This window comes from Grus americana, chromosome 27 (assembly GCF_028858705.1).
Source record: "Grus americana isolate bGruAme1 chromosome 27, bGruAme1.mat, whole genome shotgun sequence".
Lineage (NCBI taxonomy): Eukaryota > Metazoa > Chordata > Aves > Gruiformes > Gruidae > Grus > Grus americana.
The window spans coordinates 3501685-3571053 of NC_072878.1; the positions used below are offsets into that span (position 1 = coordinate 3501685).

The following is a 69369-nucleotide window of genomic DNA, read 5'->3' on the forward strand; positions in this document are numbered from 1 at the left end:
ACACCCCACTGCCCCAGGAAGAGCCCTGAGCAATGTGTGAGGGACAGGATCTCCCTTTGCCAGGGGCTGGGGGTCAGGGCTTGTCCGTTTGGCTGGATGCAAAGATTCCAGATAGCCTCAGCATCAGAGCCACCTTTACATTGTCTTGGCCTTCCTGCCATTATTGCTTCCAGTTCTCTGCTCTAACGAGCCCCTGGGGAGGCTCTGTTGGTAATGGTTCTCAGGGGCACCCATTAACACTCTGAGAAACTTTGGAGATGGTGTCTGAGTTTGACTTCTTGAGAGGTCTCTTCAGGTGCTGCTCCATGCCTGAGGTTCATGGACTCATCCCCAAATCCACCAGAGGGGTCATTAACATGCCACCTTGGGCTGGTCCTCTGCTGCTGAGCTGGTCCAGGCTCCCGGGACAGAGGGAGCTCATGGCAAGTGGGCAGCACTGCAGAGGGACATCTCTGCCCAGGAGCAGCTCCTCTGCCAAGTGCAGCAGATGTGACACATTGAGGGTTACTCAGCCTCAGAGCCACCTTAACATTGCCTTTGCCTACCTGTCATCATTGCCTCTAGTCTTCTGCTCTAACCAGTCCCCAGGGTGGCTTTGTCAGCGATGGATCCTAGTGGGACCCGTTAACACTCCCTGAAACTGCAGGGTTGCTTCCGACTTTCAATTCTTCAGTGGTTTCCTCAGGCTTCTCTCAGTGTCTTAGTTCATGGTCTCAGCATCAAATACACCAGGGAGCTCATTAAAATGCACCAAGCCATGTCTCTTCTCGTTATTTTCTGCAAGTCTTCAAGACTTACACAACTAATTGGAGAGGTCTCCAGGGTGTATGTGAAGTCAAAGATTTCAAAGAATTCAGTGAGCCCTACAAAAAGGAGTATTTTTGATTTTTAAGAGCTTGGATTTGGGATTTTTTTGTTTGTTTGTTTGTTTGTTTTTAATTTACAGAAAAATTTATAGTAGTATTCTCCATTCCATATTGGTGCAGGAAGTCAGGGTGGGTAGGAAGAGCTCCTCATTGAGGACAGGCACTGCATGGACAACCTTCCTCATCACCTCCCCAGCCCTGCCATCTCTCTCATGGGCCACCTGGGACTTGCATCACTTCTCCTCACATCACACTTCTCACCCAAGTCTGCAGCTGGAGGTTACAGCTCCTTTGCACCAACTCCCACCTGCTTTCCTTAGGGACCTGGCTGCACACAGGCACAGCTGCGTTGCTCTGCATGGCAAACACACAGAAGGAAAGCAGGGTGAAGTTTCATAAACAATAACCCATGCTCCTCAACTTCATGCCAAGCCCAAGCTGCCTCCAATGAGGTTCACCATCCACAGGGAACAGCCTCACCAGAAATGTTTGAGAGAGAGAGAGATCGGACAGGATAGCTATAACCCCAGTGAAGGAGTTGGCTGAAGAGATAATTAGACTGCTGAAAGACAGGACAGGCTTCTAACTCCCTGAAGCTCAAAGCAACACCTGGGTGGTGGGGAGGGATCTGGCTGAGCAAGGAGTAAGGAGAGGGGAAAAGTGGAGAGCAATGGGAAGGGCACAGAGCCAGATAGTCTGCGGAAAATATGCCTTTAGAGCTGGACATTTTATCAGGACAGCTGGAAAGTTTGGGGAGATGAAACACGCGGGATAATCTTCATGGTGCTGGCAATGCAAGTACAGGGGAAGAGCAATATTTCTTCTCCTGCAATTGATACACCGCCTGGAAATTCCCATTTTTGCATGGGGGGAAAACATCACCATTTGATTAAAAGTATTCAATCCGTTAATGCAAAGGCACTCAGGTGTTTTTTAACAGTTCCAAGCAGTTCCTTCCCTTTCCAGGCAGAGCTCGGTCGTCTGACCGTGGACATCGAGTGCCCCTGGCAGAGGCCCCGGTGTCTCTGAAGTGTTTGCCTGGGACTGGCCGCTGTCACACAGGAGCTGCAGGAGACCAGAGCCCCTCAGGAGCTGCCAACAGAGCCTGGGCAGAGGGTCCCTGTAACTGAAGACAGCTGTGTCCCTGTAGCTGCACCCCAGATCAGCTTTGGAAATGGCTTTTCCTTCTAAAAAATGAAAAGGTCATGAAATCTCCCCCAAAGACTGGAATATTTAATCAAAAGGAACCAAAACCAGGAGGACAAGAACACAAAGAATTTCAGAAGCTGAAAAGTGTATTAACATATTTCTTTACTTTAGATCTTTTTCTTTACTTCTTCAGTGCGTCATATTTTTTTGTCAAAATCTTCTGAAATTTCCTTCATCATAAGGCCTGCAGCATTAAAAATAAGAATTCATAAAGACATCAATGAGTGTTGCCCCAGGGGTTGGTCACTGATGGAGGCCCCTAGTAACTGGCTGCTCAGTGGCTGCATGGTCCAATCAAGGTTCCACCTGCCTGGGATCCATTTACCCACTCCAGATCTCAGTGGTCTGGCCATCTGGAGACATGGGGGACTGTGTTAAAGGCCTTGCTAGAGTGAGGGCCCACAAATTCCCCTGGGGCACAAGGCTGTTCTTCTTAGTGGAGAACACAACCAGGCTGATCAAGTGGGATTTCATTTGCCCTTGGTGGCTCTTCCAACCTTGTCCATCACAGGCTTGGACCTGGCTTCCAGGAGGATTTACTCCATCACCTTCCCAGGGAATGAAGTGAGGCTGACTGAGCTGTAGTTCTCCAAATCCTCCTTCTGGCCCTACTGGAGGATGGGTGCAATGTCTGCCTCTCTGCAGTCATCAGCCACCTTCCCGGATGGCCCTGAAATGTCGAGGACAGACAAGCAATATCTTGCAAGGACCCTGTCCATGTTCCCCAGCACCCGTGGGTGTATCCCATCTTTTTCCATGGACTTGTGTGTGTCGGAACTGGCCCAAGGGATCCATTTGGGGACGAGGGAGACCTGGGATGAGATTTCACTAGAAAAAGGCACGGTGAAGGAAGCAATGAACTCCACAGCCTCTCCCATGTCGTTGTCACTACATGTGCTGCTCCACTGAGCCCTGAGACCACATTTTCCTCAGCTGACTCCTTGTGCTGCCAGTGAACGTACAACAGCCCTTGTCGTTGCCCTCCTTACCCCGCACTCGTTCCAGCCCCGCTGAGGTTGGCTTTTCTGGCTCCATCTTGGCACACACAGGTCATGTCTCCATCTGCCTCATGGCCAGCCTGTTTCCCCTGCCACCCTCTCTGCACTGCCTCCTTGCTCTTGGAACTCGTCAGCCAGACACTTCCTCTTCATCCTCATGGAGGGCTGCATGGATCTTGGCTCTCCAGGGTCCTGCCAAGCAGGTCTTGAACAAGCCGAGACCTGCTCTCCTTCCCTCCAAGGCTGTCACTGCGCTGTGTGTCTTTCTGCTCTTGCTTGATCGTGGCAGCAATGCCTGCCCTCAGCCTTGACATCCTCATCCCATTCTGCCTTGTCTGTGAGGACCAGAGTGCAGCCCTGGTCAGCCATCAGCTGTTGGTGTCCAAAGAAAGAGAGGGGTGAGGCCGGTGAACGGGACACGTCTGGGTGCTGACTGTGAAAGCACCTCTGTTACAGCCACTTGACTGGCTGCAGCAGGCCGGAGCGCAGGCAGGGCTCAGGGACACCCTGCTCAGCACCAGCCCCTCCGGAGCAGACCTGACACCAAGCAGCATGTGGCTCCTTGCCTTGGCCTCCCGTGAGTCCCACGTGCTGCCCTTGTGGCCTGGACACCATGGGGATCATCTGCAGGCTTGCTTGGGCAGCTCAACCTTCCCAGAAGTGGCGTGTGATACATTATCACCAGCCAGAAGGTTTCTCATAGCATGCTGCAAAAAGGTTGGCAGTGTGTGCACTGAGGTACAGTCTGAAGATGGGTGGGCTGGTGGGTGTGTGTGTAGAACTGTGCAGAGCCTTCTGGGACAGCACTGGAGTGCTGCAGAGGGAGTTGAACCTTGCTGGGTTTTACCCAGACTTTCAGGAGGTTGCCTTGGGCCAAAGCAGGCTCAGAACCAGACCTGGCAATTCAATGTGGATGGGGTTCACCTGGAAAGAAGATGCCAGGAGTGAGCTGATGCCCAGGCTGTGTGGGGGCTGGTCGGGTTCCTGGAGGCCAAGACAATGAAGGAGCCAAGTGATTGACAAGTGCTGCGAGGATAAAGGAGACTGCAGGAGGGTCAAGACCCCCCGTCAGCTGTAAGAGGAACCTGCACGAGCAAGGGTGGAAAGACACCCAGACAGTGGTTGTCTAAAAGAAGGGGAGACAAATCCCAGGTGGAGTCCATGTCACCTGGGAATGCACCAGAAAGAGAAACTCCTTGCTGTTCACAAACACCAGGAATGCATCTAATAGTCATGGGTGGTATTCAGCTTCCCTGATTCACAAAACCTCCACATAGGACCTTCAGGGTCCAGACCATGGCCATTGAGGTGGTTAAAGGAGGATGCAATTAACGTTAGGTGGAATGCAGAGCTATCCCAGGCAGTGCCTCCCAGCCTACCCTTGCAGTTACCAGGCTGGAGGAGATGTTCATTGTACTCGTCTTTGCTGGTCACAAAAAACACCATAAGCATCTGTTCTCTCATCTGCTGATAAGATATTGGACAAGAGATTTAAGGATGATAAGATCACTGAGTTTCAGAGCAGATGTTGAGAGGTGTATAGAAAAACTGTCTATATCAAAGAAAGGTCAGGTAAATGGTCAGACCTGGTTCCACAGGTCTTGGTCCAACTAGGTCTTGAAAACCTGCAAGGACAAAGGAGTTAACAACCTCTAAGGGTGACCAATGCTTGTCCCAACGCTTGGCTAGCCTCATGGTAGAAAAGGCCCCCCCTTGCTGTGAGATGTCCCTGAGCCATCCCTTCTCCAAGGTGAAGGAGCAGCCTTTCCTCACAGAGACAGTGATCCAGCCCCCTGACCATCTCAAGGCCCTTCACTAAACCCACTCCAGATGGTCAACACCTTTCCATTCTTGGGGTTCCCAAAAGTGGACACAGTGTTCTGGATGTGGGCTAGAAACTTTCCACATAGAGAGGGGAAGTCCCTACCCTCCATCTCCTGGCCATGCTGCTGGTCACACAGCCCAGGGCACTGCTGTCCTCCCTTGCTGCCAGGGCACATGGCTGCCTCCTGTCCAGCTCCCTGCCCACCAAGACCTTTCCCACAGAGCTGCTCCCCAGCCAGGCAGCCCCCAGCCTGTGCCATTGCCAGCGTGAGTCCCCTGCAGGGGCAGAACCTGGCACTTGTCCTTGGGGGGTTTCATGAGGTTCCTCTCAATACCTGCTCTCCTCCTCCTTCAGCCCTTTCACTGAGCAGAGGCCTGGCAGAACTTTTGAGCAGAGTCTAAGGCAAGGAAGGCGTTGAGTCACTCAGCCCCGCCTGTGTCTGCTGTTACGACCCCCCTCACCATTCAGCAGCACTTTCCTTGTTCAGCCTTTTACTGCAAACACAGTGGCTGAAGCTCTTCATTTTGCTCTTGATGGTGCCTGCAGCCCCCATCAGCTCCAGCCGAGCTCTGGCTTTCCTAAACACATGCCCACACACTCAGGTCATCTTTCTAAATTCCTCCTTCATAGCCTGTCCTGGCTTCCACCTCCTCATCGTTGTGTTGTGGCTCCCATCCGTGACCCATCCCTGCCCCTGTGCAGCCCCACTGCCCCACACATGCCCCCAGGGCCCCCATCATCAGACACTGCACAGGACAGGGTGTGTTTGGGGCGGGGACATGTCCTCCACCACAAGTGCCCATGCCAGACCTCAGTGTCCATCCTCAGCAGCCCTCCTTCTTCTGCAGCCAAGCAGTGCCCAGCCCCAGCCAAGCCCCAGCTATGTCCCATGCACGGGTTCCCAGGCAGCCCTGCTCGGGGCTCTGCCAAGGTCTGGGCAAGGCAGGAGGCTGGGGCAGGGCTGGCTGTTTCCCCAACACAGGCACCAAGACCAACAGCAGGAAGGAGATGGCCACAGAGCCCAACCACCAAGAACTGGGGGAGTGACCAGGGCTGGAAATGGCTGATGGGAGAGGCTGGGGGGTGATGAATGCCCTGGGGCACCTTCTCGCTCTCTCCATGCCACCAAGAGTCCCAGCCAGGGGACAGAGCAGCCTGCTGCCAATGGGTGCCTGCAGAAAGAGGTTTCTCTTTCTCATTGATTCCTCCCTTCAGGCACAGAAATGCTCCTTTGATCTCCAGAGTCATCCCTGCTCTCCAGAGAGCCTTTCCCCAGGTGAGTGTGTCCGTGCTGGCCTGGCCGGCCGTTCCTGGTTCCCTCCCCATGCTCCCTGCAGGGCCCCAAGCTGGTGGGGCTGCTCTGCAGAGCGAGGGGGCTGTGGTGCCCCGGGGCCATGGGGTGACCCTGCACTGGCCATGCTGGTCAGGGTGGGAAGCAGAGCCAGCCAGAGGGGATCACAGCTGCTGAGCCCCTTTCCATCTTCCCTGATGCCTCAGAAGACAAGGACAGTGCTTGGTAGGACCATGGTGTGTCTCCAGTGGCACCAAGGGCAGGGGAGGGCTGCACTAGGTCCAGCCCACAGGGTTTCCATGATGGTGTGATGAGCCACTGTCTAGACTTATGTCCCTTTGCCTTCTGGCTCCTCACAGCCTCTCCTGGCATTGCAGAGCCCTCGTTAGCCCATGGTCTCCTCAGGTTTGCCTTCTCCTCTGGGACACTCCTCCTTGGATTGTCACTCATTTTATGAGGTGCCACTCTCTGCCACCTCCGACTTACACACTATTCCTGGAGATCCCCTCACTTCTCCTGGCAGATCTCCATTCTTCTCCAGACTGATATCTGCCATCAGCCCCACTGCAGGTGGGACAGCACCAGGCAGATAAGCTGATAAGGTACACGAGACCTTGGGGATAACAGCAATGCCAGGACACAGCAGGACAGTGTGGAAGGGAGGAGAGAGCAGCCCTGTCCAGGCCATGTCCTGCTGCTGGCCTTGGCCATGGCTCCAGGGCAGCAGCAGCCCCGACGTGAAAGCAGCAGAGAGGGAGTGCCCGCTGAGGCAGCGAGGGGCAGCCCCAAGGGCAACCCACGCTGCTACTCCATGGGGCAGCTGGGCATTTGGCTCCTGAACCCCCCTGCATGCTGGGGCTGCTCCCCCAGCTCCAGAGGAGATGTGCACAGATGGGAGCTGAGAGAATTAACTTCCCACTGCTTTCTCCATGGAGTTTATCTAAACAGGCAGCCTGGATCCATATGTACATGAGGTGTTTGGGCCAAGTAAAAAGAGGTAACAGGCTAAGAATACTAATATCACAGGTATAAAATAAACAAAAAACCTAAGAAGAAAAGAAGCACACAAAAAAAATACAGACCCATATGAAGAAAAGCTACTCCTGGCACTTCCTGTAATACAGAGAGAGCCCTGGTGGGATAATGGGGGTCTTCTTGATCTGAAGTAGATTGTATTCAAATAGTTTCCACAGGGCATCTATGATTTCCTGGTTCCTCATGCTGTAGATGAGGGGGTTCACTGCTGGAGGCACCACCGAGTACAGAACTGCCACCACCAGGTCCAGGGATCGAGAAGAGATGGAGGGGGGCTTCAGGTGAGCAAATATGGCAGTACTGACAAGGAGGGAGACCACGGCCAGGTGAGGGAGGCACGTGGAAAAGGCTTTGTGCCGTCCCTGCTCAGAGGGGATCCTCAGCACGGCCCTGAAGATCTGCACATAGGACAGCACAATGAAAACAAAACAGCCAAAACCTAAAAAACAGCTTAATATAAGAAGCCCAGCTTCCCTGAGGTAGGTGTCTGAGCAGGAGAGCTTGAGGATCTGGGGAACTTCACAGAAGAACTGCTCTAGAGTATTACCATGGCAGAGAGGTATAGAAAATGTATTGGCCGTGTGCAGCACAGCATGGAGAAACCCACTGCCCCAGGCAGCTGCTGCCATGTGGACACAAGCTCTGCTGCCCAGGAGGGTCCCGTAGTGCAGGGGCTGGCAGATGGCAATGTAGCGGTCATAGGAAATGACAGTGAGAAGTGCGTACTCACCTCCAAGCAAGAAGAAAAATAGAAATACTTGAGCAGCACATCCTGCATAGGAGATGGACCTGTTGTCTGAGAGTGAGTTGGCCATCATTTTAGGGACCGTGATAGAGATGGTACCAAGGTCGAGGATGGAGAGGTTGAGGAGGAAGAAGTACATGGGGGTGTGGAGGTGGTGGTCGCAGGCTATGGCAGTGATGATGAGGCCATTGGCCAGGAGAGCAGCCAGGTAGATGCCCAGGAAGAGCCAGAAGTGCAAGAGCTGCAGCTCCCGTGTGTCTGCGAATGCCAGGAGGAGGAACTCAGTGATGGAGCTGCCGTTGGACATCTGCTGTTTCTTGGCATGGGGGCCAGTTCTAATAACGAAAGGACAGGGAAAAGTTAGGACAGAATCCACTGAGCAAAACCACTCTCTCTTTCATAGAAACACCCCCCAATTGAAATGCATTTTCTTTCTCTGGTTTGTGCTGGCTGAGTATGTTGTGAGGAGCTGAGGAGTCAGCTGTGCTCAGCTGCAGTGGGTACATGGAGCTGGTTTGTGACAGCTCCAATGTTTAAAACCCATGTCAGATGCAATCCACATTTAATGGAAAAATTCAATCTCTGATCTCACAACTCAGAAGAGTGCGGGCTGCAGAAGAGAGGCTTAGCATGCTAATATAAGTGTTTTCTCTGTTTTCATTTCCACAATCACATCTGGGGAGTATTCTTCTGAGGGTTAGAAATGCTCATTTCATAATGGAAAAAGGGAAGAGTCTTGAGACAGGACAGGCAAAAGGGCTCAGCTCTTTGCAGCTTAGTGCAGAGTCCGGTGAGCTGCAGTGTCCATTAGACTGCTATGCACCTGACCTGCACTTTTACTTGTGATGCCTTGAAGATGATGCCAAACAGAAATTACCTTTAAATAATCCCCCAAAAAAGACACTAACGAGAGCAGGGGAGTCATGATTCAAAGGGCAGATCTGCAAACTGTTCTCTTTCCCAGCTCAGAGGTGGAGTTGTGATGGAGAAAGAAGCAAAGGCCTCTGAGAGGAGAGAACTGACCTCCAAGGGAAACCTCAGCACTCCCCGGGATCCTACAGCACAGCCGTGCTCTTCTGGGGCAGCTCCCAAGCCCAGCAGCACAGGCAAAGCAGACAGTCCGATGTCCTGAAGATGGGATGTCCTAAAGGCAGAGTCAGCTCATTGCTCAGCAGACAACGCCCAGCAGACATCTAGAGTGAGGGACCACAAGAGAGCAGCCTGAAGGCAGCCTAGCCCAGGGCTTGGCTGCAGTTTCCTCCCACTCCCTGCCCATGTCTCTGCTGCCTGGAGCTGTCCCTGCCAGGAGCTGGTGCTCTGCCCACACCTCTCCTCCCTGTCCCTGCTCACAGAGCCCATCCCACCCTCTGTGTGCTCAGCTCTGCCCTGCAGACACCTCCTGGCACCAGGGCACTGCCCAGGGGCACCTCTGTGTTGGCAGGTCTTAAGGAGAAGAGCAGATCAACCCTGAAGAGACCACAAAGGTGATGTGAATGCTTTGGGTAGGCAGAGGAAAGGGTGAAGTGACTTTATCAGGTGCCTTGAGAAACCACATTCATCACTCACTGTAATTCTAGAGGTGTTTCATTCTTGTGCAATCCTGACAGCTTCATTACCATTTTCACCTACCATCACAGCAAGAAATAGAAAGCACCAACCCTGGGACGCACCTTTACTTCCAGGTAGCCCCTGCCCTGATGTGCTTCCAGAAAAGTGCCCTGGGAAATGTCCCAGGGGTGATCTGGAGCTGTGAGCAGCCTGGAAACATGCAGCACTCTCTCAACAGCAGAACCACACTGTCCTGCCCTACCAGACATTCGTCCTTCTACCCACAGCTTCTGCCTGCAGTGCCATGGGGAGATCCCCAGGCAGGCTGAGCGTCGATCCTGGAACGCAGAAAAGTCCCTGTCCCAGCACACAAAACCCTGCGTTGAAGGGACTCTGATCTGAAATACAGCCCTGTGCATCTCCAGATGCAGACTATGTCTTCACAAGTTATTTAAAATTGTCTAAAAAAAGCCCCTCTTACAGATCCCATCAGCTGTGGGCTCTGCCAGCTTGAGGAGATGCCCCCAGAAACTACAGCTGCATTGCCCTGCACCCAGAGACTTACCGTGTCAAGGGCTCTCAAGATTTCTCTTCTTTTCAGCTCTTGGTCAGCCTCCCAGTCCTGACCACCTTTAAGCTCTTCATCTGCCTTGCTCATCTCCCTGAGATACCCTGGCAGTGCCCTTCGCCCTGCTGCGCTTGGCAGAGGAGCTGCTCCTGGCCAGAGATGTCTCTCTGCAGCACAGCCCACTTGCCATGAGCTCCCTCCATCCCAGGAGCCTGGAGCAGCTCAGCAGCAGAGGCCCAGCCCAAGGCGGCATGTTAATGACCCCTCTGGTGGGTTTGGGGATGAGTCCATGAAGCTCAGGCCCTGAGAGGAAGCTGATGAAACCTCTCCAGAAGTCACAGTCCGATGCAAACTCCACAGTTTCTTGGAGCATTAATGGGTCCCCCTGAGGGCCATCCCTGACAAAGCAACTCTGGGGCTGGTTAGAGCAGGCAAGTGGAGGCAGTGATGACAGGTAGGCAAAGGCAATGGCAAGGTGGCTCTGATGCTGAGTAAACCTGGATGTGTTTCATCAAAGGGCCAAGCCCAAGGGCCCCCATCCCCTTGGAAGGGAGGTCCTGTCCCACACACAGGGCTCTGGGCTCTTCCTGGGGCAGGGTGTTGTGGGGACGTGCAATGCCAAGTACAGGAGGATGGTACGCCACCTCCCAGGCTCTTGGGTGGAGTCAAAGAGGCCATGAGGCCCTCGTGCTGTAAGGATTAGGTGTCTCCTGGTAGGCCTTGGTGAGACAGCCAACAGCCACAGCCAATGGGAGCAAGACCTCAGCTCTGTTGGGGGCTTTCAACTTTGTCATCTCCCTTGACCATCTCCACCATAGGTTGTCCTATGGTGTCCTATGCCTGCACCTGTTTCCTGGAAGGCTGTGGACATCCACTGTGCTTGCCAACTGGGTTGGTTTTGCGTGGCAAGGTTTTGGTAGCAGGGGGGCTACAGGGGTGGGTTCTGTGAGAAGCTGCTAGAAGCTTCCCCTGTGTCTGATAGAGCCAATGCCAGCTGGCTCCAAGACAGACCCGCCGCTGGCCAAGGCCAAGCCAATCAGCGCCTCTGGGATAACGTATTTAAGAAGAAAAAAAAACAAGTTAGAGAGAGCTTTTGCAGCCGGAGAGAGGAGTGAGAAGATGTAAGAAACTCTGCAGACACCAAGGTCAGTGAAGAAGGAGGGGCAGGAGGTGTTCCAGGCGCTGGAGCAGAGATCCCCCTGCAGCCCGTGGTGAAGACCATGGTGAAGCAGGCTGTCCCCCTGCAGCCCATGGAGGAAGGATGAGGGGGTGTAGAGATTCCACCTGCAGCCCGTGGAGGACCCCACGCTGGAGTAGGTGGAGGCACCTGAAGGAGGCTGCGGCCCGTGGGAAGCCCATGCTCGAGCAAGCTCCTGGCAGGACCTGTGGACCCGTGGAGAGAGGAGCCCACACCAGGGCAGGTTTGCTGGCAGGACTTGTGACCCCGTGGGGGACCCCACGCTGGAGCAGTTTGCTCCTGAAGGTCTGCACCCCGTGGGAGAGACCCACACTGGAGCAGTTTGTAAAGGTCTGCACCCCGTGCGAGGGATTCCATGTTGGAGCAGGGGAACGATGAGAGGAGTCCTCCCCCTGAGGAGGAAGAAGTGGCAGAAACACCATGAGATGAATTGACCGTAACCCCCATTCCCTGTCCCCCTGTGTCGCTGTGCAGGGGCAGAGATTGAAGCCAGGAGTGAAGTTGAGCCCGGGAAGATGGGAGGGGTGGGGGGAGGTGTTTTAAGATTTGATTTTATTTCTCATTCCTCTACTCTGTTTTGCCTAGTAATAAATCAGATGAATTCCCTCTCTAAGTTTGGTCTGTTTTGCTCGTGACGGTAATTAGTGAGTGATCTCTCCCTGTCCTTATCTCGACCCACAAGCCCTTTGTTACACCTTTTCTTCCCTGTCTAGTGAATGAGGGGAGTGATAGAGCAGCTCTGGTGGGCACCTGGCCTCCAGCCAGGGTCAACCCACCACACCAACCTTGCTCTCACTTGAGCATCTTCCTACCCTTACTGATATCTCTCCATCCTCATGGGCTGTTTGTTAAAATACAAATCTTTGGCTAATCCAGACTCTTGCTGGGTGGCCTCTTGTACCACAGCACTGCACTTGGAGTGATGTTTCGTATAACTCAAATTGACATGACATCCTCATGCCCAGTCTCAACTTCCAAAGCTTCCCTTTGTGCCATTATTTCTTTCTTGTGCTGCTTTCCAATGTTGAGAAAAACTCCGCCATCTGTGAAAGCACACTTCAACCAGTCTCAAGATGGTCTGGGTGACCATGATCATCCCAATGCAGACCTGTATGCAGGTGGCCTTGTTCATAGTGAACATGCACCAATGGCTTGTATGGTGTCCCGCGTAGCCCCCAGACCCTTCTCCTCAGGGTCACTGCTCAGCCGGTCAGGTGCAAGCCTGCCCTGATGACCGAGGTTACTCTTCCTTCTAATGCAGGACTGGCCACTTCTCCTTGTAACCCTCAAGAGGTTTGTGTTGACTAGCATCTCAAAGTATCTCAGGGTTCTCTGGACTGCAGCCCCATTTGGTCAGTGGTTAATGTTTGTGTGTGGGTGGCTCACCCTGATGGTGGTGGAGTCTCACAAGAGAACAGCATGAGGAGTTGCAGGGCTCTACAGACCCGGGTAGGAATTGCCATGAACACCACCTCCAAAACACCAAATGAGATTACAAAACCAGCAAAACGAGGGCCAGCAGATGTGTTTGGTTTGTGTGGCAAGGTTTTGGTAGCAGGAGGAGGGGAGGCTACAGGGGTGTCTTCTGTGAGAAGATGCCCGTGACAGTAATTAGTGAATGATCTCGCCTCGCCCTTATCTCGACCCCTGAGCCTTTTGTTATGTTTTCTCTCCCCTGTCCAGCTGAAGAGGGCAGTGATAGAGCAGCTTTGGTGGGCACCTGACGTCCAGCCAGGGTCAACCCACCACAACTGGGAGCACTGGTGTGGCACTGGGAGCACTGGAGGGAGCCTGTGAGCAGCTCTAGTAGAAATGGAGCAGAAATGGAGACTAGAAATGGAGTAGAAATGGAGACCAAAAGCACTGCGGGGAGCCTGGGAGCGGCTCTGGGGGCACTAGGGGGAACCAGGGAGCCATAGTGGGAGAACTGGGGTGGCACTGGGACGAGTGGGGGAGACAGGGAGCCACCCTGGGTGCACTGAGGTGGCAGTGGCAGAACTGGGAGGGGAGCCAAGGACCCCCACTGGGAGAACTGAAGAAGCACTGGGAGAACCAAGGAGTGGCACTGGCTGCACTGCAGTGGCACTGGGAGCACTGGGCTGAGCCAGGGAACTGAACTGGGAGCACTAGGGCAGAACTGGGAGGACTAGAGGGACCGAGGGAATTGCTCTGGAAGTACTGGGGCGGTACTGGGAGCACTGGGGGAAGGCAGTGAATGGCACGGGGAGACCTGGAGCACAACTCGGAGCACTGCAGGGAGCCTGGGAGCTGGACTGGGAGCACTGGGGTGGCTCTGGGAGAACTGGAGGGAGGGGGGGAGGGGAGGGAGGGGGGCAAAGAGCCCCACCAGGTTCACTGTGAGGAGCCAGGAATCCACACTGGGAGCACTGGAGTGGCAGTGGGTGTAAAAAATATAGAAGCTTAACTATAAGAAAACTTATGTTAACTAGAAAGCTGCTTAAGACCTAGAACTGTTTTAAAGCCTATAATCGTGGCAAAAAGGGGTTTCTAGTCAAGGTAACAGGCAATGAAGACCATGGCCATGTACAATGCTGCTACGTTCCTTGTACAGTCCCTGCCCAACCAGACAACAGGCCCAGGAATATTAATCTTATGAAGTGAGTTGTTATGGACAAGTGTATCCACAGCGAGGATACGGCGCATGCCTGCAAGAAGAGGGTCATCCAGCAAACACGGGTGCGAGGCCACTGACGACCACCAGAGACCCTTGAGGACCACTGATTCAAATCACTGAGCATGCATGATGGGGAGGAGAATATGGAAATGGATTCCAAGAAATGATTATCATAGGACTGCCTTTTCATGGAAAAATAATGAATATGTATATTTTGATTCTATATAACCTATATGTCTGTGATCACCTGGCATGCACGATTGGTGGAGCTGTTTCCCCCGTGCATCCAGCACTGCAATAAAGCAAACCTAGGGCAACTCACGTCTGGTAGATTTTTCTTTAAAAGTGGGAGCCCTGGGGTGAGCTAAGGAGCAGCACTGACAGCACTGGGGTGGCACTGGGAGCACTGGAACGGCACTGTGATCCGCACTGGCAGCACTGGGGCAGAACTGGGAGCACTGGAATGAGCCAGGAAACCACACTGGGAGCACTGGGGCAGATCTAGGAGAACTGGTAGGACCAGGGAGCCACACTGGGAGCACTGGGGAAACACTGGGAGCATTATGGCTGTACCGGGAGCTCTGGGGTGGCACTGGGAGCTGTACTGAGAGTACTGGGGAGATACTGGGAGAACTTGGGGGAGCCACTAATCGGCACTGGGAGCACTGGTGTGGAACCGGGAGCACTGCAGGGAGCCAGGGAGCTGCTCTGGGAGTACTGGGGCAGCACTGGGAGAACAGGGGCAGCACTCTGATCCTCACTGGCAGCACTGGAGTGTCACTGGGAGGACTTCTCACCTCTGTGCCTGGAAAGATCATGGAGCGGATCCTCCTGGGAACTGTGCTCAGGCACATGGAAAACCAGGAGGTGATTGGTGACAGCCACCATGGCTTCACTAAGGGCAAATCCTGCCTGACAAAGTTGGTGGCCTTCTACCATGGGGTTACAGCGTTGGTGGATAAGGGACGAGTGACTGACGTCACCTACCTGGACTTGTGCAAGGCATTTGACACTGTCCCGCATGACATCCTTGTCTCTAAATTGGAGAGACATGGATTCAATGGAGGGACCACTCAGTGGATAAGGAATTGGCTGGATGGTCACACTCAGAGACTTGTGGTCAACGGCTCAATGTCCAAGTGCAGACCAGTGATGAGTGGTGTTCCTCAGGGGTTGGTATTTGGACTGGAACTGTTTAACATCTTTGTTGGCAACATGGACAGCTGGATCGAGTGCACCCTCAGCAAGTTTGCCGTTAACACCAAGCTGTGTGGTGTGGTTGATGCAGTGGAGGGAAGGGATGTCATCCAGAGGGACCTTGACAGGCTGGAGAGGTGGGCCCATGCGAACCTCATGAAGCTCAACAAGGCCAAGTGCAAGGTCCTGCACATGGGTCGGGGCAATCCCAAGCACAGCTACAGGCTGGGTGCAGAATGGATTGAGAGCAGCCCTGAGGAGAAGGACTTGGGGGTATTGATCGATGAAAAGCTGAACATGAGCCGGCAGTGTGTGCTTGCAGCCCAGAAAGCCAACCGTGTCCTGGGCTGCATCAAAAGCAGTGTGACCAGCAGGTTGAGGGAGGGGACTCTGCCACTCTGCTCTGCTCTCATGAGACCCCACCTGCAGTACTGCGTCCAGCTCTGGGGTCCCCAGTACAAGAAAGACATGGAGCTGTTGGTGTGAGTCCAGAGGAGGCCACAAAGATGATCAGAGGGCTGGAGCACCTCTCCTGTGAAGACATAGTGAGACAGTTGGGGTTGTTTAGCATGGAGAAGAGAAGGTTCTGGGGAGATCTAATTCTTTCTAGGTCTTCCAGTACCTGAATGGGGCCTACAGGAAAGCTGGAGAGGGACTGGTTATCCGGGAGTGTCGTGATAGGACAAAGGGGAATTGGGTTTAAACTAAAAGAGGGTAAATTCACACTAGATGTTTGGAAGAAATTCTTCATTGTGAGGGTGGTGAGGCACTGGAACAGGTTGCCCAGAGAAGCTGTGGATGCGCCATCCCTGGATGATTTGAAGGCCAGATTGGATGGAGCTTTGGGCAGCCTGGTCTACTGCCTATGGCAGAGGGGCTGGAACTAGATGACCTTTGAGGTCCCTTCCAACCCCAAGCCATTCTATGATGATTCTATGATGATTCTAACAGAAGGAGACATTCAGAAAGCTGGTCAAAATCTCCTTTTATGAAGGAAAAAGAAACAAATAAACAAACAACCCCCCCCCCAACACCAGTTTAGACTTAAACAACAGATGAGCAGAGCTTTAAGTGATGTGGAGGGAAGTGATGCCATCTGTCCCAGGTAAGTTTTGGTACTCCAGTGATAGAATAGAGTGGGGTAAATTCAGTGTTATAATCACAGTCAGTTCCTTGGCAGGTAGAACTGGTGGAGAATTTTTATTGTCATTCCTGTTCTGTCTAGTGAGAGGGTGCATACAGAGTGCGTATAACAGAAAGAATCTCAGAAGATCATGAAAAAGTGAAAGATTTGAAACAGGGAGGAAACATCCGAATAGAATAGAATAGAATAGAATAGAATAGAATAGAATAGAATAGAATAGAATAGAATAGAATAGTTCAAGCTGGAAGGGACCATCTACTCCAACTGCAGAACAGGGCTGATATCACTCAAGCCATTAAAGATCAAAGGGGGTTTGGATTATTGGGTGTGCGGTCACTGGTGTGTACATGTTCTGGCAGGGGCTTTTCCAAAGGCAACCATCACCTCAGCTGATGTACCTCCACTGTGAACTTATCCACAGGTCACTGTCCATTTGACTCCTGTTCATACTGAAGTTTTAGCAAGTTCCCTTGCTGCCCCCAAAGCTACTCACTGGTGGGAGCAGAGTGGAGAAAAGAAGAGATGAGATGTCCTGAAGGACTTCATGCTTACAAAGAAGGAAGAGCTGGTCAGAGATGTAACATTCAGAGGTGGGAAAGTAGAGTGTAGGATCCTGAGAGAAGGAAGAAGGCCAAGAGCAGGACTTCAGGAGAGCAGAAGCTGACCTCCTGGCCGCCATGCTTGGAAGAATCCCATGGGATATGGCCCAGCAGAGAAGAGGGGTGCAAAGAGCTATTTGATGGCTAAGGATCTCCTCTTCAAATTCCAGAACGGTGCAACCCAAATGCAGAAAGACAAAAAAAAAAATGGCTGGAGGAAGGCATGGATGAGAAAGGAGCTCCTGACGAAAAACCAAGCATGAAGAGGAAGCACAGAGAAGATGGAAGGTGGATGCCTTCCAGCCTCAATGGTGCTGTGCTGCTGGGCTGGAGAGAGACATTTGAATGTGAGTGTCTGTCTGTGCGTGGGGGAACTGGGGAGCTGAGGTGATCCTGGGGCAGCGCCTGGATAGATGGAAGGTCTAAGACCATCTCCTGGAGGGATCCATGTTGTCTGTGTGTCTACACAGCTATACATTTTCCACTAATATCACCATGCGTCAAACAGCCCCACCCTCATTTCTCCTTTCTCCGCTGACCCTGGTTTGGCTTGCTTTGTACCCTCCTTTGGTGTTTTGCAGACTCTCTTCATGGCAATTCCTACCTGGGTCTGTAGAGATCTGCAACTCCTCATGCTGTTCCTTTGTGAGACTCCACCACCATCAGGGTGAGCCACCCGCACACAAACAGTAACCGCTGACCAAATGGAGCTTCAGTCCAGAGGGACCTGGAGAACCTCGGGGATTTGGCCAAAAGAAACCTCGTGACGTTGACAAGGAGAATTGGCCAGTCTGGCCTCAGGGAGAAGAACCAACGTGTACATCAGGGCCAGCTGGGACCTGCTGTGCTGAGGAGGGACTCTGAGGAGGAGAAGGGCCTGGCAACTGCGAGGGACACCATCCGAGCCAGGGGTTTCTGCTCACTGTGAAGAAGGCCACTTGCATAAGGGGCTGCGTTAGGATGAGCATGGTCACCCAGAGCAGGGCAGTTCTTCTGGCCCTTGACACCGCACTGGTAGGGACCCCCACACATGGCTTTGTCCCAGTTCTCGGCTCCCTCTTTTGCTGGAGCTGGGAGGAGCTGGAGAGTGGCCAGAGGAGATGTGGCCAGGTGGAGTTTGGGGCCTTAAGCAGATGGGCTGTGTGGAGGGGCTGAGAGACCTGGGCTTCTTTGGCCCCTTTGCCCAGTGGTGGGGAGGCTCAGGGCAGTCTAGGAGTAGCCTGAGACTACTTGAAAGGTGGTTTCAGAGATGGTGGAGCTTTTCTGAAAACTGGGAAACATCATGATGAGAAAGACAAGATGCCACCAAGTGCATGTTGGGAGGTTGAGATGGGACACGAGGAGAAAGAAATGTCCCTGCAAGTGCAGTTCTGTGGTACAAGAGGCCACCCAGCAAGAGTCTGGATCAGCCAGAGCTTTGCCTATCAATGAAGAGTCCGTGAGGATGGAGAGATATCAGTAAGGGTAGGAAGACGCTCAGGTGAGACCCAAGCTGGTAAGCAGGCTGGGTGTCAAGAGCCTGCAGGGAAAGAGGTGCAGGTGTGGGACACCGTAGGACATCCTGTGGTGGAGACATCTGGGGGCAGTGGCAAGGCTGAAAGCCCCCAAGACAGCCAAGGTCTTGGTCTGCTGGGCTGTGGCTGTTCTCTCTGCAGGGGATGCCTGTGAGGAGACATCTTCTCATTAGAGCACCAGGACTTCATCGTCCCCTTGTCACAACCTGTGAGCCTGAGAAAGAGTGTGTGGTAGTCCTGCTCTAGGCATTGCACATCCCCACATCTCACTGGCCCAGGAAGAGCCCTGAGACACGTGTGTGGGACAGGGTCTCCCCTCCCAGGGGCTGGGGGTCACAGCCTGGCCCTTCGACTTTATATAACAGACCCAAGTTTACTCAACATCATCTTTTCCTTTCCTTTGCCTACCTGTCATCACTGCCTCCACTTGCCTGCTCTAACCAGCCCCAGAGTTGCTTTGTCAGGGATGGCCCTCAGGGGGACCCATTAATGCTCCAAGAAACTGTGGAGTTTGCATCTGACTGTGACTTCTGGAGAGGTTTCATCAGCTTCCTCTCAGGGTCTGAGCTTCATGGACTCATCCCCAAACCCACCAGAGGGGTCATTAACATGCCGCCTTGGGCTGGTCCTCTGCTGCTGAGCTGCTCCAGGCTCCTGGGACAAAGGGAGCTCATGGCAAGTGGGCTGTGCTGCAGAGAGACATCTCTGCCCAGGAGCAGCTCCTCTGCAGAGCACAGCAGGGCTGAGGGCTCTGCCTGCAGGCACCGAGGGGAGAACAGCGAGGCAGAGAGAGCTTCAAGGCAGTTGGAAATGGGAGGCTTGCTGAGAGCTCAGGGAAGGAGAAATCTTCAGAGCCCTTGACACGGTAAGTCTCTGGGTGCAGGGCAATGCCGATGCGGTTCCTGGAGGCATCTCCTCAAGCTGGCAGAGCCCACAGCTGCTGGGATGTGCCAGGTGGACTCCCTGTGCAGAGGCAAGTTTGAGTGGCTGGGAATGCAGGTGTGCAGGCAGGGGTGCCCAGTTGTGTCCTTCAGAGCAGGGTCCCTGCAGCCCAGGGGCTGTGTGCCGGGGCAGGGACTCTGCTGCCTGCCAGGGTCAGCACTCAGCCTGCCCAGGGAGGTGCCCAGGGCACTGCAGGGAGAAGCTATGGGTGGAAGGAGCGACCCCCTGGAAGGGCAGGGCAGGGTCCTTCTGATGTCAAGAGGGTGCTGTGTGGGTCAGGGCTGTTCACAGCTCCAGATCACCCCTGGGACATTTGCCATGGCACTTCTCAAGGAGCACTGGGATCCCCTTGGGCAGTGCCCTGCTGCCAGGAGGGGTCTGCAGGGCAGAGCTGAGCACACAGAGGGTGGGATGGGCTCTGTGAGCAGGGACAGGGAGGAGAGGTGTGGGCAGAGCACCAGCTCCTGGCAGGGACAGCTCCAGGCAGCAGAGACATGGGCAGGGAGTGGGAGGAAACTGCAGCCAAGCCCTGGGCTAGGCTGCCTTCAGGCTGCTCTCTTGTGGTCCCTCACTCTAGATGTCTGCTGGGCGTTGTCTGCTGAGCAATGAGCTGACTCTGCCTTTAGGACATCCCATCTTCAGGACATCGGACTGTCTGCTTTGCCTGTGCTGCTGGGCTTGGGAGCTGCCCCAGAAGAGCACGGCTGTGCTGTAGGATCCCGGGGAGTGCTGAGGTTTCCCTTGGAGGTCAGTTCTCTCCTCTCAGAGGCCTTTGCTTCTCTCTGAGAGGGGCTGTGTCCTTCTTAATCACAACTCCCCCTCTGAGCTGGGAAAGTGAACAGTTTGCAGATCTGCCCTTTGAAACAGGACTCCTCTGCTCTCCTTAGAGTCTTGTTTTGGGCTATTTTTTAGAGAGTAATTCATGTTTGTCGACAACGTCAAGGCAACAGAATCAATTTCATTAGCAGTCTAATGGACACTGCAGCTCTCCTGACTCTGCACTAAGCTACAAAGACCTGACCCCTTTTGCCTGAACTGTCTCAAGACTCTTCCCATTTTCCATGATAAAATGTGTATTTCTAACCCTCAGAGGAAAAATCCCCTGATGTGATGGTCAAAAATAAAAACCACAGATAACATTCCTATAAGGACATGCTAAGAATCTCTTGTGTATCCCGCACTTTTCCAAATCATGAGTGCAGAGATTTAATTTTTCCATTGAAGGTGGATTACAGCTGACATCGCTTGTCTTCATTGGAGGTGTCACAAACCAGTTCCATGTACCCACTGCAGCTGAGCACAGCTGACTCCTCAGCTCCTGACAACACACTCAGCCAGCACAAACCAGAGAAAGGAAAGGCATTTCAATTGGGGGGTGTTTCTATGAAAAAGAGAGTGTTTTTTCTCAGTGGATTCTGTCCTAACTTTTCGCTGTCCTTTCGTTATTAGAACTGGCCCCCATGCCAAGAAACAGCAGATGTCCAACGGCAGCTCCATCACTGAGTTCCTCCTCCTGGCATTCGCAGACACACAGGAGCTGCAGCTCTTGCACTTCTGGCTCTTCCTGGGCATCTACCTGGCTGCTCTCCTGGGCAATGGCCTCATCATCACTGCCATAGCATACGACCACCACCTCCACACCCCCATGTACTTCTTCCTCCTCAACCTCTCCCTCCTCGACCTGGGCTCCATCTCCACCACAGTGCCCAAAGCCATGGCCAACTTGCTGTGGGACACCAGGACCATCTCCTATGGGGGATGTGCTGTATAGGTCTTTTTCTTTTACTTTCTGATGTCAGCAGAATATTTCCTTCTCACTGTCATGGCTTACGATCACTACATTGACATCTGCCAACCCCTGCACTACGGGACCCTCCTGGGCAGCAGAGCTTGTGTCCACATGGCAGCAGCTGCCTGGGGCAGTGGGTTTCTCAATGCTGTGCTGCACACGGCCAATACATTTTCTATACCTCTCTGCCATGGCAATGCCCTGGACCAATTCTTCTGTGAACTCCCCCAGATCCTCAAGCTCTCCTGCTCGGGCTCCTACCTCAGGGAAGTTGGGCTTCTTATATTAAGCTGTTTTTTAGTTTTTGGCTGTTTTGTTTTCATTGTGCTGTCCTATGTGCAGATCTTCAGGGCTGTGTTGAGGATCCCCTCTGAGCAGGGACGGCACAAAGCCTTTTCCACGTGCCTCCCTCACCTGGCCGTCGTCTCCCTGTTTATCAGCACTGCCACATTTGCTCACCTGAAGCCCCCCTCCATCTCCTCCCTATCCCTGGACCTGGTGGTGGCAGTTCTGTACTCGGTGGTGCCTCCAGCAGTGAACCCCCTCATCTACAGCATGAGGAACCAGGAGCTCAAGGGTGCCTTGAGGAAACTAATCCAATGGACCTTGCACCACCAACTGTAATTTGTCTCCCCTTCTCTGCAAAGCGCCAAGAGTATATTTTAGGCCAGTACTCTGGGTTTTTATTTCTCTGATAATCATAGTTAGAGGTAATTGCTTGGGTTCATAGCACTTCCCTTGAGGCTCTGTCCTGTTGTGTCTGATCCTTTACGAATGTCCTGGTTCTGGCAAGGGTAGAGTTAATTTCACAAGGAGCCAGGACAGGTGACCCAAGCTGGCCGGGGGCTATTCCATACCATGTGACATCATGCTCACCATAAAAGGGGGGCTAGTCGGGCAGTGGGGGGGCGGCGCGGTTTTCGGCGCGGTTCTGGAATGGGCTGAGCTTCTAGTGGGTCGGTGGTTGGATCGGTAAATTGTCCTCTGTTATCACCCATTGCGATCAGTGCTGTTGTTGATTGTTTCCCTCTCCCTTGCTGTTCCAGTAAACTGCCCTTATCCCAATCCTCGAGGCTTTGCCATTGTTTTTCTGTTCTCCTCCACATCCTGCCGGGGGAGGGGTGAGCGAGCAGTGTGTGGTGCTTAGCTGCCAGCTGGGCCTAAACCACGTCATCAGGAGAAACTTGTCATCTGTTTGATGGAGCAGCTGGGAAGTATGAACCTCACTACGGGATGGACAACAGGGTAGTAAGAACTGCAGGATTTTATGGGCAGGAGCACTGAAGGGCAGAGCACAAGTACTGAGCGCTGAGCAGAGCTCAGTACCACTGGTCTCTAAGGACGGCCTCCTGCAACAGCCCATAAGGATATTCAGTTGACTCTCTCAAAGGAGCTCAATGGCACCAAGATGAGATGTTACTACTGAAGTTAAAGAAGAAACAAAGACAGTGCAGGGCTGCTGCAGAACTTAGCAAGAGCAGGTGTAAATAGGTCTGAGATGCTCTATGTTGCCTTTGGCTCAGTCTTCATCAGCAAGGTCTCCCAGGCCCTTGTGCCTTGAGGCGGAACCCATGGAGAACAACCATCAGTGGGTGGGGATGAAATCTAGGGTCACTTGATCAAACTCAACCCTTGCCAGTCCATGAGATGGGAGGGACTTCACCCAAGGATGCTGAGAGAGCAGGCCAAAGTCATGGGGACACTGCTCTATGTCATATTGGACAGGTGATCAGTTTAGCAGAAGCCATTCAGCTGGTACACACCAGAGGATCTGCTAACCTTCCTGGTCCTGCCCAAACAAAGCCTGTGCATACTGTGGGAGGAGTTAAGGTCCCCATAGTGCACACAGGGAGCTGGCTGGGGAAGGCAGTGTGGGCTGCTCCTCCCCTGGGAACAAGCAAGCCCATCTGTGAGATTGTCTTGGCTCAAGGACCTGGCTGTACTCGGCGGGTAATGTGGAAGGATGGGAGATCTGGTGTGTACCTCAAGGAGATCTAACCTTGGGGGAAAATACTCCATGATGTGAGTTGCATGTGCCAGGAAGCAAGGCAGCAGGAACCACTTGAACTAACAGCAGGCAAGCCTCACGAGGAATGGGGCGAGTACTTCACCTGTCCTGAGTGATCGCCTTGGCAGATGGGACCCAAGTCATTGACACGTGTGGGGGTGGAGGGAGTGGGCCTGGAATGAGTGAACAATATCAGCGTATGTCAAGGAACAGGGGGTAGTGGTTAATGAGGATATGTAAACCTGACTGTTGGAAGTAAAGATGGTTTAAGTACGTAGTACAAGTTGCAAGTGTTGGTAAGAGGGGATTGTGGGAACGAGAAAGAGAGAGAATGGAAAGACTCGAGTAGGGTGTAGAAATGCAACAACACAGGAATTGGGCGATTGTGTACATCCTGAATGTGTACACTCAGGTGTATCAGTCAATGTGGGACCTGAGCATGACGGAAATGCTGTGGAATAAGGGTGCGGATTGTACTGGGACTAGGTGGGATGGGGTTAATTTCCCTCATAGCAGCTCATATGGTGCTTTGCATTGGTGGCCCAAACAGTGGTGATAACACACCCATATTTTAGCTATTGCTGAGCAGTGCGTGCACAGTGTCAAGGCCTTCTCTGTTTCTCTTCCCCTCCAATGAGTAGTTTGGAGTTCTTGACAGTGGAAGAGCAGGGCCAAGCATTTTGCTCTGTATGGGTTTCAACATCCACTTTTTTTAGTAGTGGAGGGGCGACAGGAGCCCCTGTCAGAAGAGACAGTGGGTTGCCCCATGCCCTACACAGCCAAGTCCAGCCAGCACTGCAATAGCGCTACTGCTGGCACAAGCTGAGCTCATCAGCAAAGCTGGTGATGCCTCTGTGAAAGCATATTTCAGAAAGGGCACAAATGCCAGAGTGAGACAGAAGTAAGGTAGGAAAAAAAAACAGTGAGGAAAAAATCCTGCGGACAGCAAGGTCAGTGAAGAAGGAGAGGGAGGAGGTGCTGCAGACACCAGAGCAGAGATTCCCTTGCAAATCATGGAGAAGACCATGGTGAGGCAGGCTGACCCCCGCCAGCCCATGGAGGTTAATGTTGGAGCAGACAGTCACCTGCAGCCCTTGGAGGACCCCATTCCAGAGCAGGTGGTTGCCCCCAAAGGAGGCTGTGACCCTGTGGGAAGCCCATGCTGGAGCAGGCTCCTCAAGGACTTCTGACCCCATGGGGGACCCACCTTCCACTAGACCAGGTCGCTCAAAGCCCCATCCAGCCTGGCACTGAACACTTCCGCGGATGGGGCATCCACAACTTCTCTGGGCAGCCTGTGCCCGTGTCTCACCACCCTCACCAGTTAAAATTTCATCCTTAAGTTCAATGTAAACCTACCATCTTCCAGTTTAAAAGCCTCTTGTCCTATCACTACAAGTCCTGGTAAAAAGTTTCCCTCTTCCCGTAAGCCTGCCCTATACACTGTATGCCTGCAATAAGGTCTCCTGTCGCAAATCCTGATCCAGAGTCCTCCCGACTACACCAATTTGTCACAGATGGGCGATTTAGACCAATTAAAGAACCACTGCCAGAAGTATCAGCAAAAGCGGTTTTACTGCACCTTAACAAAGTTGCATGGCAAGGATCACTATATTCCTTGCTGCACAGAGGATGTAACAATGATTCACAGCTACCAAAACAGAATCAAAGTCACCAATACAAAATCTTAGTGCACTCTTACACAAGGTTAAGCACGATATCAGTCACTTAGCAAAGATCTGCAGTGGCTAAGAGGTCTCTCAGCCTCAAGGAGTAACCTTGAGAGGTGTCCCAGCTCAAGGAGAGATCACCGCTGGGCAGCCAGCTGCTTAGCAGGGAGAGCTCAAAGAAGATACCCTTAGGCTGCCACATTTATGGAATAGAGTGGTTGGCTCACAGGCAAATTCCATGTGATGGGAAAGGTATGCATGAGACTCCTTGTACCCACAACTTTCTTTGTTCCCTGACAAATGAGTCTTGGAGGAACCACCTGTTACTCATGTCTTAATCACGTGATGGGTGTTCCAGTTTCCAAGCCCATATACATCAATGCTCACCATGTCCCTCTGCTCCTGTTTTCAGAGAACAGACTGGAAGTAGAGAAGTTGCTGGCCAGGTTACACCTGGGCCTTTACCTCCTTTGGACCCTGAACCAAACTACTGCTGGTTTGGTCAGGGAGCCGAGTGGATCCGTCACAGGGACTCAGCTTCCTCCCATACCTGCCACAAACCCACAGGCAGTGGGAGTCCTCTTGCCTCAGTTCACGAGTGCGCACACAATACAGTCCTCCAAAGAGTGGAAGAAACCACATGTGCCTCCTGTCTTCGAGAAGGGCAAGAAGAAGGACCCAGGGAACTACCGGCCAGTCAGCCTCACCTCTCTCCCTGGGAAGGAGATAGAGCAGCTAATCCTGGAAACATTCTTCCAGGCACACTGTACTGATTTGGGCTGGGATGGAGTTAATTTTCTTCACGGCAGCCCCCGTGGTGCTGTGTTTGGGATTTGTCACCAAAACAGAGTTGCCAACACACCGATGGTGTAGCTATTGCTGAACCATGTTTGCACAGCATCAAGGCCTTCTCTGTTCTCTCTCTTCCTCCCCAGCGAGTAAATTGTATTTGTGAATGAGGGAAGAGGAAGGGGATGTCATTCAGCAAGACAAAGATTTACACTGTGTATTGGCGGTGGTGTCCAGGCTTTGGCAGCAGGGGGGATGCGGGGGTGTCCTCTGTGAGAAGACACCAGGGGCTGCCTCCCCATGCCAGACAGAGCTGGTTCCAGCAGGCTCCAAGCAGACCACCACTGCACAAAAACGAGCCCATCAGCGAAGCTGGTAGGACCTTTACAAAAGCATATTTAAGAAAGGACACAACTGCCAGAATGGGAGAGGAGTAAGGGAGACAAAATGTGAGAAACAGCCCTGCAAGCACGGAGGTTGGTGAAGAGGGAGGGGGAAGAGGTGCTACAGGCACAAGAGCAGATAGTCTCCTGCAGCCCATGAAGAATATCAGAGTACAGCAGGTATTTCCCTGCGGCCCATGGAGAAGACCATGGTGGGGAAAGTAAGCCCTGCAGTCCGTTGAGGACCGAACACTGAAGATGTTGGACAATTCCTGAAAGAATGCTGGATGGAGGACAGCCCATGTTGGAGCGGGTTTGTCTTGAAGGACTGTAGCCCATAGGAGGGACCCCATGGGAAAAGTCTTAGAGGGAAGGAGCAGCAGAGAGGAACTGTTATGGACTCACCACAACCCCCATTCCCCATCCCCCTGCGCTGCTCAGCGGGGAGGAGATAGAGGAGTTGGGAATGAAGGAGTGAGTGAAGTGGAGCCAGGGACAAAAGGGTTGGGAGGAGGCCTTCCCTGGGGAAGGAGGTAAGGTCTTCCACCAGCCCCACGCTTCTTCCACCCTCAGTCTTTGCAGTTGCACATGCCTGGTCTGCCCATTTACCTTCAGATTTTTGCAGACCTGTCTGCCTTCCTCCAGCCTGCCCCAGCCCTGCTTGCTCCTTCACCTCTTGCCAGAGCACTGTCCCACCTCTGTAGCTGCAGCCCTGCAGCTCAGAAGGAGCCTTCCTCCAGCACCACGAGTCCCCAGCCTCCCCCTGGGCAGGACTCTCCATTCAGTGCTCCTCTGGGGTGGTCTCCAGCTCTCCCTCCTTCCCTGCTCCACAAGGATCGAGGTCTCTCCACTGCACCATCTCTGCAAAGACCCTGTCTCTCTCCTCTTTCTCATTCTCCATGGTGCACAGACTGCTCCTCTCCTCACACCCCCCTTCACCTGGTTCTCAGTTCCCAGACCAGAGGCCACTGTCCCCCCCCACTCCCAGGCAGAGGCACTCCCTGGAGCTGAGGCCCGAATGGCAGCACCCTTCCTCTGGAGGTCTGTCGCAGCGAGACCTCTGATGTGCCCAGGACAGCTGACCAAGCCGTGCTGAGGATCACCCACTGCAGTGCATGGGCGTCGTGTGTAGTCACACGCTGTCCTGAGCAGAGTTTCTTGCCCCCCTTGACCTGCCTGCTGCAATGACTGATGAAACACCTCTGTGCTGCTCTCTGGGCATCAGCCCCAGGGCGATGGAAGCCTGCCCTTCACCCCACCTCCAGGGATGCTGCCAGGGAGGGGGGTGCAGAGGGAGGCCCGCTACCTGGATGAGGGGGTGAGAGGTTTCTGTCCCCATGGCCCCCCACCGCACACCCTGGGGTGCCATCAGAGCCTGGGGACACCTCACCCCAGGGAGGGTGTTTCCCTCACCCTGTTGCTCTGCTCCTCCTGTGGAGCTGGGGACAGGTGGGAGACAGACGGTTGTTGCCCTAGGTGGCAGAGGAGGCTCGGGGGTTTACTCCTCTCCATCAAGCCCAGAGTGGGTCAGAGCGTGGGAGCAGCGCCTGCAGCAAGAGCCTCCTTCTGCCCCATTGCCCTGCTGAGACGTGGAAGGGGCAACGCTCTGCAGTGCACCCCTGTGCCAGGATCAGGCCCCCGTGGAGAGGCTGTCCTGACTTCCCCCATCTCAGGAGGCTTCAAATGCTGTTTTCTGCAGAGGGTCCCTGGGCACCCAGGGGACAACAGGGCTGTGCTTGTCATAGACATGTCACGGCAGCAGAGTGTCTGTCCTGCTGGCAGGCGTGAAGGGGATGTAGCTCAGCGGCAGAGCGCCCGCTTCGCATGTGGGAGGTCCTGGGTTCGATCCCCGGCATCTCCAAGGGTGCTTTTTCCCCCAGTGCCCAGCCTCAGGCGGGTACAGGCTGGAGCTGGAGCACTGGTCCTCTCCAGGCACTGTGGGCCTGCCCTGCCCACCCAGGGCCCCTCTGTGGGGTGAGGAGGGCTGTGTGCGCTGCCTCTGCTGAGCCACCTCCCAGAGGTGCTGGACCTGAGCTCAGGTGCAGATCCCATCCCAGCTGGGAAACACCCCCCTGTGCCAGCAGCTAGGGGTGTCTGAGCTGGACCAGCCTGGACAGGCCTGTGGGACTCCCAGCTGGTGGAATGGCATTTCTTACCCTGTCCCTGTCTCCAGGTCTTTCTCCCTCTGCCATCACCACTGCCTTGAGCAGAGGAACCCAGAGGTGCTGAGGTCAGGCACAGCCCTGCAGAGGTGGGACTGCTGGGGCTGGTACCCACCTCTTGTTCCTGGGGGTTTGGTGTCTCCGTCCAGCCCATGCTTGTGGGATCAGGGAGACACAGGGCTGTCCAAAGCCATGCACAGGCAGCAAGGGCCAGGAGATGGTGCCTCAGCTGTTTCCCCACCAAAACCATCTGCAACCCAAAGTGGGACATGAGACATGGCCTTTCACTGCAGGGTGCTCAGTGCCCCCCAGCAACGGTGGGCCCAAATTCAGAGAAATAAGGTATAAAAGTGAAGTACAGAAGAAGGGCGGTGGGGTAGGGATATCTTCTGAACACAGGATGTTTGGTGCCAGTCTGGACACTGAGCTGCGGACTCAAGCCGCCCCAGGTGGGGACCAGGGAGAAGAGCCCAGTGTCTGCCCCATGCCACCTCCCTGCCAGCTCTGCCCTCCCCCAGGGGTAATATTTCTCCCTTACTCTGGCACCTGGCAGAGCTTTGCCTCCTCCTCCTCCTCCGGGAGATGAGCCACAGAGCCCAGGGGTGTGTGTGAGGGGGCAGCACACCTGAGCAGAAAGAGCCCGTTTCAGGGCATTTTGGGGCCTGAACAGTCTGGCCCTGAGGGCTGGGTCTGTTCTCTGCAGCAATGGGGGATCATCACTGTACCCCAGATCTGAGCTTCCTCCTGCAGCAGCTCCCCAGGACCTACACAAGGGGCCTGATGGTGAGACCCCAACCCTCTGCACTGCTGCCCCACGCTGGGCAGAGCACGGCTGTGGAAATCCCTCAGGAGAGGAGAGTTGTCAGGGAGAGACCCTCAAGGTCATCATCATGGGTGACACACATGGACACAGCAAACACAGCCTCCATCCCTTGGGAAACTACAACTGGGGGAGGCTCCAGCCCTGCATCTCCACAGGGCCAGGGACTGCCAGCAGGAAAGCTCTAGGGACCAGGGCAGAGAGGTCTGTGAGCCTGGGCTTCCCCATATCCCTCAAGGTTACCCCAGGGGTGGAGGAGCTCTCAGCAAGGAATGGGTCAACACTGCTGTGGGACATGCTCTTGGTGACAGCTGCCTCCTCCCCTCTTCTGCTCTAGGGCCAGATCCTGCTGTTTGCAGTGCTACCCACCTGGGGCTGCTCCCCTGCAATGGACACCCAACACACCTTCTGGTCTGCAGCAGAGAAGCCCATCAGGGAAGAGCTTGAGGGGTCTGAAGACCCACCGGTGGGACCTGGGAGGGCAGTTTGGGTTTCAGGTTCCTGCCCAAGTGTCAAACCCTTCTCCCTACCCAGCTCCTGCGTGAGTCATTTCTCTGCCCATGGGAGCTGGGGCAGGTGAAAGCCCCAGCCCAGGGAGAGGGACCCTGGCTCAGCTCCCAGCAGTGCCGGCTTTAGGGGAGGGACACAAAATACCCTCTGCCATGGAAATGTGCCCAAATTAGCAGCCTCCCAGACAGGACCATCTCCAGAGCAGGGGCTGGATGATGGCTTTGGGCAGCAGCCCATGTCTCCTGGGGATCCTTTCTCCCTCCCCTGGACTCTCCCTCCTCTGCCTCCCACAGCACTGAGGGAAAGGTCCCCCCATTGCTCCTGCTCTCATCCCCCCTGCACCTGCACACAGGTACTGCCCCGACACAAACCCTCACTGACACCCCTGGGAGGCAGCAGGAGGGCAGGGCTGGGGGCTGGAGCGCAGCAGGACGAGGGGGTCCCAGGGCTGCCGTGGGGCCTTACAGTCCCTGCCCAGGAAGGAGGCAGCTCTGGGGATCTACCAGCACTGCTCCAAGGTCTGTGAGGGCCCAAGGGAGCAGGAACAGCTCATGGAGACTGGGGACCTGGCAGAGCCAGGGAAGGGGCAATCCCATGGGACGTGAGACCCCCTGGGGCTGGATGGGGTGTTCAGGGCACCGCGGCCATGTTAGGGTTCATTTCTGTGGGGCCACAGCCCAGGGTTCACCCCAACACAGCAGCTCTGTCATGGCCTCTGTGCCACGGGACCAGTGTGGCTGAGGCAGGGCCTGGGGGAAAGAGCAGCTGGGGAACGCCAGGGTGAGGAGATGGGCGCTCCCTCTGGGGTGCATCACGGGACCTTGCAGAGAGCCATTTTTGCTGGAAACTGTGGCTGGCAGGACGGAAATGTCTCTGTCAGCAGGAATATTCCCCAGGGAACATGGGCTCTCGCAGCTCCACAGCCTGACCCTGAACCCACTGTCCCCAAGACGTGGCCCTTCTTCACCGCCATCTCCTTGTGCTCTGCTCCCCCCGATCAGCCTCAGGGAGACACCCCGACACCTGGGCAGGCAAGCACCAGCTCTGGGTCATACCCCCAAAGGCTTTTAATAAGAACAAATGTGGAAGCAGGGGGTAAACACAGGAGAATAAAACCAGAGGCAATGCCCAGCTGTTTCTGCTGCCCATGGGAAAAGGCAGACGGTTCCCTGGTGCTCACGGCTCTCCCAGCTGCACAGACCTCTCCTCCCTCCTGGCTGCACCCAGCTGCACGGCAGGGACGGGTTGTCCTGGCCCGGGGCCCAGGGCCTGTTGGGCACTGAGCTCTGGTGTCACAGCCTTTGTGTCCTCAGGGGGATGTGCCAGAGACACCTCGTCAGCATCATCATAGCCTGTGCTCTCCGGGGACAGGGACCAGGCATCTCCCTCAGCTCCAGGGGCCCCAGCACTTCTCTGGCAGCGCAGCTTTGCCCCTGCAGGCAGGAAGGCAGCCCATTGCACGTTCGTCCCATGAGGTGCCCCTCCTGGTCTCTACATCACCTTCCCCCCTCCTCCTCACCACTCCTGAGATGGTCAGATCCCTCTCCCACCACCCGTCCCCCCAAGGAAAACTCTGGGGATAGGTTCTCCTGTCCCAGGATTTTGGGGTCTCAGTATGGCAGCGATTCATCCAGCAGCAGGGATGGCACCCCATGAACCGGCAGTGCTATCTTTCCCTCTCACCTCCAGGTGCATCCCTGGGTACTGCTCCCTCCTCTGGGGCCCTGGGCATTTCCCAGTCTCCCTGACCAGAGGCAGGATCCTCCCCAGGGTCAGAAACCTCCCTGGCATCATCATAGCCATCCGCTGGGTCACCTCTGGGCCCGACAGGGACGTCTGAAAGGAGAGGAGAGTTGGTGAGAATGAGAAGACACGTCCTGCAGAGCAGAGGATGGGAGGATGTGTGGGGACATGGGGCTCAGACACTGGTTTTGGCAGCACCACAGGAGAACCCTGCCTGTGTCCTCCCCAACTCTAACAATGCCACCACTGTCCATCCCAAGTCTGCAGGGAGGAGATCTCCACCCCTTCCTGCCCCCCGTTACCTGGTGCTGACCACGGACCATCCTCCTCCTCATTGTCCCCGGGCTGGGGCTGCACCTTGGTCAGGAATCTCTCTGGAGAGAGGCGATGCAGGTGTTATGGGAGTGCGCTCTGCTGACCCAGCTTGGGCTCAGTGCTGCTGGGGACAGGGGACCCACCGAGCCAGGGCTGCGTGGGGAGGAGGGCTCAGGACTCAGCCTGCTCCCCTGGGACAAACCCCCTCTCACAGGAGCTCCCAGAGCTGCCCTGGGACAGCCCCTTCCCTCACCCCTCAGGTGCCAGGTGGGACGCAGGGACAGGCAGAGAGGGGCTGTCCCCAGCTGGGATGGGCAGAGCTGGTGGGGAGGAAGCTCCTCTCCCACGCCCACCACCTGGCTGCTCTCCCCACACACCCCACAGCCCCACAGCTGCAGGGACCATGGGCCAGGGGGCTGCAGGGGGGCAGCCTTGGCTGGGGTCCAGGGCAAAGAGCCCTGCAGATGTGCCCCCCATCAGGGACCCACACCCACCTGAGCCGCTGAACCTCGCCTGCTTCTCCCACGCCGGGCTGTAACCGATCTCCTCGTACAGGGCCTCAGGGAAGGGCTCCCAAGCTCTCTCGGAGCCTGCGGACAGAGGCAGGGCTGGCTCAGGGATGGGCAGAGAGGGGACGGCATCCTGCTCTGCTCCACCAGCCCTCTGCCCCTGGGACAGCCCAGGGCTGTCCCCACAGCACAGCCCCACTGCGCTGTCCTGTCACCCCTGACACTTGCTCAGGAAGGGCAATGTCCCCATGGAGATGGTCAGGGGCAGCGACACCCTCACACCATCCCCTCAGAGACAGCCCTCATGCCCCTCTGGGCCCTGGGCCAGGTCCCTGGTGCTGACCTTGGAGCAGCTCCTGCCTTTCCTCTGCCCCTGGAGCTGCCCCCTCCCTGCCCCATGGATCCATAGCACGGCCCCTGCCCTGCTGGGGGGTAGGTAAGGGTTGGACAGAGGAACAGCCTGGGGGCCTGATGCCACAGGGATGGACCCTGCTGTCCCATGCTTCTCCCAGCATCTCCCCTGCCCCACAGCCCCCTCCAGAGCTGCCCAGAGCACTGCCAGTGGCACATCCTCATCTGTCTCCCCTCTGCTCCCATCTCCCCCAGCACAGCTCAGCCATTGCTCTCCTTGCCCCATCCCTAACTCCCCCCGAGCCTGGACTCTCTCTACCCCTTGCTGCTGGTGGCCCACGGTCAGGCAGTCAATGGGGCGGCACATGGGAATACAAGCAGCACACACTCTTGTCCCCCCAGCTCTGCCTGTACCCCTCACTGACACCCCACAGCACCCCTGGCCTTGCCAGGAGGCATCTTCTCCAGGGACCGCGGGGGAAGGACCCACCTCTGCGTCCAGCCCTAGCGCTCCACACTTGCCCGGCCAGGAGGGCCAGGAGCAGGCAGAGAAGGGCTCCCAGGATGATGCAGATGATGACGGGCAATGAGACTCTCCCGCTGACCGTCGGACGGCCCTGGGTGGGATCTGCATGGGCAGGAACACAGAAATAGCAGCAGCAGGCCTGGGAGAGGTGGGGGCTGGGACAGCCCAGTCCTGACCCCCCCTTACACCAGGGGGGTAAGGGACCCCAGGGGGGGAGTGATGGGGAAGCTCCCACCCTACCGGGTAATGACAGCCCTCCCAAACCCCTCCCCCACCGCTAACCCGGGGACACCTCTTGGGAGTTTCACACCCCAGCAAGGAGCCCCTTCCCTCCGGCTGTGGGTCACAGCCTGGCCCTGGGAAGACTCAGCGCTGACGGGGAGGACAACTTACCTGCTCGGGGGGTTGGTGCTGCTGTCCTGGGTGCAGCTGCAGAGGAGGAGAAGGAGAGCAGGGCTGAGAGGCTGGGTGTGCAGGTACCAGGGAGCCTCCTCTCTGGCACGCCGTGTGTGTGTGTGCACGTGTGCGGACATCCCTGACACATCCCACCCAAAGTGTCCCTCCTGTGGGGCTGGTCAGGGTGGCCAGGAAGGAGCCCAGGGCCATGGGCAGGACAGTGCAGGCAGCCCAGGAGATGCCCCCGGGGGCTGCAGGGCCCTGCAGGCAGAGGCTGGAGGACATCCAGCCCCACAGAAGCTGCTGCCCACTTGGCACCAGGCTCCCAGGCGCTGCACGGACAGCCTTGCTCTCAGGAGCTCTACAGCCATGCTGGGACCCAGCGGGGAAAACGCCTGTCCCAGCTCCTTGCCAATACCCCCGTGAGGGGTCCCAGCCCTGCCCCTCACCCGAGCAGTTCACAGCAGCGTCCTCCTTATGCCGGCAGGCACCGCTGTCCCCAGGCTGGGCCCAGCAGTCCTGCAGAGACGGCTCTGTCCCCCGGCACTCCACCTTCTCCAGCCAGATGGGGCCCATCCCCTCCCCAAAGGCAGCCTCGCCCAGGGCAGACACTGCGGGGCCACAGCCCAGCTGCCTGCATGCCACCTCGGCATCCTGCATGTCCCATGAGTCGTCGCACACCGTCCCCCAGGAGCCACGGTGCCACACCTCCACTCTGCCCGAGCACCCCTTCTCGCCTCCCACGGCACGAATCTTCTCCCTGTCTGGAGAAGGCAGAGACCTCTCAGGGCACGGCACAGCAGGCAGAGCCCTGCCAGCTGAGACAGGCACGCAGAGGAGCAGCTACCTGTGCAGCTCGTGGAGTTTGGGCACGTGGCCCCCAGGGCCGGGGGCGTTTCTGGCTGTCTCCCTGGAGAAGGAAATGCAGCGGTGAAGGGGCTGCTGCAGGGGGGTCGTGTGGCAGACAGCGGGGCTGAGTTCTGCTCGTGCATCCCTGTGCCACCTCGTTCATGGATGCAGCTGAACCCTGGTCATTCAGGGGACACACACGGCATACGGTGGGGGACCCTGACTGCTCAGCCCCAAAGGGAGCCTGGTTCACAGAGCAGCAGGAGGAGGGGACGCTCCTTGGAGCCCCGACAGGTCCTTTCCGAGACCTTGCCTGGAGACACCTCTGCCTCCCCCAGGCACTGCTGGGAGCCCGGCTGGCAACTGCTGGTGAATGTGTGGGGCTCTGAGAGCTGAAGTCCCCTTTGTGCCAGCAGCAGCAGCAGCAGCAGGAGGGTCTGGCATGGGAAGGAAAAGCCCCTGTGGGCTCTGTCTCTGCGTTTGACAATGCCCAGCAGCGAGCAGGAGCTGGGGATGCTGGTGCCCGGGTGGCTCAGAGTTACCGTTGCAGGTGATGTGGGTCTCGTCTCGCAGGTCATCGCAGGACTGTGGGTCCCAGGGAGCAGAGGGACACTGCCAGAAGGAGCTGTTTCTCTCCCCACACTCCACGCGATCCAGCCAGGCGGGGCCAGTCAGCCTGCCAGAGGTCGGGTATCGTTCCAAGGATTTTGCATCCCCACAGCCCAGCTCCTTGCAGGCCAGCGACACCGTTTTGGGAGTCATTGAGTTGGAGCAAACGCTCCCCCATGTCCCGTTATAGAAAACCTGCAGGCGCCCGGAGCAGGTGGTGCTGTTCTCCAGCCTCAGGGCCATGAAATCTGGGATGAAAGGCACCGAGGGGGAACAGGCTGGTCTGGAGCTGTGGGAGCAGGGTTACCCCTGCAGCCCCCATGCCCTCAGCCAGGCAAAGGCACGGCCAGCAAGTCCCCCTTGCACCAATGGACAAAGTCCCTGATGGACAGACACCCCTGCCCTCCCTGCTAACCCTTGGGCACAACTGAGTTCCTCAGAGACCGTTGATGGGACTGAGGGGACCTGTGCATGGGTGTCCCCAGGATGGGCTTGGGCAGGGGCTCAGAGGCAGCCAGCGACAGCCTCGAGCATTGCCAGCTCTCCCCTTGGCCCAGCCTCCCCAGGCACTGGGCTCCCACCACAGCTCACAGCTCCCAGCACAGACCTGAGCAGACGACTCCTGCGTCCTCTTTGCGCCCGCAGTCGTGCTTCCCCCAGGACCCTGCCGGGCAGTCCCAGAGAGCAGCTTCGGCCCTGGAGCAGTTCACACTCTCCAGCCAGATCTGCCCGGAGCCTTCCCCGAACCGAGCAGAGCCAACTGCCTCCACCACCCCTCCGCAGCCCAGCTGGTGGCAAACAACGGCGGCATCAGGCAGGTCCCAGCCATCATCACAGATGGTCCCCCAGCTGCCCCGGTAGTAGATCTCCACTCTCCCAGCACAGCGCCCGGACCCGTTCACCAGCCGGACCTGCCGGCTCCCTGCAGTGGGAAGAAACCCCAGCTGCGGTCAGGGGCTGGTGCCCACCCAGCCCAGAGCCTGGGGGGCCCCTGCAGTGCCACTCACCCCAGCAAACGACCCCCACATCCTCTGCAATACTTGCTGCCAGCGCACTCTCGGCCAGGGAGGTGTTGCAGAGGGTCAGGTTGGCCTCATGCCCTGTGCACCGCACCCCTCGCAGCCCCATGGGACCTGTCCCTCTCTCAGGCTTCGGGGGGTTGTAGGCTGTCTCTGCCTCTCCACACCGCAGCTGCCGGCACACCACGCTGGCCTCCTGCATGTCCCACTGGTCATCCAGGACTCTGCTCCATGTCCCGCGCTGGAAGATCTCCACTCGCCCATCACACCGGCTCCCTCCACCCACCAGCCGCAGGGATGCGGAGCTGGCTGAGCCTGGGGAGAGCAGCCACGTCCCAGCCCTCAGCAGCACCAGAGAGCCCAGGAACCTGAGATGCCTCTCCAGGCTCTGGAAACCTCACGGTGCCCTGAAGCTCAACTGCCTCCCCCAGCCCTCTGCAGCAAGCTTCAGGAGCAGGTTTCCACACTGCTGGTTTCCCAGTCCCTGAGCCTTCCTGGGCAAGACACTCTCTTGGCTCTTGCTGGGGCAGAACCACCCAGCACGTCCCTGCTGAGGCAGATGGGGCAGCTCCCGCAGGAGGGAGCAGCAGGTGGTGCAATGGCCTGGGGATGGGCAGCACCAGGACAAGCCTTGCCCAACCTCAGCGCTGGCACTGGCACTGCTGAGACACGGGGCAGCACACACGTCTCTGTCCCTGTCTGCGCCCCTGGGGAATGGGGACTGGGAGCCAGTGTCCCTGGCAGGGAGCAGAGCGAGGGGGCCCTTTCTGACCAAACAGGCCCAGCTTGGGTCTTGTGCTGAGCAGAAGCCAGGGCAAAGCCCAGTCCTGCTCTGCAGCTCACACCCCTGCTCTGCTGCTGCTGCTGCTGCTGCTGCTGGGGACATGCAGGCAGCCCCTCTGGGTGTGGGATTGGGCTCTGTGGGACTCTCTGTGGGGCTGGGACAGGGCTGTCTGCAGCCGGAGGGATGGAGCTGAGCCCCACAGCCCCCGCATCATGAGAACAGGGGACCCCAGGCCTGGCTCAGTCCTCAGCTCTCCTCCCACATCAGAGCGTTCAGTCTGAGCACATCAAGCTCTCCACATCACTCCTGGTGAAGCTGGGGTTTCTCCAGGGAGAAATTCACCCTGCTGCTGCCGCCATGGGGTCCCTTGATTTGGGTGGCCATGTCACACCCCAGGAGAAAATGGAGTCAACACAGTGTTTTCCCAGCACTCACCTGAGCAAATGACAGCAGCAACATTCTCGTGGGAGCATGGTGAGGCTCCCAGGGCAGTCACTGGGCACTGTCCCAGGTGGCCTTCAGTCCCATCACAGTGGAATGACTCTCTCCAGGTGGGGCCCATGCCTCTCCCAAAGTGCCCTCCTCCAGGAATGGACTCAGCAAACCCACAGTTGAGGTGGCGACAGAGAACGTGGGCATCCAAGAGGTCCCAACGGGAAGCACAGAGGGTGCCCCAGGTCCCCAGCACCTGGACCTCCACTCTTCCATCACAAGCTGTGCTGCCATTCACCAGCTTGAACCCTGTGTACTCTGGGGACAGAGGAAGATGAGAGAGGCTGCGTTGGTGCTCATAGCTGGAGGATGGGTCAGAGGGACAGCCTACCTTTCTGCTCCTTCTGCAGTCTCTTAGGGCTGCAGAAAACCACATCACCCCTCTTGCCTTCACACCCAGCACAGCACAGGCCCCGTCCTGCTCCCCGTCCCCAGCTCACAGTCAGCATTCAACACCCCACCCTGAGTCCTTACTTGTGCAGGTGAGACCGGCAGCATTGGCGTGGGTGCAGGGCTGGTCCCTGGGGGACCCTCTTGGGCAGAAGGCGAGAAGGGATTCATTCCCCAAACACTGCAGCTCTCTGTCCCAGATGGAACCACCACTTTTTCCAAAATGAGCTGCCCCAGGCATGGACAGGGCTACACCGCACTGCAGCTCCCCACAGACCACATCAGCGGCTTTGGGACCAAAGTCTGAGTCACAGACAGCTTTCCACTGGTTCCTGTCATAGATCTCCACTCGTCCTGAGCAGGGGCTGTCCCCTCCAACCAGCTGGACAAATCCTGGAGCAACCAAAGACCCCTGTGAGGTCCCAGAGCCCTCTGGCAGTCGCCTGACCATGCCTCACCTCATCTCCAAGGTGGCCACAGGCAAAGAGCCTCACAACTATCCCAGCATCTGCCAGTGGGTGCCGATGGCACAAACACACACCCCCCTCCCCCATTCCACTCTTCAGAAATCAGCACAGCACTCGGGGGCTGGCTTTTCTCCCAAACCCACAGCCACAGGCAGTGCTTAGATCAACTGCTGCTATTCTGGAGACCCTGGGCTGCCAGGAACTGGCCCCAGGCCCTGCAGCACCCAGAGCTCTTGGCCCCAAGGAGATGGGCCCAGGTGCTGTTGGCTGTTGCAGCCAGCTCTGCCCCACCCAGCTCAGGGCCAGGTGCAGGAACCCCTTGGAGCCACCAGAAATGCACCCCAGTCCCACATGGTTCTTGAGCTGTTGGGGCACTGCTGGGAGATGGGACATGTCACAGGGCACAGATGCAGTGCGGGTGTACCTACAGTCACTGTCTGCACCAGCCCCCAGCTCCAGCACCTGCCCAGGGAGGGTCCTCAGCCAGGGCCAGAGTGCAGTGCCAGGCGTGCACAGCGCTGGCCAACAGCTGGTCAGAAGGCAGGAGAGCGGGCAGAGGAGCAGCCCTGGGCTGACACGAGCTCCCAGTGCAAGGACAGGCACCAAGGAAAGCCAGCAAGTGCTGGCCAAGGCCCTGTGACACAGGGCAGCCAGGGGTTGGGGTAGGCAGGAGAGGCTGGGCAGCAGGTCAGCACTGCCTGCACAGGGGTGTTTCCCTCTGGGCTGGCTCTCATGGGGTGACCCTGGAAGAGGAATGAGGTGGCCATGGGCCACCCTGCTCTTCTGCCCAAGCCCAGTGCTGCTCCCCTCTCAGCAGACCCTCAGCTTTGGGGGACTTGGGCCTGCCAGGGAACACAACCCAAAAGTCCCTGATGACCCTAGGCCCTTCCCTGGGGCTGTGGGTGGCCACGCGAGCTGCTCTCAGTGCCTCTGGCATGGGGGAACCAGGTCCTTGGTGCTGCCAGACAGCTCCTGTGTGAACAGGAGGAGAAAGTTGGGAACCAACAGAGACTGCGGGGCAGGGTGGGCATTCATCTCCCAGCCCCAGGCACCCACGGAGGGTGGGCTGAGCCACATCAGGGGTCAGGCAGTGGCAGGTTCCCCCTGGGCTTTCCTCAGGGACCAGAGAAACCAGCAATGACAGGCCCAGCTCAGCAGGGTGACTGGTCACACTGGGCCCTTCTCCAGTACCCCCATGTTTCCCTGAGGGCACAGCCAGGTCCCTTTCCTGACCCTGCCTACAAAGGTGGGAATGGGCTGGCTCCTTACCTGAACACGTCACTCCAGCATCCTCACTGTGATCGCAGTACAGTTCAGAGCTTCCTGTGTTTTTGCAGTCAGACAGGGCAGGCTCGGTGCCGTAACACTCAACATCAGACATCCAAATGGGGCCAGATCCTGGCCCAAAGTGTGCAGTCCAATGTGCTTCAACAGCAAACCCACAGTCCAGCTGCTTGCAAACCACTGCAGCATCAGCCATGTCCCAGCCATAATGACACACGGTCCCCCACTGGCCCTCTTGTTTCACCTCCACTCTTCCAGCACAGCGTCCGCCACCATTTTCCAGCCTCACCTCCGCAGCCCCTTCAAACACCAACATGGGAATGGTCAGGAGAGCACCGAGCCCCAGACCACAGATGTGGAGATCTCTCCTGCCCAGGGTGAGTCACAGGCACCAGCATGGGAGCCCTCCCCCTTCCACACTGTCCCCAGGGCAGTGTCGGGGTCCCTTTTCTCCCCACAGGCTGTAAAGGGCTGGAGGTGCCCAGCTCTGGCCCTGCTGGGCCATTCACCACCCCACAGCCTGTGGCACCTCCCCCCACCTCAACGACCTCCTGCCCATGCCCACCTGCACACCGTGCCCAGCCCTGCACAGGGCACCGTCTCCTCACCAGCCCAGAAACCCCTGTACAGCCCCGTGCCCCCAGGCCCACAGCTCCCTCTCCCACCCAGAGAGGCACAGGCAAAGGCAGAAGTTCCATCGACTTGAGCAACATCTGCCCCTCACCTCAGCGGCACCTTCAAAGCAACCCCATTCCCAGGGGTGTCCCAATGACCCCACTGGTGCCTGCTGGCCCCATCGCTGGGACAAGGATGTTGGCACTTACCCCTGCACAACTGCACCCAGAGGAGCAGCCACAGCACCTGAGGGGACAGGAGTCCCTCCATCCCCATCCTCAGCCTCCTGCCCTGCTGGCACAGCCCTGCGGAACCCCACTCCCTCTCACGCCTCCTGGGGACTCACAGGGACAATGACAATGGGAGGGTAATATATGTCTGTCAATGCCAACCCAGCTGCAGGAGGAGCCAATCGAAGCAGCAGCACCTTTTTAGACGTTATCGGGAGTGATCTCCCCTCCGACACAGCCAAGCCCTCCAATGAACTTCTCCAGCACCGTTCATGACCATATATGAGGGACATAGATGTTTTGCTGTGGGTGTCATGGTCACTGCAGTGGGGGTTCGTCACGGGACAAGCTGGGTGTGGAGGGGAAATGGGTCTGTCACCCCTCGACCCCTGCTGTGGGCATGGGAAGCAATGAGCATCTCCTCTGCTGGGCTCACCCAAGAAGCCAAGGCATGAGTGTCCAGGCACCGCCAAGCCATGGGAACCACGGAGCTGGGACTGCTCCGGGGTCTGTGTCAGCTTGGAAAGGAAACAGCCCCTGCCCCTGCTACAGCCCCCGCTGTGCTGGGAGCAGCAGCTGGGAAAAGTCCTCGGCCAGGGGAAGAGCTCCATGCCAGGAGTGCTGGCTCACCCGTCCCTCCCCGCAGAGCCCCACAGCGGGTCCCTCGCAGGAGCCCGAGCTGGGACATGTCCCTGCCCTGGCAGCAGACATGCAGCCCCGAGGCTCAGACGTGTCCTTGACTCTCCGCGTGTCACCCAGGGGCTGTTATTCCCCGCAGGCAGATCGGGAGCCAGAGCCTGCAGGTGCACAAACCACAGCCCACGTGGCCTGGCAGCGCTCGCCGTGCTCCCCCCGCAGCACCCCGGCAGGCAGTCTGTGGTTTCCTCCCGGCACCGTGCCCAGGCACATCCCTGCGGGGCCCCCGAGCCACCCCCACCCCGACTGCTCCAGCCAGGGCTGCAGGGGCTGCTCCTTCGGCCTCGCAGGCACAGGGCTGGGCAGCTCCCGGCCCCCGGCATGCCCCTCTGATGCACATGCCCGCTCGGCACCGAGCCCCACGGCCACGGGCTGCTGTCGCTGACGTCACCTCACACCCTCCTAGTGCCACCGCTCTCTGAGCAGCACTTAGACTGATGGTGACCTCACAGCCCTCCCACTGCCAGCGCTCTCTGCTTGGGAGTTACAGTGACCGTGACCTCACACCCTCCTACTCCTGCTGCTGTGTGCTCATGGGTCACACTGTCACACGTATGTGTGTGCTGTGCTGTGTACAGGCTTCTGCTGACGTTGGTTCTTCCAAAAAGCCATGTTTGGGTGGGGTCTAAATGATTATTTTGATGACATCAGAAGCACCCACACAAGCCATATCCCTGCTTTTGGCCTAAAAGCTACTCCAGCAGCAGGGAAATGACGAGCTCATGCACAAGCCATGGGCATACTCCTGGCCTATCCACTACTCAGCCACAGGTGATGTCATAGCATCTACCACTGCCATGTGCCTGTTCCTGGCTTATCAGGTACTCAGGCATAACTGACATCACAAGGTCATTCACCAGACATCTGCCAGCTCCTGGCCTATCACCTCCTCAGGCACCAGGAGCCTCACAAGCACCTACACTATCCATAAGCCTGCTCCTGGCCTATCAGCTCCTCAGGCAAGAGAGACCTCATGGGACCCTGCACAGCCCACGGGCCTTCTCCTGGCCTATCAAGTGCTCAGGCACTAATGATCTCACCAACCCCTACACAAGCTTTTGGCCTTTGCCTGGCCTTCCAGCTACCTGGGAACCAGTGACCTCACAACCACCCACACAGACCATCTGCCTGTTCCTGCCCTGTCAGCTGTTCGGGAAGCAGTGACCTCACAACAACCTACCACAATCCATGGGCCTGCTCTGGGCCTATCAGCTCCTCAGCTGAGAGTGACCTCACAAGCACATATCCTCCTATATGCCATGTACTCGTTGTGGAGGTATTCAGTCTCCAGTGACCTCACAAGCATCTACACAAGCCATGAGGCTACTCTTGGCCTATCAGTTACTACGGAAGCTGTGACCTAACAAGCTATTTCTATAGCTTTATAAATGTTCGTATAAAAACCACATATATCATTATATAATAATTAATATAATTAATATAATATTAACTATACTAAATAATATGTATTTTATTATTATAATTAATGATATATTAAAATACAGTGTCTATTTATAAATAAATAAATTTATTAATACAATTATACACCCCCTGTTATAAATCTCTTTCTATATATCATATATATGGTATCTCTTTTCCTATTTGAGCACTTCCTGGTCCAAAGAAGAAAGGCAGCCAATTGCAAGGCTGCCTGAGAACACCTGGCTATGATGCTGTCAACAAAGGGCTGCCAGCCAATCACCAGGCAGGATGAAAGGAGGCAGGCAGAAGCGGCCTCCTCCCTCTATGTAATGACAGGGCGCTTCCTTTGTGACGTGCCCCTGAGGACAGCAGGACGGGGCGGCCGGTCCTGCCAGCCAATCACAGGGGCTGCTTGAGAACACACGGGGGTGACAGTGTCAGGAAATGGCCGCTAGCCAATCACAGAGCAGTATGCCGTTCACCAAGACAGCGGCTCACGGCAAGGGAACGGCAGCACCCCCTGTCCTGGAAGGGTGGCCAGAGCAAAATGGCAGCCGCGGTGTGTGTAGGGGAAGGGCCTTCCGGGTCTGATGTGACCCGGCAGGGGTGGCCGGTGCTGCCAGCCAATCCCAGCAGAGCACATGGCCAGGAGAGGAGAGGGACTTGTGGGGCAAGTGGCCCCTGCGGCTGCTGGGAGGGGGCGGGACTTCCCCCGGCAGCTGGTGGGCGGGGCAGCTGTGGCGGCGTGTCTCCCGTAGCAATGGTGCCTGTGCTCCTGGCGTGTTCCAGGACAGGGATCCCCAGGCGCACCAGGAAGGCACCCGGGGAGGGACAAAGAGCCCAGCCAGAGCTGGGCCACCAGCAAACCCATGAGGGACATGCAGCAGAAGGGGAAGCAGGGAGGAAGAAAGAGGGGAGTAGACAGAAAATGGTAGAAAAGAGGCCAGTTACATGTAAAACTAGATTTAGTGGGGGAAGGGGATGGAGTTTTGAGCAACACAGAAGGGCCAAGGGCACTGCTGGTGTCTTAGGAACCACAAGGGAAAGGGATCTTGAGGGATGTGGTGATATGGTCCAGGTCAAGGGTAGGGTCAGGACCCTGAACTTTCAGACAGTGAAGTTTCTTGGTTTAAGGAATTAGTGGCTGGGAGCTCCTGGGAAACTGCTCTCAGGGGTAAAGGAGCTGGAAAGAGCTGGCAGCTCTTTCAGAACATTTTACTCAGAGCACAAGAGCTCTTGATTCCCATGTGCAAGAAATCAAGCAAGGAAGGCAGGAGACCAGCAGTGCTCAGTGAGGACCACCTGGTCCAACTCAAGAGCTCAAGAGAGCCTTGAAATAAGGCAGGGGCCTGCAGTGCAGGGGTGTTCACAGTTCTGAGTTATGCCATGAGCTGAGCTCCAGTGAGTGCAGTGGATTGTGCCTAGAGAGAGACCTGACCCTCCTTTGGATGCACTCTTCCCTTTGGTCAGCTGAAAGCCCAGCAGCTGCCTTGGAAATGTGAGTCCAACAGGCATTCAGATCCCTAAACATTGGGTGTAATCTCAGGTGACCAAGGGACCTCCTCCCCACTGCCCCATAGCTGATGCTCGGGCAGGTGTATGCTTCATCAGAGCTTGCAGACACGTACACAAGTTTATGACCATCCTGGGCACCTCAAATGCCAACAGACGTGTCAGCAGCTGACTGGCACCCTCCATCCCCATGGATCACAGTGGACAGGGATCACAGGGTCCTATTTTGTGCTCAATGAGCTGAGGCAAGAGGAATCCCACCTCCTGTGGGTCTGTGGGGTGCTTGGGGGAGAGCTGAAGCCCACTCCAGTCTCCAGACTACTCACCAGAGAGGAGAGACCTGATGGACACCGCTGAATCCCTGCCCTCTGTGGGGAGAAATGATCCCTGCCTGTCACTGCTGCAGTGTCCTGCCTGGCCATGGGACAGGGAGAGGGGTTAAGGGAGGGGAACATTTCAACCTCTCATAGACCACCATGCCATGGGAGGAAAAATCCCACTTCTGAAATCCATCTCTCCAGTGCTCAGAGAGGGACAGTCAGTGATGACTTCAGTCTGCGTCAGCCTACGCTCCCCAGGAGAGACCCTGATGCCTTTGAGAAGCTTCAGCCCTGGAGCCCCAGGGCCATCTGCAGGGAGTGTGGGAGGGCAGAGAAAGTGTTGCCCTGGGCTGGTCCTCTGCTGCTGAGCTGGGCCAGGCTCCTGGGATGGAGGGAGCTCATGGCAAGCGGGCAGCACTGCAGAGAGACATCTCTGCCCAGGAGCAGCTCCTGTGCAAAGCGCAGCAGGGCTGAGGGCACTGCCTGCAGGCACCGAGGGGAGAGGAGGGAGGAGAAGAGAGGTTAAAGGCAGCCTGGGGTGAGAGGATGCTGAGAGCTGATTCAAAGAGAACTCTTCACAGCCCCCTACGTGGTAAGTCCTCTCTGCAGGAAAAGCAGCTGTGGTTGCTGGAGGGCTTTCTTCAAGCTGGTACATCCGACAGCCTGTGGGATCTTCTGGGAGGATTTTTGTGTGCAGGAGGAAAAATGGCAAAATTCACTTGAAAGGAAGGAGTCTGTGCTTTGAGATGTCTCATCATTGTCAACGGGGTTGGCAGGGGGAGAAGGGAATTTCTTTTTGTGCTCTGGAGAAGGCACTGAGAGCCCAGTTCCCAGTAGGACTTGTCTGAGCTGCTCCTTAGCCCCTGCACACAGAGGTGCCCCTGGGCAGTGCCCTGCTGCCAGGAGGGGTCTGCAGGGCAGAGGTGAGCACACAGCGGGTGGCATGGGCTCTGTGTGCACAGGCAGGGAGGAGACCTGAGCACAGAGGAACAGCTCCTGGCAGGGACAGCTCCAGGCAGCAGAGACATGGGCAGGGAGCGAGAGGCAGCTGTTCCCAGAAATGCTGTGGAAGGGGGGTTGGGGCACCTCCCTGCCATCCCCTGCAGTGCAGACACCTTCCCCGGAGAAACCCCCTGCTCTGCTCTCCCACCCAGCGGAGCCTCTGCCCTGAAGGTCACCTTCTCGGCAGCCTGACCCCTGAGGAGCGGACATTACCAAATACCCGAGTGCCTCCATCGGCAGCAGCGCTGTGGCATTTCTCTGGGTTTCCCCTCCTGTCTCTGCTCCCCTTGATCGTATCACCAGGTTTGCTGGGATGGGGGGGTGGGGTTCAGACGCAGCTCAGAGACCAGCCCTGTGGGTCCTGCCATGCAGACGCGTCCATGGGAATGAAGTGTCCAAGTCCCTGCTTAATGCCCGGGCTGCAGGGGATACAAATGACCCCATTCTCCCTTCTTTAGGACACCCCGTCTTTAGGACATTTGCTTCTTTCCCTGAGGGGTCTTGCTGGGCTGCAGGCTGCCCTCCCCCAGGGCACAGCTCTCCCATGGCATCCCGGTGGTCTCCAGGAGCCCCATGGAGAAGACCCCTCAGTGCTAAGGCCATGAAAACGCTGCTGGGTGGCTGCCTGCAGACAGCTGCAGAGAGCCCTCTGTGTTCCTGGTTGGGAGGGGAGGGCTGAGATCCTGCTCAGGTAGAGTGAGACAGGCTGAGGGGGTTGGAGATGTGCACGTGGGAAATGGATTCCTCTGCTCTCAGCAGGGCCCAGTTCCTTTTGGGGGGAACGTCCGGGTGCGATCATCCTGCAGCTCAAAGAGGTGCCAGCACAGGGCGGCTGAGACCAGAGCTGATGGACTGACTGGCTCTTCTCACTCATCACTAAGTCTCTTCCTCGTAGAAGTCTCCCCTAGCTCTTCAGTGACTTTTTCTCTTCGCACAGGTCCCAATGCCCAGCAGAAGCACATGTCCAACAGCAGCTCCATCACTGAGTTCCTCCTCCTGGCATTCGCAGACACACGGGAGCTGCAGCTCTTGCACTTCTGGCTCTTCCTGGGCATCTACCTGGCTGCTCTCCTGGCCAATGGCCTCATCATCACTGCCATAGCCTGCGACCACCACCTCCACACCCCCATGTACTTCTTCCTCCTCAACCTCTCCCTCCTCGACCTGGCCTCTATCTCCACCACTGTTCCCAAATCCATGGCCAATTCCCTCTGGGACACCAGGGCCATTTCCTATGGGGAATGTGCTGTATAGCTCTTTTTTTTTCTCTTCTTTATCTCAGCTCCATTCCCTGCTGACCTCCTGGCACGTGCTGTCCCTGCAGATCCCCTGTGCCCTCCTGGCAGCTCCTGATTCCTTCCAGAAAAACACTCATCTGCCATCAGCCCTACCACAGGCTGTCGAGCCCCAGGCAGCTTAGTTGGAGTCCATTCAGCATCTGCGTGGGTGCTGTCCACCCACAAGGAACACCTGAGCCATTCCTCAGTCCCTGGAAGAGCACACTGGGACCCTCATCTCATCCCTCTGCGCCCATGCAGAAACAAGCAAAGCAACAGTTTTCTTTAGAGTCTCTTCCTTGGGCATGGTCTTGAGAGCAAGACTGGAAAAAGACGTAAGCCTTTGGGCAGTGCCCTGAGGAGATTGCCTTTCCTGGTGGAAATGCTGTTACAGAGGCCAGCTCTGTCAGAGATCTGCTGTGCAGGGACTCTGTACACAGGAACTGCCTCTGCAGCTCCAGAGAAGGTCTTGGGGGATAAAATCTCAGTCAGAAATGTCACTGCAGGGTCCTTTTGAATGTTTAAATGCATCGAGCGCATGGAAATTCATTTAGACTGTCTTTGGTCAAACCAGAGAGGTAGACAATGGACTGAAAGCAGCCCCAAGGAGAAGGACTTGGGGGTGATGATTAATGAGAAGATCAACACAAGCCATCAACACAGGCTTGCAGCCCAGAAAGCCAACGGTGTCCTCGGCTGCATCAAAAGAAGCGTGACCAGCAGGGTGAGGGAGGTGATCCTGCCCCTCTACTCTGCTCTGGTGAGACCCCCCAGCAGTACAGCATCCAGCTCTGGGGCCCTCAACATAAGAAGGACATGGACCTGTTGAAGTGAGTCCAGAGGAGGGCCACGAAATTATCAGAGGGCTGGAACACGTATGCCATGAAGACAGGCTGAGAAAGTTGGGGTGGTTCAGCCTGGAGAAGAGAAGGCTCCGGGGAGCTTTCCCGTAACCGAAAGGGGCCTACCAGAAAGCTGGAGTGGGGCTGTTTCAATGGCATGTAGTGACAAGACACAGTGTAATGGCCTTAAAATAAAAGAGGGTAGAATTTGATTAGATATAAGGGAAAAAAATCTTCCCTGTGAGGGTGGTGAGGCACTGGAACACATTGCCCAGAGAAGCTGTGGATGCCCCATCCCTGGAAGTGTTCAAGGCCATGTTGGATGAGGCTTTGGGCAACCTGGTCTAGTGGAGGGTGTACCTGGCCATGGCAGGAGGTTTGGAACTAGAAGATGTTTGAGGTTCCTTTCAATCCAAACCATTCTATGATATGATTCTATTCTATAATAAATAAGAATTAGTATGAATAACGATAATTCTTTGTGAACAACATTATTGAAAATGAAAAAAAAAATCAACAATATCAACAACTACAAAATGTATAAAAGATAGGATGAGCCTGTTATGAATTATGTTACACATAATATGGAGAAGCAGCTGGGAACTATATTACTTCTAAAAAAGATCTAGTCATCACTTTCCAAACTGCATCCTTCAGCTCCTGGTTCCTCATGCTGTAGATGAGGGGGTTCACTGCTGGAGGCACCACCGAGTACAGAACTGCCACCACCAGGTCCAGGGATGGGGACGAGATGGAGGGGGGCTTCATGTAGGCAAACATGCCAGCGCTGATAAACAAGGAGACCACGGCCAGGTGAGGGAGGCACATGGAAAAGGCTTTGTGCCGTCCCTGCTCAGAGGGGATCCTCAGCACGGCCCTGAAGATCTGCACATAGGACAGCACAATGAAAATAAAACAGCCAAAAACTAAAAAACAACTTAATATAAGAAGCCCAGCTTCCCTGAGGTAGGTGTCTGAGCAGGAGAGCTTGAGGATCTGGGGGATTTCACAGAAGAACTGGTCCAGGGCATTACCCTGGCAGAGTGGTATAGAAAATGTATTGGCCGTGTGCAGCACAGCATAGAGGAACCCACTGCCCCAGGCAGCTGCTGCCATGTGGACACAAGCTCTGCTGCCCAGGAGGGTCCCGTAGTGCAGGGGTTGGCAGATGGCAACGTAGCGGTCATAGGCCATGACAGTGAGGAGGGATAACTCTGCTGAGATCAGAATGAAAAAGAAAAAGACCTGTGCAGCACATCCTGTGTAGGAGATGGCCCTGGTGTCCCAGAGGGAATTGGCCATGGTTTTGGGAACAGTGGTGGAGATGAAGCCCAGGTCAAGGATGGAGAGGTTGAGGAGGAAGAAGTACATGGGGGTGTGGAGGTGGTGGTCGCAGGCTATGGCAGTGATGATGAGGCCATTGGCCAGGAGAGCAGCCAGGTAGATGCCCAGGAAGAGCCAGAAGTGCAAGAGCTGCAGCTCCCGTGTGTCTGCGAATGCCAGGAGGAGGAACTCAGTGATGGAGCTGCTGTTGTTGATCATTTGCTGGTTCTTGATATGGGGCCATTGTCCTAAAAAAGAAAAGACAGGGAACAATTAGGACATCTTCCTCTGAGCAAAGCCACTCCATTTTTCACAGAATTCCTGCTCCCTCCCTCAATTCCAAGGCATTTCCTCTCTTTGTTTTGTGCTGGCTGAGTGTGCTGTGAGGAGCAGGACCTCTGCCCCTGTGCTGCCAAGGAGTCAGCTCTGCCCTGCTGCAGTGAGTACATGGGAGCTGGTTCTTGACACCCCTGATGGTCACAAGGGCTGTCAGATGCAATTCACCCTTCATGGAAATGTTCAATATCTGCACTCACCACTCCAGAGAGTGTGGGCTGCAGAAGAGAGGCTGAGCATGTCTTTATGGTGATTCTCTCTTTTCTTTTTTTCTCTTTCCACCATCACATTTGGTGAGTACTATTCTTAGGGGGAGAAATCCTCTTTTTTTGTGAAAGAAAGGGTGGACTCTTAGGACAAGACAGGCAAAAGGGCTCAGCTCTCTGTGTCTCAGGGCAGAGTCAGGAGAGCTGCATTGCCCATCAGTCTTGTTCCCACATGCCCTGTGGTTTTGCTTCTGCTACCTCGAGGATGACTGCAGACACAAATTAGTCAGAAATAATAAAAAAAAAAATGTGCAACAGCACACTGATGAGAGCAGGGGAGTGCTGTTTCAAAGGGCAGATATGGAAACTCTTCTAGCACAGACGTGGAGTTGTGGTGGAGAGGGCAGGACATGGCCCCTCTCAGAGAGAAGCAAAGGAATCTGAGAGGAGACTGGCAACCCACGAGGGATGGCTCAGCACTCCGTAGTTTCCTACAGGAGATCCGTGCCTTTCTGGGGGGCAGCACACAAGCCCAATGGGACGGACAAAGCAGAGAGCATGGTCTCCTGAAGATGGGATTTCTTAAACTGAGTGTCAGCTCATTGCCCAGCAGATAACACGCAGCAGACATCTACAGTGAAGGACCAAAGGAGAGCTGCCTGAACACAGCCTCTCCCAGTCCTTGTGTGCAGTTTCCTCCCACTCCCTGGCCACGTCTGTGCTACTGGAGCTGAATTTGTCAGGAGCTGTTTCTCTTTCCCCAGATCTCTTCCCTGTCTCTGTTCACAGATCCCATCCCACCCTCTGTGTGCATCTGTGTCACACCTCCTGGCAGCAAGGAACTGCTCAAGGGCATGTCTGTGCTGGCAAGTCGTAGGAGTCTCTGTCCCTTGTGCAAACCTGACAGCTCCATTACCATTTCCATCTACAGTCACAGCAGGAAATTGAAAGCACCAACCCAAGGAAGCACCTTTCTTTCCATGTAGCCCCTTCCTTGATGTGCTTCTTGAAAAATGCCTTGGGAAATATCCCAGGGGTGATCTGCGGTTGTGAGCAGCCTGGACACACTCAGCATCTCCTCAACAGCGGTATGACCCTGCCCTTCCCTACCAGCAGCTTCTTCCACCCACAGCTTCTCCCTGCAGTGCCATGGGGAGATCCCTGAGCAGGCTGAGTGCTGACTCTGGAAGGCAGAAGATTCCCCTGGTGTGCAGGGACCCTGCTGTGGAGGACAGCCCTGGGCACCTCCAGCTACACACTGTGGCTTCACAGCTATTGAAAATTTCATTAAAAAACCCCGCCCCGTCCTTACAGATCCCATGAGCTGTGAGCTGTGCCAGCTTTAGGACATGCCTCCAGGAACCGCATCAGCATTGCCCTGCACCCAGAGACTTACCGTGTCAAGGGCTGCAAAGCTTTCTCTTCTTTTCAGCTCTCAGTCAGCCTCCCAGTCCTGACCACCTTTAAGCTCTTCACCTGCCTTGCTCATCTCCTGAGATACCCTGGCAGTGCCCTTCGCCCTGCTGCGCTTGGCAGAGGAGCTGCTCCTGGCCAGAGATGTCTCTCTGCAGCACAGCCCACTTGCCATGAGCTCCCTCCATCCCAGGAGCCTGGAGCAGCTCAGCAGCAGAGGACCAGCCCAAGGCGGCATGTTAATGACCCCTCTGGTGGGTTTGGGGATGAGTCCATGAAGCTCAGGCCCTGAGAGGAAGCTGATGAAACCTCTCCAGAAGTCACAGTCCAATGCAAACTCCACAGTTTCTTGGAGCATTAATGGGTCCCCCTGAGGGCCATCCCTGACAAAGCAACTCTGGGGCTGGTTAGAGCAGGCAAGTGGAGGCAGTGATGACAGGTAGGCAAAGGCAATGGCAAGGTGGCTCTGATGCTGAGTAATCCTGGGTGTGTTTCATCAAGCCAAAGGGCCAAGCCCAAGGGCCCCCAGCCCCTGGGAAGGGAGGTCCTGTCCCACACACAGGGCTCCGGGCTCTTCCTGGGGCAGGGTGTTGTGGGGACGTGCAATGCCAAGTACAGGAGGATGGTACGCCACCTCCCAGGCTCTTGGGTGGAGACAAGGAGGCCATGAGGCCTTCGTGCTGTAAGGATTAGGCGTCTCCTGGTAGGCCTTGGTGAGACAGCCAACAGCCACAGCCAATGGGAGCAAGACCTCAGCTCTGTTGGGGGCTTTCAACTTTGTCAGCTCCCTTGACCATCTCCACCATAGGTTGTCCTATGGTGTCCTATGCCTGCACCTGTTTCCCTGAAGGCTCTGGACATCCACTGTGCTTGCCAACCTTGCTCTCACTTGAGCATCTTCCTACCCTTACTCATATCTCTCCATCCTCACGGGCTGTTCATTGAAATACAAAGTTTTGGCTAATCCAGACTCTTTCTGGGTGGCCTGTTGTACCACAGCACTGCACTTGGAGTGATGTTTCGTGTAACTCAACGTGACATGAAATCCTCATGCCCAGTCTCAACTTCCAAAGCTTTCCTTTGTGCCATTTTTTTCTTTTTCTTGTTATTTCCCAATGTTGAGAAAAACTCCACCATCTCTGAAAGCACAACCAGTCTCAAGATGGTCTGGGTGGCCATGGTCATCCTAATGCAGACCTGTATGCAGGTGGCCTTGTTCATAGTGAACATGCATCACTGGCTTGTATGGTGTCCCACATAATTCCCAGGCCCTTCTCCTCAGGGTCACTGCTCAGCCAGTCAGGTACAAGCCTGCCCTGATGACCGAGGTTACTCTTCCTTCTAATGCAGGACTGGCCACTTCTCCTTGTAACCCTCAAGAGGTTTGTGTTGACTAGCATCTCAAAGTATCTCAGGGTTCTCTGGACTGAAGCTCCATTTGGTCAGCGGTTACTGTTTGTGTGCGGGTGGCTCACCCTGATGGTGGTGGAGTCTCACAAGAGAACAGCATGAGGAGTTGCAGATCTCTACAGACCCGGGTAGGAATTGCCATGAACACCACCTCCAAAACACCAATGAGATTACAAAACCAGCAAAACGAGGGCCAGCAGATGTGTTTGGTTTGTGTGGCATGGTTTTGGTAGTGAGGAGGGCAGCTACAGGGGTGGCTTTAGTGAGAAAATGCAAGAAGCTTCACCCATGTCCAACAGAGCCAATGCCAGCTCACTCCAAGACAGACCCACTTGTGGCCAAGGCCATCAGCCATGGTGGTGGCACCTCTGTGACATCATATTTAAGAAGTGGAAAAAGAAAAACATCAGTGAGCAATATCAGTCAGAGAGAGGAGTGAGAAGATATGAGAGGAACAACTCTACAGACACCCAGGTCTGTAGGAGCACTGGGAGATGTACTGGGAGCACTTGGGTGAGCTAGGGACAGGCACTGGGACCATGGCGGCTGCACTGGGGGAGCACTGTGGCATCACTGGGAGCACCAGGAGGAGCCAAGGAGCCGCACTGGGAGCACTGGTGCGGCACTGGGAGCACTGCAGGGAATCAGGGAGCTGCTCTGGGAGTACTAGGGCAGCACTGTGATCCTCACTGGCAGCACTGGAGTGTCACTGGGAGGACAGAGGGGAGCAAAGGAGCCCCCCTACATGAGTAGGATTACAACGCTGGACTTCAGGAGAGCTCACTTTGGCCTCTGCAAAGACCTGCTTGGGAGAATCCCATGGGTTGGGGCTCCAGAAGGAAAGGGGGCCCAAGAGAGCTGGTCAGTATTCAAGCACCACTTCCTCTCAGCTCAAGATTGGTGTGTCCCAAAGAGTAGGAAATCAAGCAAAGGAGACAGGAGACCTGCAGGGATGAGCAAGGAGCTGCTGGAAAAACTCAAAGGGAAGAAGGAAGCTTACAGACTGTGGAACGAGGAACTGGCCACTTGGGAGGAATACAGGAAGGTTGTCAGAGTATGCAGGGGTGCAACGAGGAAGGCTAAGGCCCACTTGGAATTAAGTCTCGCAAGGGATGTCAAGGACAACAGGAACGGCTTCTTCAAGTGCATCAGCAGCAAAAGGAGGGCTAGGGAAAATGTGGGCCCACTGCTGAATGCGGAATCCCAGACCCTGGAGGTAGGAGAGGAAGTCTAGAGAAAGGAAGACCTTCCCTTGGCTAAGGAGGATCAGGTTAGAGAACATCTAGGCAAACTCAACACCCACAAATCCATGGGCCCTGATGGGATGCACCCACGAGTGCTCAGGGAGCTGGCAAATGTTATTGCTAAGCCACTCTCCATCATCTTGAAAGGTCATGGAGAACAGGAGAGGTGCCTGAGGACTGGAGGAAAGCAATGCACAAGCAAAGCAATGCAGAGTGAGCAATGCACGATTGGGTCACAAAGGACATGGAATATTCTACGCTGCTGGAAAGTGTGTAAACTCCTCTGGCAAGATCTGTCTTTGCACTTGGTCATTTGGGTTCTGTGTCATTTGAACTCTGGGTCCTGCACCTTGGAAAAGAACCTGAGGCCTGACAATCATCGGAACTCATCCAATCTCATGATACAAAGCCAGGAAAAATGTCAGGAATGAGATTCCTGTCATGTCACAGAATCATAAATTGGTTTCCGGTTGGAAGGGACCTTAAAGACAGAATCATAGAATTGTTCTGCTTGGAAAAGACCTTTAAGATCATCAGGTGCAACCGTTAACCCAGCACTACCAAGTCCAACCACTAAACCATGTCCCTAAGCACCACATCTAGGCATCTTTTGAATACCTCCAGGGATGGTGACTCAACCACTGCCCTCAGCAGCCTGTGCCAATGATTGACAACCCTTTCAGTGAAGAAATTTTTCCTGATATCCAATCTAAACCTCCCCTGGTGAAACTTAAGGCCATTTCCTCTTGTCCTATCGCTTGTTACGTGGAAGAAAAGACCAACACCCACCTGACTGCAACCTCCTTTCAGGTAGTTGTAGAGAGCGATAAGGTGTTCCCTCAGCCTCCTTTTCTCCAGGCTAAACAACCCCAGTTCCCTCAGCCACTCCTCATCAGACTTGCTCTCTAGACCCTTCACCAGCTTCGTTGCCTTTCTTTGGACACGCTCCAGCACCTCAATGTGCTTCTTGTAGTGAGAGGCCCAAAACTGATCACAGTATTCGAGGTCCGGCCTCACCAGAGCCGAGTACAGGGGCACAATCCCTTCCCTACTCCTGCTGGCCACACTATTTCTGACACAAGCCAGGATGTTCTTGGCCTTCTTGGCCACCTGGGCACACTGCTGGCTCATGTTCAGCCAGATGTCAACCAACACCGCCAAGTCCTTTTCTGTCGAGCAGCTTTCCAGCCCCTCTTCCCCAAGCCTGTAGTGTTGCCTGGGGTTGTTGTGACCCAAGTGCAGGACCCAGCACTGAGCCTTGTTAAACCTAATACAGTTGGCCTCAGCCCATTGACCCAAATCCCTCTGTAGAGTCTTCCTGCCCTCAAGCGGATCAACACTCCTGCACAGCTTGGTGTCATCTGCAAACGTACTGAAGGCACAATCAATCCCCTTGTCCAGATCATTGATAAAGATATTAAAGAGAGCTGGCCCTAGTACTGAGCCCTGGGGAACACCACTTGTGACAGGCCACCACCTAGAATTAATTCCATTCACCACAACTCTTTGGGCCTGGCCACCCAGCTGGTTTTTAATCCAGTGAAGCACATGTCCATCCAAGCCATGAGCAGCCAGTTTCTCCAGTAGAATGCTCTGGGATATGGTGTCAAAGGCTTTACTAAAGTCTGGGTAGACAACATCCACCGTCTTGCCCTCATCCACTAAGTGGGTCACCTTGTCATAAAAGGAGATGAGGTTAATCAAGAAGGACCTGCCTTTCATGAACACATGGTAACTGAGCCTGATTGCTTATCCTGTGTGTGCTATGGGAGGGCACTCAAGATGATTTCATCCATAAATATAACAGGGATAAAAGGAGCCTTTGCATATCAACCTTTGTCTGGTCAATATGATGGTCTGGACATGCCCTGCGCCTGAACTCAACCGTCTGATGTGTCTCCTCGTTCAGATCCATTTCTAACTCTGTTCCTGGCTGGGGGGGCTCTCTATGCTGTGTGTGGGCATGTGCCAGGAGGAGCTCTACGTGCCAGCAAGGGGAGTCAGACCAGCTGTCACAGAGGCCCATGTGTCTGTGCTGCCGGCTGCTGAGCGAGTGAGGTTACACGTGTCAGTGTGCAATTGGTGGTGAAGATCAAGCTGGAGTTGCTGGTGCAAAGGTGAAGTGACCTGGGAGCCAAGGCTGTGTGAGCCACTCCGATGGTGAGACCATGGAGAGGCTGGTTCTGGAGGAGCAGGGAAGTTCAGTGCCAGCTGCTGCAGAGTCTGCGAGTTGACTGAGAGACTTCATTCTGAGTGTGTGTGGGGGTGGTGTACGTGTGCACATGCACATGTGCTGGTATTTGGCGGGGGGAGAGGATGGGGGAGCATGGAGCTGCAGCAGTCTCACCTCTGTCAGGCTGCTGGATTCGGCTCCTGGAGGGATCCATGTTGTCTGTGTGTCTACACAGCTATACATTTTCCTCTAATATCACCATGCGTCAAACAGCCCCACCCTCATTTCTCCTTTCTCCGCTGACCCTGGTTTGGCTTGCTTTGTACCCTCCTTTGGTGTTTTGCAGACTCTCTTCATGGCAATTCCTACCTGGGTCTGTACAGATCTGCAACTCCTCATGCTGTTCTCTTGTGAGACTACACCACCGTCAGGGTGAGCCACTCGCACACAAACAGTAACCGCTGACCAAATGGAGCTTCAGTCCAGAGGGACCTGGAGAACCTCGGGGATTTGGCCAAAAGAAACCTCGTGACGTTGACAAGGAGAATTGGCCAGTCTGGCCTCAGGGAGAAGAACCAACGTGTACATCAGGGCCAGCTGGGACCTGCTGTGCTGAGGAGGGACTCTGAGGAGGAGAAGGGCCTGGCAACTGTGAGGGACACCAGACGAGCCAGGGGTTTCTGCTCACTGTGAAGAAGGCCAGTTGCATATGGGGCTGCGTTAGGATGAGCATGGTCACCCAGAGCAGGGCAGTTCTTCTGGCCCTTGACACCGCACTGGTAGGGACCCCCACACATGGCTTTGTCCCAGTTCTCGGCTCCCTCTTTTGCTGGAGCTGGGAGGAGCTGGAGAGTGGCCAGAGGAGATGTGGCCAGGTGGAGTATGGGGCCTTAAACAGATGGGCTGTGTGGAGGGTCTGAGAGACCTGGGCTTCTTTGGCCCCTTTGCCCAGTGGTGGAGAGGCTCAGGGCAGTCTAGGAGTAGCCTGAGACTGCTTGAAAGGTGGTTTCAGAGATGGTGGAGCTTTTCTGAAAACTGGGAAACATCATGATGAGAAAGAAAAGATGCCACCAAGTGCATGTTGGGAGGTTGAGATTGGACACGAGGAGGAAGAAATGTCCCTGCAAGTGCAGTTCTGTGGTACAAGAGGCCACCCAGCAAGAGTCTGGATTAGCCAGAGCTTTGCCTTTCAATGAAGAGTCCATGAGGATGGAGAGATATCACTAAGGGTAGGAAGACGCTCAGGTGAGACCCAAGCTGGTAAGCAGGCTGGGTGTCAAGAGCCTGCAGGGAAAGAGGTGCAGGTGTGGGACACTGTAGGACATCCTGTGGTGGAGACATCTGGGGGCAGTGGCAAGGCTGAAAGCCCCCAACACAGCCAAGGTCTTGGTCTGCTGGGCTGTGGCTGTTCTCTCTGCAGGTGATGCCTGTGAGGAGACATCCTATCATTAGAGCACCAGGACTTCATCGCCCCCTTGTCACAACCTGTGAGCCTGAGAAAGATTGTGTGGTAGTCCTGCTCTAGGCATTGCACATCCCCACATCACACTGGCCCAGGAAGAGCCCTGAGACACGTGTGAGGGACAGGGTCTCCCCTCCCAGGGGCTGGGGGTCATGGCTTGGCCCTTTGGCTTGATCAAACACACCCAGGATTACTCAGCATCAGAGCCACCTTGCCATTGCCTTTGCCTACCTGTCATCACTGCCTCCACTTGCCTGCTCTAACCAGCCCCAGAGCTGCTTTGTCAGGGATGGCCCTCAGGGGGACCCATTAATGCTCCAAGAAACTGTGGAGTTTGCATCGGACTGTGACTTCTGGAGAGGTTTCATCAGCTTCCTCTCAGGGCCTGAGCTTCATGGACTCATCCCCAAACCCACCAGAGGGGTCATTAACATGCTGCCTTGGGCTGGGCCTCTGCTGCTGAGCTGCTCCAGGCTCCTGGGATGGAGGGAGCTCATGGCAAGTGGGCTGTGCTGCAGAGAGACATCTCTGGCCAGGAGCAGCTCCTCTGCCAAGCGCAGCAGGGCAAAGGGCACTGCCAGGGTATCTCAGGGAGATGAGCAAGGCAGGTGAAGAGCTTAAAGGTGGTCAGGACTGGGAGGCTGACTGAGAGCTGAAAAGAAGAGAAATCTTCAGAGCCCTTGACACGGGGTAAGTCTCTGGGTGCAGGGCAATGCTGATGCGGTTCCTGGAGGCATCTCCTAAAGCTGGCACAGCCCACAGCTGATGGGATCTGTAAGAGGGGCTTTTTTTAGACAATTTTAAATAACTTGTGAAGACATAGTCTGCATCTGGAGATGCACAGGGCTGTATTTCAGATCAGAGTCCCTTCAACGCAGGGTTTTGTGTGCTGGGACAGGGACTTTTCTGCGTTCCAGGATCGACGCTCAGCCTGCCTGGGGATCTCCCCATGGCACTGCAGGCAGAAGCTGTGGGTAGAAGGACGAATGTCTGGTAGGAATGTCTCTGATGTTGAGAGAGTGCTGCATGTTTCCAGGCTGCTCACAGCTCCAGATCACCCCTGGGACATTTCCCAGGGCACTTTTCTGGAAGCACATCAGGGCAGGGGCTACCTGGAAGCAAAGGTGCGTCCCAGGGTTGGTGCTTTATATTTCTTGCTGTGATGGTAGGTGAAAATGGTAATGAAGCTGTCAGGATTGCACAAGAATGAAACACCTCTAGAATTACAGTGAGTGATGAATGTGGTTTCTCAAGGCACCTGATAAAGTCACTTCACCCTTTCCTCTGCCTACCCAAAGCATTCACATCACCTTTGTGGTCTCTTCAGGGTTGATCTGCTCTTCTCCTTAAGACCTGCAAACACAGAGGTGCCCCTGGGCAGTGCCCTGGTGCCAGGAGGTGTCTGCAGGGCAGAGCTGAGCACACAGAGGGTGGGATGGGCTCTGTGAGCAGGGACAGGGAGGAGAGGTGTGGGCAGAGCACCAGCTCCTGGCAGGGACAGCTCCAGGCAGCAGAGACATGGGCAGGGAGTGGGAGGAAACTGCAGCCAAGCCCTGGGCTAGGCTGCCTTCAGGCTGCTCTCTTGTGGTCCCTCACTCTAGATGTCTGCTGGGCGTTGTCTGCTGAGCAATGAGCTGACTCTGCCTTTAGGACATCCCATCTTCAGGACATCTGACTGTCTGCTTTGCCTGTGCTGCTGGGCTTGGGAGCTGCCCCAGAAGAGCACGGCTGTGCTGTAGGATCCCAGGGAGTGCTGAGCTTTCCCTTGGAGGTCAGTTCTCGCCTCTCAGAGGCCTTTGCTTCCCTCAGAGAGGGGCTGTGTCCTTCTCTCTCCATCACAACTCCACCTCTGGGCTGGGAAAAAGAAGCATTTGCAGATCTGCCCTTTGAAACAAGACTCCTCTGCTCTCCTTAGAGTCTTGTTTTGGGCTAATTTTTAGAGAGTAATTCATGTTTGTCGTCATCTTCAAGGCAGCAGAAGCAAGAGTGCAGGGCAGCTGGGTAGCAGTCTAATGGATGCTGCAGCTCTCCTGACTCTGCACTAAGCTACAAAGACCTGAGCCCTTTTGACTGTCCTGTCTCAAGACTCTTCCGTTTTTCCATGATAAAATAAGTATTTTCCCACTCAGAAAGAAAACTCTCCAGATGTGATGGTCGAAAATAATAAACCCAGAAAAATTCTTCTAAGGAAATGCCTAGCCTCTCTTCTGAAGCCCACAGTCTTCTGAGTCATGAGAGCAGAGAGTGAACTTTTCCATTAAAGGTGGATTACATATTACATTGGTTGTGAACATTGGAGGTGTCACAAACCAGCTCCATGTACCCACTGCAGCTGAGCACAGCTGACTCCTCAGCTCCTCACAACACACTCAGCCAGCAGAAACCAGACAAAGGAATTGTGTTTTAATTGGGGGGTGTTTCTGTGAAAAATGGAGTGGCTTTGCTCAGAGAAATCTGTCACAATTTTTCCTGTCCTTCCTTTTTTCAACCAGACCTCATGCCAAGAAAGATCCAATGTCCAACAGCAGCTCCATCACCCTTTTCCTCCTCCTGGCATTCACAGACACAGGGGAGCTGCAGCTCTTGCACTTCTGGCTCTTCCTGGGCATCTACCTGGCTGCTCTCCTGGCCAATGGCCTCATCATCACTGCCATAGCCTGCGACCACCACCTCCACACCCCCATGTACTTCTTCCTCCTCAGCCTCTCCCTCCTCGACCTGGGCTCCATCTCCACCACTGTGCCCAAAGCCATGGCCAATTCCCTCTGGGACACCAGGGCCATCTCCTACACAGGATGTGTTGCACATGTCTTTCTCTTTGTCTTCCTGCTTGGAGCTGAGTACGCCCTTCTCACCGTCACGGCCTATGACCGCTATGTTGCCATCTGCCAACCCCTGCACTACGGGACCCTCCTGGGCAGCAGAGCTTGTGTCCACATGGCAGCAGCTGCCTGGGGCAGTGGGTTTCTCTATGCTGTGCTGCACACGGCCAATACATTTTCTATACCACTCTGCCAGGGTAATGCCCTGGACCAGTTCTTCTGTGAAATCCCCCAGATCCTCAAGTTCTCCTGCTCAGACACCTACCCCAGGGAAGCTGGGCTTCTTATATTAAGCTGTTTTTTAGGTTTTGGCTGTTTTGTTTTCATTGTGCTGTCCTATGTGCAGATCTTCAGGGCCGTGCTGAGGATCCCCTCTGAGCAGGGACGGCACAAAGCCTTTTCCACGTGCCTCCCTCACCTGGCTGTGGTCTCCCTGTTTGTCAGCACTGCCATATTTGCCTACCTGAAGCCCCCCTCCATCTCTTCCCCATCCCTGGACCTGGTGGTGGCAGTTCTGTACTCGGTGGTGCCTCCAGCAGTGAACCCCCTCATCTACAGCATGAGGAACCAGGAAATCATAGATGCCCTGCGGAAACTATTTTAATACAATCTACTTCAGATCAAGAAGACCCCCATTATCCCACCAGGGCTCCCTCTGTATTTCAGGAAGAGCCAGGAGTAGCTTTTCTTGATATGGGTCTGTATTTTTTTGTGTGCTTCTTTTCTTCTTAGGTTTTTTGTTTATTTTATACCTGTGATATTAGTATTCTTAGCCTGTTACCTCTTTTTACTTGGCCCAAACACCTCATGTACATATGGGTCCAGGCTGCCTGTCTAGATAAACTCCATGGAGAAAGCAGTGGGAAGTTAATTCTCTCAGCTCCCATCTGTGCACATCTCCTCTGGAGCTGGGGGAGCAGCCCCAGCATGCAGGGGGGTTCAGGAGCCAAATGCCCAGCTGCCCCATGGAGTAGCAGCGTGGGTTGCCCTTGGGGCTGCCCCTCGCTGCCTCAGCGGGCACTCCCTCTCTGCTGCTTTCACGTCGGGGCTGCTGCTGCCCTGGAGCCATGGCCAAGGCCAGCAGCAGGACATGGCCTGGACAGGGCTGCTCTCTCCTCCCTTCCACACTGTCCTGCTGTGTCCTGGCATTGCTGTTATCCCCAAGGTCTCGTGTACCTTATCAGCTTATTTGCCTGGTGCTGTCCCACCTGCAGTGGGGCTGATGGCAGATGCCATCCTGGAGAAGAATGGAGATCTGCCAGGAGAAGTCAGGGGATCTCCAGGGACAGTGTGTGAGTCTGAGGTGGCAGTGAGTGGCACCTCATAAAATGAGTGACAATCCAAGGAGGAGTGTCCCAGAGGAGAAGGCAAACCTGAGGAGACCATGGGCTAACGAGGGCTCTGCAATGCCAGGAGAGGCTGTGAGGAGCCAGAAGGCAAAGGGACATAAGTCTAGACAGTGGGTCATCTCACCATCACGGAAACCCTGTGGGCTGGACCTAGTGCAGCCCTCCCCTGCCCTTTGTGCCAGTGGAGACACACCATGGTCCTACCAAGCACTGTCCTTGTCTTCTGAGGCATCAGGGAAGATGGAAAGGGGCTCAGCAGCTGTGATCCCCTCTGGCTGGCTCTGCTTCCCACCCTGACCAGCATGGCCAGTGCAGGGTCACCCCATGGCCCCGGGGCACCACAGCCCCCTCGCTCTGCAGAGCAGCCCCACCAGCTTGGGGCCCTGCAGGGAGCATGGGGAGGGAACCAGGAACGGCCGGCCAGGCCAGCACAGACACGCTCACCTGCGGAAAGGCTCTCTGGAGAGCAGGGATGACTCTGGAGGAGATCAAAGGAGCATTTCTGTGCCTGAAGGGAGGAATCAATGAGAAAGAGAAACCTCTTTCTGCAGGCACCCACTGGCAGCAGGCTGCTTTGTCCCCTGGCTGGGATTCTTGGTGGCATGGAGAGAGCGAGAAGGTGCCCCAGGGCATTCATCACCCCCCAGCCTCTCCCATCAGCCATTTCCAGCCCTGGTCACTCCCCCAGTTCTTGGTGGTTGGGCTCTGTGGCCATCTCCTTCCTGCTGTTGGTCTTGGTGCCTGTGTTGGGGAAACAGCCAGCCCTGCCCCAGCCTCCTGCCTTGCCCAGACCTTGGCAGAGCCCCGAGCAGGGCTGCCTGGGAACCCGTGCATGGGACATAGCTGGGGCTTGGCTGGGGCTGGGCACTGCTTGGCTGCAGAAGAAGGAGGGCTGCTGAGGATGGACACTGAGGTCTGGCATGGGCACTTGTGGTGGAGGACACAGCCCCGCCCCAAACACACCCTGTCCTGTGCAGTGTCTGATGATGGGGGCCCTGGGGGCATGTGTGGGGCAGTGGGGCTGCACAGGGGCAGGGATGGGTCACGGATGGGAGCCACAACACAACGATGAGGAGGTGGAAGCCAGGACAGGCTATGAAGGAGGAATTTAGAAAGATGACCTGAGTGTGCGGGCATGTGTTTAGGAAAGCCAGAGCTCGGCTGGAGCTGATGGGGGCTGCAGGCACCATCAAGAGCAAAATGAAGAGCTTCAGCCACTGTGTTTGAAGTAAAAGGCTGAACAAGGAACATGCTGCTGAATGATGAGGGGTGTCGTAACAGCAGACACAGGCGGGGCTGAGTGACTCAACACCTTCCTTGCCTTAGACTGTGCTCAAAAGTTCTGCCAGGCCTCTGCTCAGTGAAAGGGCTCAAGGAGGAGGAGAGCAGGTATTGAGAGGAACCTCATGAAACCCCCCAAGGACAAGTGCCAGGTTCTGCCCTTGCAGGGGACTCACGCTGGCAATGGCACAGGCTGGGGGCTGCCTGGCTGGGGAGCAGCTCTGTGGGAAAGGTCTTGGTGGGCAGGCAGCTGGACAGGAGGCAGCCGTGTGCCCTGGCAGCAAGGGAGGACAGCAGTGCCCTGGGCTGTGTGACCAGCAGCATGGCCAGGAGATGGAGGGTAGGGACTCCCCCTCTCTGCGTGGAACTTTCTAGCCCACATCCAGAACACTGTGTCCACTTTTGGGAACCCCAAGAATGGAAAGGTGTTGACCATCTGGAGTGGGTTTAGTGAAGGGCCTTGAGATGGTCAGGGGGCTGGATTAGTGTCTCTGTGAGGAAAGGCTGATGAAGCTGGGCTCCTTCACCTTAGAGAAGGGATGGCTCAGGGACATCTCACAGCAAGGGGGGGCCTTTTCTACCATGAGGCTAGCCAAGCGTTGGGACAAGCATTGGTCACCCTTAGAGGTTGTTAACTCCTTTGTCCTTGCAGGTTTTCAAGACCTAGTTGGACCAAGACCTGCAAAACCAGGTCTGACCATTTACCTGACCTTTCTTTGATATAGACAGTTTTTCTATACAACTCTCAACATCTGCTCTGAAACTCAATGATCTTATCATCCTTAAATCTCTTGTGCAATATCTTATCAGCAGATGAGAGAACAGATGCTTATGGTGTTTTTTGTGACCAGCAAAGACGAGTACAATGAACATCTCCTCCAGCCTGGTAACTGCAAGGGTAGGCTGGGAGGCACTGCCTGGGATAGCTCTGCATTACACCTAACATTAATTGCATCCTCCTTTAACCACCTCAGTGGCCATGGTCTGGACCCTGAAGGTTTTGTGAATCAGGGAAGCTGAATACCACCCATGACTACTAAATGCCTTCCTGGTGTTTGTGAACAGCAAGGAGTTTCTCTTTCTGGTGCATTCCCAGGTGACATGGACTCCACCTGGGATTTGTCTCCCCTTCTTTTAGACAACCACTGTCTGGGTGTCTTTCCACCCTTGCTCGTGCAGGCTCCTCTTACAGCTGATGGGGGGTCTTGACCCTCCTGCAGTCTCCTCGCAGCACTTGTCAATCACTTGGCTCCTTCATTGTCTTGGCCTCCAGGAACCCGACCAGCCCCCACACAGCCTGGGCATCAGCTCACTCCTGGCATCTTCTTTCCAGGTGAACCCCGTCCACATTGAATTGCCAGGTCTGGTTCTGAGCCTGCTTTGGCCCAAGGCAACCTCCTGAAAGTCTGGGTAAAACCCAGCAAGGTTCAACTCCCTCTGCAGCACTCCAGTGCTGTCCCAGAAGGCTCTGCACAGTTCTACACACACACCCACCAGCCCACCCATCTTCAGACTGTACCTCAGTGCACACACTGCCAACCTTTTTGCAGCATGCTATGAGAAACCTTCTGGCTGGTGATAATGTATCACATGCCACTTTTGGAAAGGTTGAGCTGACCAAGCAAGCCTGCAGATGATCCCCATGGTGTCCAGGCCACAAGGGCAGCACGTGGGACTCATGGGAGGCCAAGGCAAGGAGCCACATGCTGCTTGGTGTCAGGTCTGCTCCGGAGGGGCTGGTGCTGAGCAGGGTGTCCCTGAGCCCTGCCTGCGCTCCGGCCTGCTGCAGCCAGTCAAGTGGCTGTAACAGAGGTGCCCTCACAGTCAGCACCCAGACGTGTCCCATTCACCGGCCTCACCCCTCCCTTTCTCTGGACACCAACAGCTGATGGCTGACCAGGGCTGCACTCTGGTCCTCACAGACAAGGCAGAACGGGATGCGGATGTCAAGGCTGAGGGCAGACATTGCTGCCACGATCAAGCAAGAGCAGAAAGACACACAGCGCAGTGACAGCCTTGGAGGGAAGGAGAGCAGGTCTCAGCTTGTTCAAGACGTGCTTGGCAGGACCCTGGAGAGCCAAGATCCATGCAGCCCTCCATGAGGATGAAGACGAAGTGTCTGGCTGACGAGTTCCAAGAGCAAGGAGGCAGTGCACAGAGGGTGGCAGGGGAAACAGGCTGGCCATGAGGCAGATGGAGACATGACCTGTGTGTGCCAAGATGGAGCCAGAAAAGCCAACCTCAGCGGGGCTGGAACTAGTGCGGGATAAGGAGGACAACGACAAGGGTTGTTGTACGTTCACTGGCAGCACAAGGAGTCAGCTGAGGAAAATGTGGTCTCGGGGCTCAGTGGAGCAGCACATGTAGTGACAATGACATGGGAGAGGCTGTGGAGTTCATTGCTTCCTTCACCGTGCCTTTTTCCAGTGAAATCTCATCCCAGGTCCCCCTTGTCCCCCAATGGATCCCTCGGGCCAGTTCCGACACACACAAGTCCATGGAAAAAGATGGGATACACCCACGGGTGCTGGGGAACCTGGACAGGGTCCTTGCAAGATATTGCTTGTCTGTCCTCGACATTTCAGGGCCATCCGGGAAGGTGGCTGATGACTGCAGAGAGGCAGACATTGCATCCATCCTCCAGAAGGGCCAGAAGGAGGATTTGGAGAACTACAGCCCAGTCAGCCTCACCTCATTCCCTGGGAAGATGACGGAGTAAATCCTCCTGGAAGCCAGGTCCAAGCCTGTGATGGACAAGGTTGGAAGAGCCACCAAGGGCAAATGAAATCCCACTTGACCAGCCTGGTTGTGTTCTCCACTAAGAAGAACGGCCTTGTGCCCCAGGAGAATTTGTGGACCCTCACTCTAGCAGGGCTTTTAATGCAGTCCCCCATGTCTCCAGATGGCCAGACCACTGAGATCTGGAGTGGGTAAATGGATCCCAGGCAGGTGGAACCTTGACTGGACCATGCAGCCACCGAGCAGCCAGTTACTAGGGGCCTCCATCAGTGACCAACCCCTGGGGCAACACTCACTGATGTCTTTATGAATTCTTATTTTTAATGCTGCAGGCCTTATGATGAGGGAAATTTTAGAAGATTTTGACAAAAAAAAATAGCACATTGAAGAAGTAAAGAAAAAGATCTAAAGTGAAGAAATATGTTAATACACTTTTCAGCTTCTGAAATTCTTTGTGTTCTTGTCCTCCTGGTTTTGGTTCCTTTTGATTTATATTCCAGTCTTTGGGGGAGATATGGTGACCTTTTCTTTTCTTAGAAGGAAAAGCCATTTCCAAAACTGATCTGGGGTGCAGCTACAGGGACACAGCTGTCTTCAGTTACAGGAACCCTCTGCCCAGGCTCTGTTGGCAGCTCCTGAGGGGCTCTGGTCTCCTGCAGCTCCTGTGTGACAGCGGCCAGTCCCAGGCAAACACTTCAGAGACACCGGGGCCTCTGCCAGGGGCACTCGATGTCCACGGTCAGACGACCGAGCTCTGCCTGGAAAGGGAAGGAACTGCTTGGAACTGTTAAAAAACACCTGAGTGCCTTTGCATTAACGGATTGAATACTTTTAATCAAATGGTGATGTTTTCCCCCCATGCAAAAATGGGAATTTCCAGGCGGTGTATCAATTGCAGGAGAAGAAATATTGCTCTTCCCCTGTACTTGCATTGCCAGCACCATGAAGATTATCCCGCGTGTTTCATCTCCCCAAACTTTCCAGCTGTCCTGATAAAATGTCCAGCTCTAAAGGCATATTTTCCGCAGACTATCTGGCTCTGTGCCCTTCCCATTGCTCTCCACTTTTCCCCTCTCCTTACTCCTTGCTCAGCCAGATCCCTCCCCACCACCCAGGTGTTGCTTTGAGCTTCAGGGAGTTAGAAGCCTGTCCTGTCTTTTAGCAGTCTAATTATCTCTTCAGCCAACTCCTTCACTGGGGTTATAGCTATCCTGTCCGATCTCTCTCTCTCTCAAACATTTCTGGTGAGGCTGTTCCCTGTGGATGGTGAACCTCATTGGAGGCAGCCTGGACTTGGCATGAAGTTGAGGAGCATGGGTTATTGTTTATGAAACTTCACCCTGCTTTCCTTCTGTGTGTTTGCCATGCAGAGCAACGCAGCTGTGCCTGTGTGCAGCCAGCTCCCTAAGGAAAGCAGGTGGGAGTTGGTGCAAAGGAGCTGTAACCTCCAGCTGCAGACTTGGGTGAGAAGTGTGATGTGAGGAGAAGTGATGCAAGTCCCAGGTGGCCCATGAGAGAGATGGCAGGGCTGGGGAGGTGATGTGGAAGGTTGTCCAAGCAGTGCCTGTCCTCAGTGAGGAGCTCTTCCTACCCACCCTGACTTCAATGGGAGACCCCCTTGCCCAATATGGACTGGAGAATGCTACTATAACTTCTTCTGTAAATTAAAAACAAACAAACAAACAAACAAACAAAAACCCAAACAAAAAAATCCCCAAAAACCCAACAAAAAAACTCTAACCAAACCCAAACTGTTAAAAATCAAAAATATTCCTTTTTTTAATGCTCACTGAATTCTTTGAAATCTTTGACTTCACATACACCCTGGAGACCTCTCCAATTAGTTGTGTAAGTCTTGAAGACTTGCAGAAAATAACGAGAAGAGACATGGCTTTGTGCATTTTAATGAGCTCCCTGGTGTATTTGATGCTGAGACCATGAACTAAGACACTGAGAGAAGCCTGAGGAATCCACTGAAGAAGTCAAAGTTGGAAGCAACTCCTACAGTTTCAGGGAGTGTTAATGGGTCCCACTGGGATCCATCACTGACAAAGCCATCCTGGGGGTTGGTTAGAGCAGAAGACTAGAGGCAGTGATGACAGGTAGGCAAAGGCAATGTTAAGGTGGCTCTGAGTCTGAGTAACCCTCGATGTGTCACATCTGCTGCGCTTTGCAGAGGAGCTGCTCCTGGGCAGAGATGTCCCTCTGCAGTGCTGCCCACTTGCCATGAGCTCCCTCTGTCCCGGGAGCCTGGACCAGCTCAGCAGCAGAGGACCAGCCCAAGGCGGCATGTTAATGACCCCTCTGGTGGGTTTGGGGATGAGTCCATGAACCTCAGGCATGGAGCAGCACCTGAAGAGACCTCTCAAGAAGTCAAACTCAGACACCATCTCCAAAGTTTCTCAGAGTGTTAATGGGTGCCCCTGAGAACCATTACCAACAAAGCCTCCCCAGGGGCTCGTTAGAGCAGAGAACTGGAAGCAATAATGGCAGGAAGGCCAAGACAATGTAAAGGTGGCTCTGATGCTGAGGCTATCTGGAATCTTTGCATCCAGCCAAACGGACAAGCCCTGACCCCCAGCCCCTGGCAAAGGGAGATCCTGTCCCTCACACACATGTCACAGGGCTCTTCCTGGGGCAGTGGGGTGTGGGGATGTGCAATGCCTGGAGCAAGGCTGTGGAATGACATCTGCCAGGCTCCTGGGTGGGGACGAGGAGGCCATGAGGCCCGAGTGCCCTAAGGGTAAGGTGTTTCTTCACTGGCATCAGTGGCAGAGACAACAGCCATGGCCAAGGAGGCAAAGACCTCAGATCTGTTGGAGGGTTTCAGCTTTGCACGGCCCTAGATTGTCTCCACCACAGGCTGTCCTACAGTGTCCCACACCTGTCCCTAGCTCCCGGCATGCTGCAGACATCCACTCTGCTTCTCCACCCTGCTCTGACCTGAGCAACTCATTCCCCTGACTGCTATCTCTCCATCCCTGCGAGGTATGCCTTGAAACACAAAGCCATGGACTGAGCCAGGCTCCCTCGGGAGGTCTGATTATACCACAGCGCTGCCCTCGGAGGGACATTTCTTTCTCCTTGTGTCCACTTTAAGCATCCCAAGCCTCCATTTCTGGTGTGATTTCTTTCCCATGCTGTCTCCCACTATGAAGAAAAGCTCCTCCAGCTCTGGAACCACACTTCAACCACTCTATGGCTACTCCTGTACTTCCCAGAGCCTCTCCACCACTGGGCCAAAGGGCTGAAGAAGCCCATGTCCCTCAGCTTCCACACGCAGGGCATGTGCCCTGAACCTCACCTTGGCAGACCTCTTCTGGGCACTCTCCAGTGCCTCCCCGCTCCTCCAAAATGGGGAGCCACACCCTGGGACACACCTGTGTGTGGGGGGCCACTGCAGGACCCAGGATTTTCTCAGGATCACAGCTCAGCCAGTCAGGTCACAGCTAGCCCTGGTCTATAGGGCTGTTCTTCCTCCTGATGCAGGACTGCCCACTTCTCCTTCTCCTCCTCAAACCCAGTCCAAACCCCAGAGTTTCACAAGGTCCCCCTGGACTGACACTCCTTTTAGGCAGCCCTTAATTTTTGTGTGCAAGTGGCTCACCCTGATGGTGGTGTCTCCCACAACGTAACAGCAGGAGGAGTTCCAGGATGCTGTAGATAACAGAAAGAGGTTCTAGTTCAATGGAATTAATGAACCAGGAAGGAACCACCATCAGATGACAGCCATCTCCAAAATACCAAATGAGGGTAAAAAGGAAGCTAATGCAGGGCCAGTGAAGAAAGGGTGAATGAGGATTGGGCTGTTTGTGTGCTAGGATATGTTAGTGTGAAATGGGCACCTATATAATGGGCACATTGTATGTGTACACACGTACAATCTGGATCCCTCCAGGAGCTGGTTCTAGACCCTCCATCTATCCAGAAGCTGTACCTGGGATCCCCTCATCCCCCCCACACAAACACACGCACAGACAAATGGCTCTCTCCAGCACAGAATCACAGAACCATTGAGGCTGGAAGGCAGCCACCTTCCACCTTCTCTGTGCTTCCTCTTCATGCTTGGTTTTAGTCAGGAGCTCCTTTCTTATCCATGCCAACCTCCTGCCAACTTTGCTGGACTCCCTGCATGTTGGAGTGGACCATTCTGGAGCTTGAAGAGGAGATCCTTGACCATCAAACAGCTCTCTGCACCCCTCTCCTCTGCCTGACCATACCTCATGGGATTCTTCCAAGCAGGGTTCCCAGCAGGCCATAGTTTGCTCTCCTGAAGTCCTGCTCTTGGCCTTGTTCCTTTCTTTCAGGAGCCTCGACTCTACCTTCTCACCCCGGACTTTTACATCCCTAATCGCCTCTTCTTTGTTTGTAAGTACCTGAACCCCAAGAGCTCACAGGTCATCCCAGACGTTTTTTGGGACACCTTCTCCCTCCAGTTCCAGCTGTGAGTAGCCAACCCACAGACCCTCTCAGCTCTCCATTGTCCAGTTCATTGTTGATTACCACTCTCCTTTTG

General features: G+C 55.2%; 3 protein-coding genes, 1 non-coding gene and 1 pseudogene across 4 annotated transcripts; 3 read left to right on the plus strand and 2 right to left on the minus strand.

The window, feature by feature from the left end:
- The first annotated feature begins 20776 nt into the window (after positions 1 to 20776).
- On the plus strand, positions 20777 to 21727 carry LOC129196959 (olfactory receptor 14J1-like; annotated as a pseudogene).
- A 6015-nt stretch (positions 21728 to 27742) lies between these two features.
- TRNAA-CGC (transfer RNA alanine (anticodon CGC)) lies at positions 27743 to 27814 on the plus strand. The gene has a single exon. It is a non-coding gene; the product is annotated as a tRNA-Ala (tRNA).
- A 2789-nt stretch (positions 27815 to 30603) lies between these two features.
- Positions 30604 to 39305, minus strand: LOC129196960 (antigen WC1.1-like). Its single transcript, XM_054804929.1, has 13 exons — positions 39165 to 39305; positions 37513 to 37821; positions 36978 to 37296; positions 35751 to 36067; positions 35351 to 35665; positions 34677 to 34991; positions 34133 to 34195; positions 33735 to 34049; positions 32854 to 32991; positions 31998 to 32093; positions 31491 to 31562; positions 31129 to 31281; positions 30604 to 30878 (listed from the first exon to the last, which is right to left on the minus strand). Exons 1-13 carry the CDS (start codon positions 39274 to 39276, stop codon positions 30622 to 30624), a joined length of 2781 nt encoding a protein of 926 aa, XP_054660904.1. The 5' UTR covers positions 39277 to 39305; the 3' UTR covers positions 30604 to 30621.
- Positions 39306 to 47698: 8393 nt separating this feature from the next.
- LOC129196961 (olfactory receptor 14C36-like) lies at positions 47699 to 54749 on the minus strand. The gene is made up of 2 exons (XM_054804931.1): positions 54401 to 54749; positions 47699 to 48666 (listed from the first exon to the last, which is right to left on the minus strand). The coding sequence occupies exons 1-2, from the start codon at positions 54747 to 54749 to the stop codon at positions 47699 to 47701; spliced, it is 1317 nt and encodes a 438-aa protein (XP_054660906.1).
- A 4628-nt stretch (positions 54750 to 59377) lies between these two features.
- On the plus strand, positions 59378 to 62781 carry LOC129196962 (olfactory receptor 14C36-like; the record flags this gene model as incomplete). The annotated part of the gene is made up of 2 exons (XM_054804932.1): positions 59378 to 60019; positions 62767 to 62781. Coding segments are annotated over 2 exons (657 nt in total), but the record flags the coding sequence as incomplete, so codon positions are not given.
- Between the last annotated feature and the right edge of the window lie 6588 nt (positions 62782 to 69369).

Coding starts and splice junctions, on each gene's coding strand:
- LOC129196960 (XM_054804929.1), bottom strand. CDS start 39,276: ATGTCTGATGTTGAGTGTTACGGCACCGAGCCTGCCCTGTCTGACTGC. Junction 37,822..39,164: donor TGCTGGAGTGACGTGTTCAG/GTAAGGAGCCAG, acceptor TGGTTGCTCCAG/GATTTGTCCAGCTGGTTGGA. Junction 32,094..32,853: donor CGCTAGGGCTGGACGCAGAG/GTGGGTCCTTCC, acceptor CTCTGTCCGCAG/GCTCCGAGAGAGCTTGGGAG.
- LOC129196961 (XM_054804931.1), bottom strand. CDS start 54,749: ATGAAAGGCAGGTCCTTCTTGATTAACCTCATCTCCTTTTATGACAAG. Junction 48,667..54,400: donor GGGGATTGATTGTGCCTTCA/GTACGTTTGCAG, acceptor TTTCTTTTTTAG/GACAATGGCCCCATATCAAG.